The 72089-nt window shown below is 35.4% G+C and overlaps 2 protein-coding genes and 1 pseudogene across 8 annotated transcripts in view; 1 reads left to right on the forward strand and 2 right to left on the reverse strand.

Annotated features, from left to right (window-relative positions):
- Window positions 1-7015, forward strand: part of LOC115991395 — a 7306-nt pseudogene extending 291 nt beyond the window's left edge.
- Window positions 7016-40433: 33418 nt separating this feature from the next.
- Window positions 40434-52476, reverse strand: LOC115993033 (beta-amyrin synthase-like). Of its 3 annotated transcripts, none has more exons than XM_031117301.1 (18): window positions 52158-52475; window positions 51623-51938; window positions 47033-47218; window positions 46758-46847; window positions 46440-46637; window positions 46161-46245; window positions 45793-45959; window positions 45261-45452; window positions 45076-45189; window positions 44864-44983; window positions 44636-44758; window positions 44448-44546; window positions 43799-43855; window positions 43488-43678; window positions 42793-42970; window positions 42513-42593; window positions 42327-42410; window positions 40434-40800 (listed from the first exon to the last, which is right to left on the reverse strand). In XM_031117301.1, the coding sequence occupies exons 2-18, from the start codon at window positions 51821-51823 to the stop codon at window positions 40678-40680; spliced, it is 2289 nt and encodes a 762-aa protein (XP_030973161.1). In that variant the 5' UTR covers window positions 51824-51938; window positions 52158-52475; the 3' UTR covers window positions 40434-40677. The 3 variants fall into 3 exon arrangements, 2 of the variants coding, with proteins under 2 accessions (XP_030973161.1, XP_030973162.1); XM_031117302.1 differs by having other exon boundaries at window positions 40438-40800; window positions 51623-51844; window positions 52158-52476; XR_004092751.1 differs by lacking the exons at window positions 40434-40800; window positions 42327-42410; window positions 43488-43678 and having other exon boundaries at window positions 42514-42593.
- Window positions 52477-66226: 13750 nt separating this feature from the next.
- Window positions 66227-72089, reverse strand: part of LOC115991778 (cycloartenol synthase-like) — a 10323-nt gene continuing 4460 nt past the window's right edge. The window contains exons 8-18 of one of the 5 annotated variants that reach the window (XM_031115688.1): window positions 71816-71929; window positions 71470-71592; window positions 71262-71384; window positions 71094-71192; window positions 70135-70191; window positions 68558-68604; window positions 68328-68471; window positions 67944-68121; window positions 67789-67869; window positions 67026-67109; window positions 66286-66501 (exon numbers count right to left, since the gene is read on the reverse strand). In XM_031115688.1, coding sequence (XP_030971548.1) covers window positions 66388-66501; window positions 67026-67109; window positions 67789-67869; window positions 67944-68121; window positions 68328-68471; window positions 68558-68604; window positions 70135-70191; window positions 71094-71192; window positions 71262-71384; window positions 71470-71592; window positions 71816-71929 — 1164 coding nt within the window. In that variant the 3' untranslated portion in view covers window positions 66286-66387. Of the gene's footprint in view, window positions 66502-67025; window positions 67110-67788; window positions 67870-67943; window positions 68122-68327; window positions 68483-68557; window positions 68605-70134; window positions 70192-71093; window positions 71193-71261; window positions 71385-71469; window positions 71593-71815; window positions 71930-72089 lie in introns of those variants that run through there. The other 4 variants (XM_031115687.1, XM_031115689.1, XM_031115690.1 and 1 more) reach the window with 4 other exon arrangements.

Below are 72089 nucleotides of genomic sequence, written 5' to 3' on the forward strand. Positions count from 1 at the left end.
ACTACTCAAAAAGCATAAAATGAAAAACTCTTTTAGCGCCCCCCACACACACGGAAAAATCGAATTATACTTTTCAATAATGATTTCTTTATTTACCTTCACTTATTATCGTTCAAAAATCAGGGCAGGGTTATTGATATAACTGACATCTGACTGAGTCAAAATCAAACCCATCCAATCTGTAATCATATATAGGTTATTAGTAATATACCCTTTTGTTTTTAATTATTGTTCATACTTCTGTTGTTGGTTAGTTAGTAACTAACGTGGTTGACTTGATTTTGTAGGCTTAGCCTATGTTACATCAAGTGCTATTACCTATAATCATATATAGGTTATTAGTAATATATCCTTTTGTTTTTAATTACTGTTCATACTTTTGTTGTTGGTTAGTTAGTAACTAACGTGGTTGATTTGATTTTGTAAGCTTAGCCTATGTTACATCAAGTGCTATTACCAATTTTATTTCAAAAAATCTGCTAACTGATGATATAATAGTGAATGAAACTGCTTGATTGATATCACAACCAAGGTAGTCAGTTTTGCACCGTACTGGTGCCTGAAATCTGTCACCTGGTGCAGAAATTCACCGAACCTAATGAAAAAAAAAAACCCAGAACATGAAGACCGTACCAGTGAAAGAAAAAAAAAAAGAAAAAAAAAAAAACAATCCAGAATAGACCGAACCAGTAAAATAAAAAATAAAAACCGAACCAGTGAAAGAAGAAGAAGAAAAAAAAGAACCGAACAGCCAACCCAGGAGAAGAAAGGAAAAAAAAAAAGTCAAAAGATGGTCAAAAGGTGCGGCTGAGTACTGTTTGTGGGTCCTCTATGTGTGTTTAATTACAATATTGTCATTGAGTTATGAGTTATGGAAACTGAAAACAGCCGAAATGTGTTTTCAGTTTCCATAACTCATAACTCAAAAATTAGAGAATTGAGTGATGGAAACAGAGTTATGGACTTCCCAAACAATCTTTTTGCTATGGGTCCCACCATTTTTGAGTTATAAGTTATGAAAATAGAGTTATGAGTTATGAAAATTAATGAACCAAACACCCCCTTAAACTCGCGATTGAGCTTACTCATGAAATAAGTCACAAAAACACCCAAAAAAACATTTTTTTCACACAAAAACAACTTGAAAAACTTTGAAAAACATGGTGATACAAATCACTTCCAAAAGCAAATAAAAAGAACAATTTTTTTTTTTATTTTTTATTTGATCCACATATGGTTGAGCACACACACATCACATTTAAATATGTACAAACACACAAATGATATAGGCATTCATTGAACATTAGACTTATGTGTTGTGTGTGTGAATCAAGTATGAACTAGTCCATAGTCTAATATGAAACTTCAATGATCAATTCAATCAAGTTATACACAACTAGTATGAAGTTATCTAGTGTCTACTGCTTTTCTTGAATATGGGGATTATTTCAAGAAACATCTCGCTAGGGTGAAAGAATTCATATGGATTGCTGAAAAAAAAAATTAGTTTATATTGAACTATTGATGATGATATTACTTTAAAAAAAAATTCTTTATAGAGCTAGTTATGTAACCAGTATACACTTATATATTTGGACTTGTGTTAAAGGACATTGCAAGAAATAAAGGAATTGCTGACTATGATTTACGCCATCTGTATGCAGAGTTTTGGTGGTCAATTGTGGGATACTAGCTTCACTATTCAAGCTCTTCTTGCTAGTGATCTCATTAATGAAATTGGACCGGTATTGGCGAGAGGCATGACTTCATAAAAAAAATCTCAGATTTGATTTTAGATTCTTAAAAATGTCATTATCCAGTATTGATTCAGAGTTATCATATCCCCCTTAAACATTGTAAAGGTCAGGGACAATCCTTCTGAAGACTTTAAAAGAATGTATCATCACATTTCAAAAGGTTCTTAGACTTTTTCTGATCAAGATCATGGATTACAAGTTTCTGATTGCACCGCACACAGTTTGAAGGTAACTAGCTCCATTTAGTGCTTGACTGAAATCTATTGTTACTCTGTCCATAATCACTTTTTTTGTCATCAAATTTTTATTTGCTTCACAGTGCTGCTTGCTTTTCTCAACAATGCCATCAGAGGTTGTTGGTGAAAAAATGGAACTTGAGAGGTTGTTTGATTCTGTAAATATTCTACTTTCCTTACAGGTGAGGTCCGTGAGGATTAACTTTCCCTAGCATTGTATTTTTATGAATACTTATTTTGCATGTATAGGCACAAATAGGTAATTTAATTAGGTTGCGTTTAGTTATTCTTGACCCAAAAGTGTCAACAACAAGAAATTACTTATCCAAATCTTGAGGGATTTTTTTTTCTTAAAGCTTCTTATCCAAAATTGTCTTTAGCTTTCACTATTTGCTTCTGTTATAAAAAATAATTTACACTCATAGCATTGTGAAACTCACTCTGAAGGAACTTTGTATAACATTTGTCTTTCGTTTTATTTTGTTATTATTATTATTATTATTATTTGGGTGGCTTGTTTCCTTCCTTAGTATTTCACTATGTTCATGTCATGCAGAGTAAAAATAGTGGTTTGCCAGCCTGGGAGCCTGCAAGAGCCGAGGATTGGTTAGATTTCAGTACCTTAACGTATTGGAATCATGTTGAAATATTCTTTTGGAAATACTTTTAAATTATCTATGTCAATAAATTGACACTTCTTTTTTTTTTTTTGGGTTTTAAGACTTTAGATTTAAATGTATTAGAATTTCAATTTGTAATGTTGGCAAACCATGATCAAAACGTTTAGTTTTGTTTTAGACTTGCTCAAAGTATGTTTAAGTATAAAGTTGGAATCGAGTGTACTGCAGGATTTACTATGTAAATTTGCCTAGCTCGATTAATCGAAGCTTGTGCAAATTATTTTTCTGCAGAATTTTCCAACTCAGCCCAAGCCCGTTTGACGTGTAAGGTTTTATGTTTTGCCCTAGGTATAAAAAAGAAAACCCTAGCCATGTTTTTATGTGGTTGCAGTAGTTGTTTATGCTGTGTATATGAATCTCTTGTAAGATCTAGAGGTGTTTACCTTCAAATATACTTAGGGTTATCAAGAATTAAGATTTTTTTCAAGAGCTTGATGATCATTCAGTTGCTGCATTAAGAGCTTAAAGATACACAAGCGGAAGTGCTTGTACTTGCTATGGATTTAAGAAAGAAGTAGTCTGTGGATTCGGAGCTGTCACGTGGTCGTGGTAGTAAGTTTCATACTCGAGGTAGCAATAAGATGTTAGTGGTCTAAGTTGCTATTGTGCAAACTTCAATTCTTTCATAGTGGATTTGTTTTACCTTAAGGATAGTTAGGTTAAATTCTTCCCAGATTTTTTACCGATTCGGTTTTCTTGGATTATCATATCGTTGTGTTATTTATTTTCCGCATTGTTCAATGATATGATTTATCTGTATTAACCTAGATTTGCATAATTTACCTAAGTTAATCACTTGGCTAAATAACTAAGTTAATTTGTTTGTGTTTAAAGGGTCTAAAAACGTACACTTTTTCATAAGTAGAGTGGGCCTATTGGTGAAGAATGTGAGAGAAAGAGTCACTTAAGGTGGTTTGGTAATATTCAAAAGAAAGTGATTAATGGACCAATGAGAAAAAGTAGATTGATTGAAGTCGAAAGAACAAAAAGGGTAGCATATTTGTAACAAACTTAACCCAACTTATTAGATTAACCAATTATGATAATTGATGGAATTCTGGTTAATGAAAAACCTATGGACAAATCCAAATGAAACAAAAATAATAAAATAAAACACACACACACCAAGGGTATCACCAACCCCAATAAAGTTTTTACTATTTAGAACTAAATGATACAACTTAATGGGCCTTCAAGAGAATCAAAATTCCTAACCGAATTCTCATCCAATTGAAATCAATCAACAGGCATATGTTTATCAAACAAGATGTAGTTGAGATTTCAGAGACTACTGAAATAGTCATCGTATTGTCATGGATTTTCCAACACTAAACTAGCAAATAGAAGTAGTAAAACTCAACATGTCAATTAAAAAATACTAGAAAGTATGAAGAATAGAATGGCAAAAGAGAATATATGTGGCAATCTTGACTAGTACTCTATTATGGATCCATAGCTAACCTAGAAATTTTGGCAATAAGCCTAGGTTTTTTGTTGTAATATATATTTGTGGAAGTTTTACTCTCTCTACTTTTCTTTTTTCTCTCTCAGTTACTTAATCCCATAGAATTCTTGGAGGATATTGTTGTTGAGCATGAGTATGTTGAGTGCACTGCATCAACAGTCCAAGCTTTAGTTTTGTTTAAGAAGTTGCACCCAGGGCATTGGATGGAAGAGATTGATAGTTCCATTCGAAATGTTATTAGCTACATTGAAAACACACAACTGCCTGATGGTTCATGGTATGTTCGTCTACTAATTCACTAGATATGTTTGAATTATTACAAATTAATTACATGATGAATCTTTGCCACAGGTATGGAAGTTGGGGAATTTGTTTTATCTATGGTACATGGTTTGCACTAGGTGGATTGGCTCATTGGCTGCAGTTGATAAGACTTGCCACAATTGTCCTACTGTGCGCAAAGCAGTTGACTTTCTACTCAAAACACAAAAAGATAATGGTGGTTGGGGAGAGAGCTATCTTTCATGCCCAAACAAGGTAATGTTTCAAAATGGATTATGTTGTAAGCCTTTTTATTTTTCATCTTTTAATAATTAATATCTTTCATTATATATGTTAAATTATAAATATGAAACTAAAAAAAAAAAAAAAAAAAAAAATACATGTAGAATGAAAGATATCAAAAGCATGAAAGGAATTATCATGGTTCACACTTTAGCCTGACAACATAGGTTCACAGCGGAAAGCCTTTTTGTGATTACAATGAAACCTAAGTAAGGTATATATTATAACTTACACTAGGATAATCCTATGTACGTTTGTCGTCGATAAATCATGGATGAATGCTAGAAGCAAGGACAGAACCATGTGGGGGCGCCTCCTGACCATAAGGAATAAAAAATTTTAGTAGTTATATGCGTCAAGTTAGATATTCGCATGCAACTTTGCCTCCCTTCATCAAATCAGCCCAAAGTTTTTTATCTGAATCCTTGTGCTTCTTCTTGTCTGCACTATCATACTGTAATGGTTGATTTGATGTTTGAATAGCAGAAATTCTCCTCTATTTTCTTCTTCTTCTTTGGCTTCGATTTCTCCACCACCTCGCTCCAATCCTCCTCTATTATTTTCTTCTTTCTTCTGCTACGAATTCTCCACCAGCACATTGTCTCATTGTCTCTTCAAAAATGTCAAACACGCATGAGTAATGATAGAGACACATAAACTCCTACAACTTTTATCACAATTCATTATGTGGCAAATTGTGAGTTATGAAGATGTGGACCCACCATTTAACATTTACCATTCACAACTCATCACATGACGAACTGTGGTAAAAGTTGTGAGACTTTATGCGTCTCCAGCTTTACTTGACACACATATGAGATTTTTATTATTTTGTTTTGTCCAAGAGTCATCTACTAGATCTACACGTGGGATTCACTTCTCCACATCTTTTATTTTCCTACCTTTTTATCTTTATATATATATATATATATATATATTAATGAGATGTGATAGGAATCTAAGTGTGTCTTGTGCAATATATTATTAAGTTAAATATATGAACTTATGGCTTAAAAAATAGATATATGAATTTACATTTTTTTAAATATCTTAAATAAAAGGACAGAGTTGTGATGAAGCACTTAAGCGTGATGGTGAAGCACTTAAGCGAGATGGTGAATTCTACATAGATAAATGGATTGTTTAAGTTGCTTATGCTTTGAATTGTAAAATTAGTAACTAATATTTTGCAAAATCAAATGATTGGATTTGTAAAGTTAATATTTTAATATTTTTTATATTTAATATACTTTTTTAAAAAAAATAGAAGAAATATTGATAAATAAATAAAAGAAAAATGATAAAACGTCACTAATGAGGTGACGCAACAAAAATTTTACAAAATTAAATGTAAACACTTCCTTTATTATTATTATTATTATTATTATTATTATTATTATTATTATTATTATTATTATTATTATTATTATTATTATCATTATCATCATCATCATCATCATCAAACTCTCTATGCTTGATTGTATAGGAATATGTACCGCTTGAAGGAAACCGGTCAAATTTGGTATAGACTGCATGGACAATGATGGGTCTTATTCATGCTGGACAGGTTAGTCTGCTGTTCAAAAATGGGTCATTACATATTGATATTGTGTTATCATATATTTTTCTTGAATAATTCTAATAAATATTTTCTTGTAATAGGCTAAAATAGACCCGACACTGCTTCACCGCGTAGCAAAGTTGATAATCAATCCTCAAATGGAAGATGGAGATTTTCCTCAACAGGTATCTTCTTATTTGTCATAGCTTCAAATAACAAAAGAAGTAAAAAAGATACTAACAAGAAAAATGAAAATTGACATGAACACAAAGTTCATTTTTGCACTATGGAGAACAATTTTACCCTTGTCTAGTAAACGTTCCAGTAGTTTGCTCAGAAACCCAAGTAATTGAAGCTTGACTTTCTATTTTAGAATTCGGATAGAAAAGGGATAGAGTAATATTAAAACAATATGAAGTACTATATTGAGCTTGAATTTTACTTATAATACTTTCTAACCACTTATCACATATTATGGCAGGAAAGCACTGGAGTCTTCTTCAAGAACTGCATGTTACACTGTGCAGCATATCGAAATATCTTCCCATTGTGGGCTCTTGCAGAATACCACAAGTGTATCTCATTGCCACCAAGAGTCATGTAACCAACCACTACAAGAGTAGCATAGGGAGTAGTTAATTCCTTATCTATTCTGTACTACCTACTTTTCTCTTAGTTCTTGCCCACCAACACTGTTTCTTTGCAGCTATTGATGTATGAAAGTTTATTACAGCCACCTGAATAATTTGGAATAAGACATACAATATTATATTCTATTGTTGAATAATTATTAAGGACTATGTACCCGTTAGACCTCTACGTCTACTATGTTAAAAATTTTGACCTATTATGAACTGACATATCAATTTGTGAAAATTTAGTTAGATTTTGTTGTGCTCTTAGAAGAACACTTCGTCTAACATGGTAACAACACTACTCAAAAACAGGTCTATAGCTGCATTTTTGTGGTGGCATTTAAAAAAAAAAATGCCGCTATAGCCAACCTATAACCGCGTTTGTAAGGAACAACCTATAGCAGCGTTTTTAAAGCGCTACTGTAGGGGAGGTCTATAGCCACTTTTTAAAGGGTTTTTAGCTATGATTCTGTGGATAGTGCCTATTGTAGCATTCAAAAAGCATGTATATAGTACCAATTGAAAATCTAAATAAAAAAAGGACCTATTACTATGATTTCGAAGCACCGCAATAGGTCCTACCCAAAAAAAAAATTAAAAAAAATTAGTGGACCCATGATGGTGCTTAGAAAGCACCGCTACAGGGAATTATAAAATTTTAAAAAAAAAAAAAAAAAAAAAAAAAAGACCATCTATTACGGCGGTTAGAAAGTGCCACAATAAGTACTTCCTGAAATTTTATAAAAAAAAAAAAAAAAAAATTCATGGATTGATTATGGCGCTTGAAAGCACTACAATAGGGGTTGTTCTGACTTAGACCTATTACAGTGCTTAGAAAGCACCACAATAGGCCCTTACCAAAAAAAAAAAAAAAAAATCTGATTTAAAGACATAACTTCAGCTCTCTATCTCTCTCTCTCTCCCTTGAACTCCCACCCCTCACTGTCGATCCAGCCCTCACCACCACTAATCCTCCTCACCGTGCCACCCCTAAGCGTCCATCCTTCGGTCTGTCTAGTGTCACCTCCCATGCACCTTTCTTACTGCCCCTCATTGCCAATGCTGACAAGCTCCAACCACCCCTCCTCATCGACGGCGCGGTAGAACCCAGTCGCTCCTCCTTGCCGATGACCCATATCTCCTCCATATTCATTTCACCTAAATCCCTTGTTTATTGATGTATGTGCCATGTCAATTTACATATTTATGGTTTGCAAATAAGTGGAATTGTCTCACATTTCCTAAGTGTGTATTTTATTGTGTATTTATGTATTATACATGGCTAGGCCACTCCTATTACTAAGTATAAGCTTTTGCATTAAATGTTCTACCGATAATAATGCAAGTGAAAATTTCTATGGAAGTGTGATAAAATATATGAATGAAGAAGAAAATTATGGTGAAGAATATGTGATAAAGAGAAAAAGAACAAAGTTACTGAATAAATGTATCACAATCTTAGAGGTCAATGTCTATATATAGTAGAAAGCCTTTATCATCTACATCAATCTTAATACTCAAGATCGACTATAAAAAAAATTTAGTTTAAATCTTCAATTTGGGTCCTCAATTTTATGATTTATTGATCAATTGAAAGAACATAAGAATCCCTACATCATGCCAAAGCAAAAGCTTACTTGAAAGAACGAAATTTTAAAAAAAAAAAAAAAAAAAAAAAAAATCCTAATAAAAAAAGGTTTTCCCTTGCGCCACCACCATGGGTCTCCACATTGCATCGCCTTAGCCCTTTGCCTCCACAAGTCACCATTTTGCCACCTCAACTCATTGGCTGAGCTGTAGCTAGACTTGATGACTGGCGACTAACTCCCTCCAAACCAGTTTGCCAAAGTGGTATCTCTCTCTCTCTCTTGGTCTGTTCTATGTTTCTACGGTTAGTTTAAAAGTTGTGTGTTTGGTTGTTTATGACTTTACTGCTATATACATGACACGTAGTTCAATAGATGATCTTTGTAATTCATTGATATATTTATTATGCTTATTATGTGTAAAATAAACAAGTGGCAAATAGCTAGCATCTTCAAATAATCTACAATTTATATTTTATTTTTAAATTTTACAATAGTAGCTAATGTGTGGTTTTATTTGATGTTATATTTGTTAAGAACGGTTTCAAAAATTAAATTAAGTAATTGTCATATATTATATAATTATATTTGATCAAGATTATTTTATAGAGACAAATTTACACTTTAGTTATTTGGTTTAATTTGCCTAATTTCAAACCTAGTTCAAATGGAGGTTAGTATTGCCTAGCCTAAGCTTGAGTAAATTTGGTCTCAAACAAGAAAATTAAAATTAGTTTAAGGGTTCGGTTATGCATTGGGATGGTGTTTTGTACATTTTTAGACCCTTTAAAACACAAGTTGTTTAACCTAGTTATTTAGCCAAGTGATTACTTAGATAATTTATTCAAATCTAGGTTATAACAAAACAATCATATCATGTAAAGCAGTGCAGAAATATAAAGAACACACAATATGATAATTCAGGAAAACCAAATCGGTAAAAAACCTGGGGAGAATTTAACCTAGCTATGCTCAAAGTAAATCAGATCCACTATGAAAGAATTGAAGTTTTACAATAGCGACTTAGACCACTAACATCCTATTGCTACCTCGAGTAGAAAACTTACTACCACGACCACGTGACAGCTCTGAGTCCACAAACTACTTCTTTCCTTGATCCACAACAACCACAAGTACTCCTACTTGTGTTTTTCTTTAAGCTCTCGAAACAGCAACTGAAGAGATCACCAAGCTATTGACATCAATCTTGATCTTGATAACCCTAAGTATGTATGAAGGTAAACACCTTTAGATCTCACAAGAGATTCACATACACAGCATGTCAACAACAACTAAAACGTGGTTAGGGTTTTTCCTTTTATACTAGAAGCAAAACATAAAACCTTACACGTTATATGGGCTTGGGCTAAGTTGGAAATTTTGCAGAAAAAACAATTAGCACTAGCTTCGATCGATCAAGACTAATTTTCGATCGATTAAGCCTTGCAGATTTACACAATAAATCCTGCAGTACACTCAATTCCAACTTTACAAATAAACACACTTTGAACAGCCTAAATCTAGATTTTAAGTTTTGATCATGGTTTGCCAATATTACATATTGAAGTTCTAATACATTTAGATCCTAAAGTCTTAGAACCTAACAAACTCCCCCTTTGGCAATCTGAGACAAAACACATAACAAAATTGAAATGCTCAAAGTTACAAAACAGCCCAATAAATATTAAACAGGCCCAAAAACAATTCAACCTAACTACTATCCATAAGTTGCTAGTGTAGACAGCAGCACGACTGAATAAACTTGTATATTCGTAAAACACTCAACAAACACATAAACGCTATGGAAAATACAAGTAAAATAAAATAAATTTTTGATTTCACAAAACAGAAAAATAAAAGACATATATCATGAATAACCTCAAAATATAAATCAATAATCAATGTAGCACATATGAAACAAGAAATAATAAAATAACCAAAAACATAAAACAAAGTGTCTCCCCCTAACATATACAACCCATAAGAAAATAAATACATCAGAAGAGGAAATAAATACATCACAAGCCAAAAACATATACAAAAAGCTCATAGATACAATCTAAAACTCCAAAAACACCAAAACTCCCCCTATCTCCATCAATATGTACTCCCCCTTTTTGTGACGAATTGCCAAAGGGCAATCAAGACTCATCATCAAAAGGAGGTGGTGGAGAACGTCTAGCACTCGCCAAATCTGTCCCTAAGCCGCTTGAACAGTCATAACAGTCTCCAACATACTTCGTAAAGAAGCATCGCTCGAAGAAGAAGTAGGTGGAGGATCAACAGCGGCTATGGGATCGACATACTCCTTAGCAATGGGGTCGCCAGAAGTAGGAGCCTGAGATGCAGCAGCTGTAAAAGACTCGACTCGAGGGCGTTTAGAGTTAGCTTTCAACTGAGTTGCCATTTGCCTAAGGAAGGTAGCACCTATGAGAGCAATAATATGGACAAGCTCGGATGTAGGAAAATCCTCTAAACCTAGATGTAACAAAATCCTATGAATAAAAACAGGGAAGAAAAGACCATATGATTTAGAACTACTCCTATGAACCTCAACCAAAGAACGAGTGAAAAGGGTAGGAAAACTCATAGAAACATCAATCACAAGGGCATACAAAAATGCACATCTCTCAATAGGAATAGTGTGCAAGTGAGAGATAGGCCAAAGAGAATGACAAGTAATCCCTAAAAAACAGATAATTGAGCTCAGTAAGCTCATGAGTAGTGATACAAGGATCGGAACCCCTTCTAATGGAAGTACCGATAATGTGAGACATGATCTCATCAAGGGGAGGGTCTTCAGTGTATGGACAAACTGACTATTATACCTTATGTACACCAAGAGCAGTGGCCACTATAGAAGGAGTAATGACATACTCTTCACCCCTTATCCAACTCTTCACATACTGAGTGTTGGAATCATTGGAGTGGACAGAGAGGTTCGAGTAGAACTCTCTAATCAAAACAATCGGAGGGGGATGTGAAATGTCCAAAAGTGGTAACTAATCCCGACTCTCAAAGTTCCTACGAATCTCATGATCTAACTCATCAAGGATCACTTTACGCTCAGCCCACACCGATCTAAAGATGTAAAGTTTCTCATAATTCTCCTAGTGTTTCTCGGTTCTAAACCTATCACTCTCAAAGATAGAAGAAGAGGAAGACGAGGTTTTCCTATTGGCTCTAGTTTTCTTAACCATGATGCTAAAAGGTTAAAAGAAAAACAAAAATAGAGACTAAAGAAAGAAAACAAAGAAAAAACCAAGGCAGACTGCATTAGAGAGGGTTAGAGCACAAAAATCTCAATAAATAACAATCTATATAATGCACGTATTGAATGCACATATGATGCATGCTCTAATGCATTGAAATTTGTTCAATTTTACTTTATAAACCAACAATTGACTTAAACATAGAGTTTTAGAACAAAACCCCCAAATTTTGAAAATGCCCAATTTCAAAAATCCAACCAAATTGAGCAATTAATCATTATACTAGTTAGGTTACATCATATAATGAGTTAATCAATCAATTTCACAAGTCAATTTTATCAATTTTAGCCCAATTGAACAAAATTCCCAATTTCTTAAAGTTTCAAGCCCTAGAAATTTCAATTGATCTCAAATCACCAAGTTAATCAAATTAATGCTTGGGAAACATGTTTACAAAATCTAAGAACAAAAACCCAGTGGTCAAATATGATTAAAAAAAACCCTAAAATCAAAAATCCCAAAAATCCCATGTTCAAAATTTTTAGAGAAAAATGCATGAAAATTGTGAATAAACTGAAAAAGAAGGGATAAAAAGGTCTTACCTGCACTTGAAGACAAAGATACTTGAGAAAAATTGGGAAGAAAACGACAAAATAGGCACAAACTGGATCAGCTGAGCAAGAACAGTGAAAAGTTTTTGAAAAAGTGTGAAGAACACATGAGAAAAGACTTTTTAAAACACCATCAGATTGAATTTTGATCAGTTGAAAATAAGATTTGATCGATTGAAAATCAATTTCGATTGGTCCAGCATCAATTGAGCCAGGCAGATTCAAACCTAAAATTTTGTCGCATTTTCAATCGGTTGAGCAACAAGTTCGATCGACAGAAAATCTAGAAAAATTAGATTTTTGAAAAACAGAGCATTTTATTGCAAAAACTCCTCAAAGCACATTTTTTTATAAATGAAATGTATGAGTATGAGATGAAAAGTTTTTCAAAAACACTTAAATTCAACACAGATCTCCCAAAAACAAGATTTTCAATCAATATGTCCTCAAACATTAAACACATTTTGCATCAAAATCAAGAAACCTTTAATCTTGGATGGCCACAACAAGATCACACACAATATCATGTACTAAGTTTAGCAAAGAATAACTTATGTAACGTGTGCAACTAGCAATAGCATGAAATACATGTGAGGTGATAAGTAAATAGTGATCAATCACAATTTCTACAAAATTCATCACATAAATTTGAAAGTGACTATAACCTAAAGAGTTACATTATATAACTCTCACATCTCCTAGAAAACAAACTTACAATCATGTAAGTTTCTTGTTTTTGCCTCATAATGTACACACCAATTTTATTTAATTTAAAGATTATTAGAATAGCCAAGATAATGTACACACCAATTTTAGCATTAATCTGAGGTTACATCTTATGTTCTTTTTGTGCATGAGCTACACTTTCTCGAGTACAAAATCATATGATATGCACTAAGGTATCATGATTGGCTAATAAACAGTGGTGAGATGGTTATTTATGTCTTTCTCTTAGGATTTTTTAGTCCTTACAATTAAAAGCATGTGACTTCAAGATCAAGATCAAGTGATCAAAAACTATAGACAACTCCCACACAACATGCACTACAAAGATAAAACTAGCAAAGTGCAGTAAAATAAGCTCATCCAAGCTAAACAAGGTACAAAAACATGTTATGTAAAGATAATATGGTTAAATTTGATTATAAATCCAAGAAAAATAATGCAAAACACATTTTTCTTTTTCTTTTCCTCTTTTTATTTTTCTTTTTTATTTTATTTAAAAAAAAAAAAAACCTATCTTGAAATTCATGAATGTTATACAATGCAAATCCTAAAAACAAAGAAAACAGAACAACAAAGAAGAATGGTCACAAAGAATAAAGATATGAAGCATAAGGACCATGTCAAAAAGACTCAATTAGATTGAGTCATTTGCATCCAAAACTTTTTAGATGCAACTCTTGCATTGGAGTTTGTAGAGAGGGAAAATTCTCGACCTATCACAAGCTGACACGTCACATTATCAAGTCCACAAAATACAGCCAATTACAAAGCACCACGTATTGCTGCTAGGTTTTGCTATCACTATTCAGAAGCCAATAGAAATTTGCCAAGTGTCATGCAAAAACCAATCACGCATCAGCGCACGTGTAAGCGATGACTCAAGCAACCTCGCACGTGTAAGCGATGACTTAAGCAGACCAATCAGGCTGTGACATGTGTCACCAATCAAGTTCTGCCACGTGTCGCTCACCCACCCCAAAACTCTTATAAATAGAAGCTTTCCTGAGACATTCAGGAGGATGAAGATTCAGAGGACGAAGATCCGGACGAAGATCCAGGACGAAGATTCAGAGGGGACCAAGATCCAGAGGACCAGAATTGAGAAGTGAAAAAGCTTTACTGGAATCAAGCCCTGAAGCCTCCAGGAACTTCAAGAACTTCAACCCCAAAATCGAAGAACATTCGAAGCAGAATCATCCAGATCATCTGCCTAGATCCTAAAGTTTGCGGGAATCAAGCTCAAAGGTCCGAAAACATCAACAAATCATAAATCAGTGAAGCTCTTCGGATTCAAGCCTCCAAAGCCCCGAAGAACTTCCACCAAAAATCTTCAAATACAAAGAACATTCGAAGCAGAATCATCCAAACTATCTGCCTAGATCTCAAAGTTCACTGGAATCAAGCTCAAAAGCCTCCAGAAACCTCAAACAACCACAAATCAGCGAAGCTCCACGGATTCAAGCCACTAAAGCACCGAAGAACTTCCACCACAAACCTTCAAAGACGAAGAACACACGAAGAACACACAAAGAACACAAAGAACACGAAGAACAAAAGATTTCTAACAAGCTCATAGCTAGAAATTCATTGTAATTCTGTTCCAAAGATCTTCAATCCATTCTTCAGCCAAATTGAAGTACATTGGGTGTTCGAATCAAAATCACATTACTACAAATCCAATCAACAAATCTTTTAAGGAGATCGAATCAGAGGATAACTCTTTTGTAATCACAGAGAATTGTACCACACAATCATCAATACAAATTCGCATTTGTGAAACTATTTTACTTGTTTGACTTTATTTCGAAACGAGAAATTTAGTCGCCTACAAATTCTGGCACGCCCAGTGGGACATCTCTGCCTCTCATCTCATTCTCCTTCAACGAAAGAAATCTTCATCATCTTGCTGCCTACTTCAATGGCTTCTAGCAAGAACATTCAAGCTTCAACAATAGCTACTTCAACTAAACTTGGTATGGCTACCACCAACAACTGCATTGGTGCAATCAATTGTAGCCAACCTAAAACAAACAATCAACTTCAATCAACCAAGGAAGCCAAGGTCCAGACAATCATCTCCTTAGACCCTCTTACAAGAAACAAGGTCATCAACAAGGACGTCTCCACCTTGGAACACCTCAAGTATGGGGGCAAATCCCCTTCTTCCTTCACAAGAAGTTGGTCGCACGATTTCTCTCCCATCAAAGGGAACCCAAAAGATGAGATTCCACGTGCTCACATCAAATCACTTTCTTCTCCATCATCTTGGGAAGTTGTGTCAGTCATGATGACTAACACCTCTACTATGGAAGAAAAGATGGCTGAAATGGAACAAAGAGTTGTCCTTCTCACAAAAGCACTTGAAGATAAGGACCTCCAAATTGCAACTTTGATGAACAAGCTCGAAGTGCAAGATCTTGGTGAATCAAGCCATGGTCATAAATTCACATCTACGAAAAATGACGAAGGGAGAGAAATTGAAAACACTCCCCGACGAGAACAATCTACTTCGGTTGCTTCGTTGTCAGTCCAACAATTACAAGACATGATAACAAATACCATCCAAGCACAATATGGAGGTTCTTCTACAAGTTCTCTCACATATTCAAAACCTTACACAAAGCGCATCGACAACATGAGAATGCCAAATGGGTATCAACCTCCCAAGTTCTTGCAGTTCGATGGCAAAGGAAATCCTAAGCAACACATTGCTCACTTTGTAGAAACTTGCGAGAATGCAGGGACTCAAGGAGGCCTCTTTGTAAAGCAGTTTGTCCGTTCACTAAAGGGGAATGCCTTTGATTGGTATACAGACATAGAGCCCGAGTCAATCGATAGCTGGGAACAACTTGAAAGGGAGTTTCTTAATCGATTCTACGGCACACGACGCACGGTAAGCATGATGGAGCTTACCAATACTAAACAGTGGAAGGATGAGCCCGTCGTTGATTATATCAATCGGTGGCATTCTTTGAGTCTAGATTGCAAAGATAGACTTACTGAAATATCTGCTATAAAGATGTGCATCCAAGGCATGCATTGGGGACTTCTTTACATCCTTCAAGGGATAAAGCCCCGAACATTTGAAGAGTTAGCAACTCGTGCCCATGACATGGAGTTGAGCATTGCTAGCCGCGGAAGTACAAACCCTCCCATACCTGAGGAAAACAGAAGGGAAGTAAGAAGGAATGATAGGAATGCAAAAGTCAGCCTCAAAGGCCCAATGGTTGTTAGCACTGCCGAAATCAAGGTTCCAAGAAGAGGAGCAAAGGCAAATGAAGAACAGCTTGAAGGGTGGCAAAAGAATGAAGTGCGTCGCCTAACCTTTAAGGAACGTGAGCAAAAAGTATATCCGTTCCCCGATGAAGATGTGCCAAACATCTTAGAACAACTATTGCAATTGAAGCTAATTGAATTGCCAGAATGCAGGCGACCAGAAGACATGGGGAAAGTTGATGACCTTAACTACTGCAAATATCATCGCATCATTGGCCACCTAATACAAAAATGCTTCGTCTTCAAAGAACAAATCATGAAGCTTGCCAAAGAAAACAAGATTGATCTAAACTTCAATGAAGTTGTTGGGTCAAACCATGTGACCGTTGCTTGTGATGTACTTCCAACTCTCAGGCAGGGGGCAAACACTAACCAAGCTCACAAGTTGATCAACAATGATGATGTAAGGATCGGCCCCATCAATGGGAAGTTCCTTAAACACTTCTGTGCTTGAAAATCAAGAATTGCTCCTCGGTAAGAGCTTAAACTACCCACTGTAGCACTGCAAGAGTACATGATGTCTTCCCATTACCCTTCAAAGCATACCAATAAGGAGAAATTAATCTCACTCCATGTCAACAATTGCGAATGTGGCGTAGCGGTTGGACGCCCGTGTCACCCTTGAGGCCATCTCGGGTTCGATCAGTGGTGATACCCACTATTACACACTGCGCCCCCCCTTTATGCAAAAAAAAAAAAAAAAAAAAAAAAACACATAAGAAAAAAAAAAAAATAAAAAATAAAAAAAAATCTTTTGAACTACGTGATGACTTGACCCCTCTTCGGGGTACGTAGGCAACTTAGTATCTTTTTCTGAGTTCAGTCACGCACTAAAAAAAAATTTATTAAAAAAAAAAAACACCAAAAAAAAAAAAGATCATCAAAAAAAAAATCATAAAAAAATAAAAAGGAAATCATTAAAAAATAAAATAAAATCTGTTGAACTACGTGATGACTTGATCCCTCTCCGGGGTACGTAGGCAGCTTAGTACTTGTCACTAAGTTCAGTCACATGAAAAGAAGAAGGATGGCCAGTCTAACTTGAGGAGTTTTCCAACAGTCATCAATGCGCTTTTAAGGTCCCTTCAGTTGGCAAGGCATTGCTCAATAGGATGATCAAAGATCGACGTAGTAGAAAATGAAGACTGTAAGGAGTTGACGTTGCTTAACTTTCTTTGAAATGATGATAAACATAGGTTGATGCTTGGTTGTGGAGTAAAATAAAATCTCCAACCTTTTTTGCAAGAAATGAAGTCTTCATAGCATTGCTCATTTTTTGTGGCCATCCTCCCACATCTCTGAGGTATACTTTGCATCGTTTATCTCCTGGGGGCATCTCCTTGTACCTTCCAAGTCTAGGCTACATCGTCTCTCTTCTAGGTTGTGCCACTTCATAGCTCTGAAATTAGAACCACATCATCTCCCTTCTGAGTGGTGTCATTTCACATCATGTCTCTGAAATCTGGATGACGTCAACTTCCTCCGGAATGATGATAAATTATATATCTGAAGTCGGTGTGGCATCATCTCTCCTCTACGAGCATGTTCGTGCAATATCAAAATTCTTGGTAGCATGTTTCAAAATCTTCAAAGTCTTGGTAGCATGCTCTGGCGTCTTCAAATGTTATGCACCCTTGATGTCTGAGCTATGTTGCTTCTAAAAATTTGGTGCAACTTTAAGTGCTAATGTGGAGTGTTGTCGTGGCTTCATGGCAAAGATGAACGTTGACGTGGCTTCATGACTTTGGCACAAATGAAGTGTTGTCGTGACTTCATGGCAAAAATGAACGTTGGCACGGCTTCGGCGAAAATGGAGTGTTGACGTGGCTTCATGGCCTCGGCACAAATGAAGTGTTAACATAACTTCATGGCAAAGATGAATGATGACATAACTTCGGTACAAATGAAGTGTTGACGTAGCTTCATGGCATGGATGAATGTTGTCACGGCTTCAATGCAAATGATAGTATGACTTCAATACAAGTGCAGGTGCGAATAGAGTGTTGTGATGGCTTCATGACAAAAATGAAGTATTGACATGGCTTCATGGCAAAGATAAACGTTAGCATGGCTTCATGGTAAAGATTCTTGATGTCTGGCTACAGTGCTATACGCCCTTGATGTCTGAGCGATGTTGCCTCTGAAAAATTGATTTATGACAAAGATGAACGTTTTCACAGCTTCGGTGCGAATAAATTGTTGACATAGCTTCAATGACAATGTGGAGTGTTGACATGGCTTCATGAATGTTGACATGACTTCTGTGCAAATGAAGTTTCGACGTGGCTTCATGAATGTTGTCACGGCTTCGGCGAATGAAATGTTGAGGCAGCTTTATGACAAAGATGAATGTTGGCACGAATGAAGTGTTGACGTTGCTCCATGACAAAGTTAAATGTTGGCACGGCTTCAATACAAGGACAGATACTGGCACGGCTTCGTGGTAAAAACTCTTGATGCGGCTACGTTGCAAAGACTCTTGAAATGACTGCGTTGAAAAGACAAGTGTTGATGCAGCTTAATTGCTAAGGAAAGCATGCTACATAACAAAAACAAGCAACAACAAAGAGCTTATCAGAAGAAAATCTCATGGCACGTCTTAAAAAAAAAAAAAAAAAAAGTGTGCTTCAGTTTCAATCACTAGCCTATGAAAAAAAAAAAAAAAAAAAAAAGGTCAGTACGAATAAAGCAGGAAAAAAAAAGTATATGAAAAAAAAAAGGAATTAGTACAGACAAAACGTTTAACTAAAAAAAAAAAACCAAAAAAATATAAAAGGAAGAAGAAAGTAAAAAGGCAGAGTTTCTCTACACTGAAGATACACTACCCACTGAAAACAATGCTTGTACAAACTTAGTACATGCTCCGGATGGCTTTATATAGGGATTCTCAGAAGCTAATGGACAAAAAGAAAGAGGTGCATAAATAGTTAAAATACCATATTTTCAAAAGATACTGCACCAAACCTTGAAAAAAAGGGGAGAGGTGAATTAATGCTCATGAAAGGATCATGTTGTCAGAAAGAAATTGTTACACGCCTAAGAGCCTATCAGTCTGCAGAAGGAAATATGTCCTCTAAGAAAAACTATGATGCTAGACTGTGGATGAAATTCTAGGCCGGCAAGGGAAAGTTTCTTGTTTTACTGTGCCACCAACCCCTTGAGAACACAGAGACATTTGATGGTTAGCCAATCTGCCCGAAATTTCAAACACTGTCAGAACCACAATGAAGACTAAAATGGCAACAAATTTAACAATGTCTGCTGTCTCCTCTTCCGGATTTCTAAGACTTCTGACAGGATTTCACAAAATTCAACTCACAGAAACCTTCTACGATCTTCGATCTACCTAACCTGCGAAAACTAGGCCAAGATACCCGACCACGCGCTGCCATGCACCGCCAAAAGCTTCAGCGGATCGCGGCCTACCCCTTTGTATTCGTACAAATCCAGGCTCCATTTCAAGAAAATGGCATTACCACTCGAGCCAGCGGCCCTCAATGTGTAAAACCCAGAAAGGCCATCAACAATAGGGCCATCACGCGCCACCACGCGCCGTCATAATCTCGCAATGACCAATGGCCAAGTTCTTCAAACCTGTGTAAATTTGTTCATAATCTCACAAAACTGACACTACAGGGGCCTTGTACGGCCTTAAAACTACAAACCTAAAAATTTCAGGCCCAAAAACTCCAACACGCGCCGCCACGCGCTACCAAAAAAACGGCGGTGGCTGCTTTCAGCAAGACGCGCTGCCCCATATGCTCACGCGCTCACACGCGCCGGCATTTCTCTCGCACGCGTGCACGCTCCATGACGTCATGGATGACGTCATCATCCAACAACCGATTGACCCGTTTGTCCAGGCCAACCTGGTTTGACGCGAAAATCCGACCCGGATCCGAATAGCATTAAAAAAAAAAAAAAAAAAAAATGCTTGGACCAAGCGGATCTTTGACCATGACCAAAAAGTCAAAAATTTCAAAATGGACCTGTCCCACTCAATTTTTCGAGTACATTCCGATTTTGGGACCCATTCCTTCATTCGAGGCTCGAAAATTGTGCAAACGTCCAATTTCCAAAAAGTTGACTTTTGTGCAAATGTTGACCAAACGTCAAATTTTTAAGATGGACCTGTCTTGCACAATTTTTCGTGTACATTCCGATTTTGGAGTCCGTTTCATCATTTGAGACTCGAAAATTGCACAAATGGCCTAAATTCCAAGACAGTTGACTTTGATGTTGAAATCAACCTAAAGTCAAAATTTTCAAGTCACACTTGCCTTTCTCAATTTTTCGTGTACATTCCAAATTTAGGGTCTATTTCTTCATTTGAGAATCCAAAAATTTCTCAAATAATGTGATTCTACAACTGTTAGCTTTGAAGTGAACTTTGACCAAGAATCAAAACATTCGAGCAAAGTTTCTTCTATTCGTACTTTCACGAAGATTTTGATTTTGAAATCCACTTATTGGTTTTGGACTTGGTGATCACCAATCAAACCCACATCTTTGAAGTACTGACGATGTCCAAAATTTAAACTCCTGAGATCAAAATTTGAGATTCATCCACTTAATTGGGATCTCCTCAGGGTTATTCTCCAGATTTCATCAAGACTTGCCTTTCAAAGTACAGATGAACTCTCACAAGTGTGTCTTAAAATTACACTAGGTCATTAGTTCAATCTGTTATTCTCGTTCGGTGCCTACTAGTCTCCAATTTACCATTCCCATTCGGTGCCTACCATTCCCACCTACTGTTCCTACCTACCATTTCCACCTACCGTTCCCATCTACCATTCTCACCAAAAATTCTCAACTACCATTATTAACTACCTACCTACCATTCTTCATCTCTCTACTATAAATAGGAGGGCCGGGTTCATCAAAAACTCATCCAAAAAAAAAAAAAAAACATTGAATCATGAAATGAAGATTTGCCTCTTTCAGATTTTCAAATCCTCCTTTTCACAACCATTTCTTACTATGACCTCATCATTCTCAACACCTAGCAACCGATTTTACTTCATAATCGGTTTGAGATCAACCCTCCCATGGTTCGGTCGAAACCCTATTTACAACATCATTGCAGTTTTGAGATCCAAACAAATTTTGTTTCTCCACTTAACGACCACCTTTGTCTACAAAATTACTCATAACAAGGTCTGTATCGGCCTCCCATGCTTCCGTGGATTTGGTTGGCCAGGAAATCCAAGTCCAGCGGACACACCTGTTCCTAACCTCAGGGCTCCTGTAGTCTCTTTCCAATTGCTTGGTCTTCCAGCAGAAGCAGTGGTTCGGAACAAACAGCAACTTGTCTGGTTTCCAAACCAGGTTCACAATTTAGCTCCATCTTTCATTTTTTCTGTGCTTTTCCAACAAGTGGCAGTAGATGAAGATGGTAAAAAGTGTTGAGGTATCCTACAAATTGTTTTCCATCCAACACTTAAAACAACCTCCAAGGCGCCAGCTCATCAGAATTCAGCTTTTGGTGCCGGTAAATGGTCATCAAAACTTTATTCCATGTCCCCACTACTATGGGACCTAAAGGTCATCGTTGCTGGTACCTCAAAACTCATTTTCTGAAATTACTCCAACTTAAAATCAGCTTGAAGAATTTCAGAAAGTACTATTCCGAAATTACTTCAACATAACGTCCGTCGGCATAGTCCCATTACACAGGCACATTCAATAACTTGCCGTCGGATCTCATTCAGCATGCAGTCAGTCACATATCCAAAGGTGTACTTCCCATAAACATCTACACCAGAAGGGTCCTAGCATACAGGGCCAGCACCATGGTGGTGTAAGTTTTGCTCATTTGCTTTGCTTCATCTCCATCTTCTTCATTGCCACCACCAGCATACCCAGAATACATAAGCTTCTGAAATTACTTCGACTTAACTTGAGTGATACAATTACGCAGGCGCATTCAACCACTTTCCCACCTGTCCTCGTTGTAATCCAAAGCATGATCTTCCGAAATAACTTCTCCAGAAGTTCTTAAGAACACGAGGCTAGCTCCATGACCCTGCATACTGTATCCAGCCACCATTCTCTCATCTTCCCCATCTTCAACATCTTGTGATCGCCGCCAAAGATCCAAAATACTCTCCAGAAATTACTTCAACTTAACCTCTGCTAAGAAGGCTCCATCACGCAAGTACGTTCAAATACTTGCAGACCCCTATTCAGTCTCATCAAAGCCTTTCATATGGGTGGGTCTACTCTTCGGAAATTATCTCATCCATCTAAAAGCTCCACCACCTTCAACAGCTCCATTACCTTCAACTACTTCACTTAAAGAGTTAAGTACCAAAAATCCATTTTTCGAAACTCATTCTCACACCACACTCCGAGACTGTGTGCGTGAACGAGTCTCGAGGGGGCATTTGTAGAGAGGGAAAATTCCCGACCTATCACAAGCTGACACGTCACATTATCAAGTCCACAAAATACAGCCAATTACAAAACACCACGTATTGCTACTAGGTTTTGCTATCACTATTCAGAAGCCAATAGAAATTTGCCAAGTGTTATGCAAAAACCAATCACGCATCAGTGCACGTGTAAGCGATGACTCAAGCAACCTCGCACGTGTAAGCGATGACTTAAGCGGACCAATCAGGCTGTGACATGTGTCACCAATCAAGTTTTGCCACGTGTCGCTCACCCACCCCAAAACTCTTTTAAATAGAAGCCTTCCTGAGACATTCAGGAGGACGAAGATTCAGAGGACGAAGATCCAGACGAAGATCCAGGACGAAGATTCAGAGGGGACCAAGATCCAGAGGACCAGAATTGAGAAGTGAAAAAGCTCTACTGGAATCAAGCCCTGAAGCCTCCAGGAACTTCAAGAACTTCAACCCCAAAATGAAAGAACATTCGAAGCAGAATCATCCAGATCATCTGCCTAGATCCTAAAGTTTGCGGGAATCAAGCTCAAAGGTTCGAAAACATCAACAAATCATAAATCAGTGAAGCTCTTCGGATTCAAGCCTCCAAAGCCCCGAAGAACTTCCACCACAAATCTTCAAATACAAAGAACATTCGAAGCAGAATCATCCAAACTATCTGCCTAGATCTCAAAGTTCACTGGAATCAAGCTCAAAAGCCTCCAGAAACCTCAAACAACCACAAATCAGCGAAGCTCCACGGATTCAAGCCTCTAAAGCACCGAAGAACTTCCACCACAAACCTTTGAAGACAAAGAACACACGAAGTACACACAAAGAACACGAAGAACAAAAGATTTCTAACAAGCTCATAGCCAAAGATTCATTGTAATTCTGTTCCAAAGATCTTCAATCCATTCTTCAGCCAAATTAAAGTACATTGGGTGTTCGAATCAAAATCACATTACTACAAATCCAATCAACAAATCTTTTAAGGAGATCGAATCAAATGATAACTCTTTTGTAATCACAGAGAATTGTACCACACAATCATCAATACAAATTCGTATTTGTGAAATTATTTTACTTGTTTGACTTTATTTCGAACCGAGAAATTTAGTCGCCTACAGAGTCATTATTCATATTAGAATGATGAGCAACTCTAGGATTGGAATAAAGGTTTAAAACCTTTACTAACTCACCAATAAGTACCATAGGATCTTGTGCTTGAGGCACAGGTACTTTTGGCTTATTTGCTCGCTTAGCAGTTTGTAACTTGAAATAGTTTGGATGAATGTGTCTAGTCTTTCTACAAAAATGACAAACCCATAAAGGTCTATTATGCAACTTATCCTTAGGAAGAGGAGTATTCTTAGGCTTAGATTCTTTAAGATCAACCCTAATCTTCCTAGGAGGTGTAACTTCTACTAGCTTGACAATTTCACTCTTGGGGGGCTTAGAAAAAGAAATAAAGTTTGTGTAATGAGTCTTAGACACTGGGATGCTATCTTCAAAACCTAGACCAGTTTTTTCTAAGGGAGACTTCTGAATACTCAACAGGTGTTCAAGTTTAGAACTAGCAGTCCTATTTGTTTGATCTCTAGCAACAAATAGTTCAAGTTCCAAATTCTTAACCCTCTAGCCACCATGTACTCCTTTAATTGTGCCTTTTTCCAACAAGAATTTAAGGTAAAAATCTAAGCTTTTATCTCAATTTCTTCTATGAAATCCTTTGGGTTTTGCTATTTAATGATTATTATAGTGAATACTTGATGGGTTTTGGTGAATAATGGAAGATTAGAGGGTTAAGATGATTTGAGTAGCAATGGTTTTGTTAAAATCCGAAAATTTCGTATCATTTGAAGAGTTTTTTCTTTGATAAAAGGTTTTGGTTGATTAGTTTCCTAATGGGTATTTGAGGGTTGCATAAATGTTGCATAAATGTTGTCTATGGGTTAGACACGCTTTTGGAAACTACCTATGAAAACTATATTTTCCTAAAAGCATTGTGTCGTAACCTTAATATATATATATATATATATATATATATATATATGATTATGTATGAACATGCATCATATTTGGTATTGCACTTGGGGAAATGCAAGAATTGTTGATATGGAAAAATGAGCATCTTCTATTTAATATTTGATAAGGAAATCATGGATTTTATAGTATATTAGAAAATTTAGAGATGCTTATCTTGTCTTGTTATGAGAGAAAGTGATAGAAAATCTTTTGACAAGAATGAAGTTGAAAACCCTACAAACTTTGTGAAAGTTAGACTATTTAAGGTTTTTCTGAAATTACCTAGAAATATACTATGTATTTGAATGTAATGTAACCTGTGAGCTTTATGTGGTTTTAACACCATGTCATGTGTGATTTCTCGGTAATCACCCGATTTGGTATCCGTAATCTTGGTTTTCAAGTCAGTGCCCTTTCACTCTGGATGATGCGTTCTTCCCTACTACCCATGGGGGGAAGAGGTTCCTTGATTGTGTGTAGGTGAGGTTGCTGCCCATGGAGCCAAGAGACCACATGCAAGAGAGGTCCTATTTAATGTGCTCTCTTTGCTGCCCATGGAGGGAGAGAAAAACCTCGAGGGTATGGGTGAGGCTGCTGTTTATGGGGCCAAGAGTCTGCATACCAGAGAGGACAATATCATGCCAGTTGTGGATGAGTGGATCCCCTGACCGGTCTATGTGGTAGTATGGTATCTTTGTGATAAATTACCGTATGTTAGATTTTATGGCTTTGGAAATTATATTGTTAGTGCTCACAGATTATGGTATATAGTTTCAAGGTATTTACTTTGAGAAACTATGTTCCATTATTTAATCATTCTTGTCATGCTATTATGAAAATGATCTTCCAGTATTCAATTAGAATTTTCCCAAATTAAAACATGCTTTGTAAACTATTTATCATCATGAAACTTGCATTTCCCCCACCCCCATTAATTATACTACTTATTGAGCTTTAGCTCATCCGACCCTCCAACAATTTTTCAGATAAATTTGCTATACCCTAGGCATGGAACTTGTTTAATTGGTGGTGATTGGAGTATTATGCTAATTGAGAGAGTTATGCTATGAATGGATGGTGACTCAACTTACTAAATTTATCAAAGCCATAGCTAATTCTATCGGAGGTTGGGCTCTTGAGGTTTATTAGCCTTGGGCATGGTAGGCTTAGATTCTATTGTTGAGGTTGCCTATCCTAGGAAGAATTCTGGTTTTACGTCAATCCATTTGGATCTTTGGAATTTCATGTATATTTGGAGACATGATTCGTAATTTGTATTGTTTGTAAATATCTCATAGAGCTCTGACTTATATTGTGGAGAGATCAATATGTTTATTTATTTTATCATTTGGAAAAAAAAAAAAAAAAAACCCCTACAATTTATTTTGAAGGTTTGGTTTCACATGCTTTGAATAGGAAGCACTAACCACCACCCCCCCCCCCCCCCAAATTTGAAAAAAAAATATTAGTATATACATTTAGGTACTAATTTAACAATTTGATTCAATAAATTTACACTTAGGCATCCTTATAAATGGCAAACTCCAAAAAAAAAAAAATCCCAATAACAAAATCACCAACATTTACACCAATACCAAAGTTACAAAATTTAGCCCAATCTACCAATTAGAAAAATGTTTTGACCATGCATGACCGAAAAATCATTAGTATAAGGTACCTGCATTCGCCAAAGAAGATCACCGCAAGCCGGGAATTGACGTCGATTTTTGTGGAAATTTTGACGAGCCTCTTCAACCTCAGCTCGCTCTTCCGGTGTGCCACCCTCCGGGTCAAACTCCCATGTTTGTCTTCCCGCAAAGTTATTTGTACTAAAAAGGTAAGGGTCATTTTTGCCCTCTCCTATCTTCAGCTTCCACATTCTTTCTTAGTTAATTTGAATCTGCATGTGCAAAAGCTCTATTATAGTGATGATAATGACACCACTCCCTTCTCTTCTCTTTTGTTGGTAACTATTAGAGTCTGTGATAGTAAATAATCATGCATATATATATATATAGATACAATGAACATTTTTTCAGCAAAGAATATTACTATATTAGAGTTTGTGATAGACAAACAACATACGAAAAAGATCTAGAAATTGACCATTTAGATGATGTATACCTGAAAACACTAATGCGATCCCATAGATTTCACTGTAAACATGTTAGAATATGAGAGAGAGAGAGAGAGAGCTACCTTTATGAAATATATGGTACTCAAAATATGTAGTACTGTTGTGTTAAGAACTTACCACCAATATAGAATTGGCTATATATGGAAAGGAACAAATGGAGATTTGTGGGCTTGTAAGGCCTTAAATTTGAGAATAATTTTTTTTTTTTTTTTTTTTTGACGTCAAAGGTAGAAATATATTAAAAGAAGAAAAGTGAAACAGTATCCAGAAAGAGACTTGGCTGAGGAGCTGTAAAACAAAAGCCATGCAAAACCATGCATCGTGGCCTACTGCTCCTACGAAACCAAACAAAACTTGAGAATAATTTTTGATCTTCAACGGGCTGAGACTCGCCTAATATAGAAAAATCTACACTAGGTATTAGAGAGTGCATGCTCTAGTAACAACTAATTAAGGCTATTGGGACAACATTAAAGGAACTAAAGTCAAGACTGTGACTTAGAACCAATGCTTGAGTTCGCTTGAGTGAGCGCTCGTCCTCTAGCATTGATTCCTCTAGCACTCGTCCTAGAGAGTGCCCTAGGACTTTTTCTTAACCTAGGACTTAGGACACCCACAAAACAGCTCACACATATACACACATATTCACAAATGTAGCCGAATTTGTACATAATCTCTATTATTATTATGCACGGGTGGTTCTACTTGTATGTGAGGGTGGTCCTAGGACCACCCTCACTTGTCCAAAAAAAAAAAAAAATTATATAAATAATTATCTTAAATTAATGTCCTGGGACCATCCTGACTTGAAAATATTGTATATATATACTTCAAAAATATATATTATTTACTAAATTAACCTATTTAGATCACCCTAATAAATATAAGAGTAATGTTACATCTACAACATTTTCACAATAAATTTTATGTGGTAAACTATTACTAATTCTAATTCGAGTTCAATATTAACATGTTTTACCCACCAATAACAGATTAACAACTTGTTGCATAAGATTTGTTATGAAATTGTTGTGGTTATTTATTATTCTCATATCAGCATTTTCAATTTGCACTTTATCTTTTATTAGTCTTTTTTTTTTTTTTCTTATTTTCTTTGTTAATATAAAAAATTGTAATATTTTATGTATTTGTGTTTTTTTTTTTTTTTGGTGACGTTGATATATTTAAATTATTTTTTATTAAATTTTTTATAATTTAAATTTCTTAGTGTCTAATTTAAAACAAATTCTTAAAGCTGCCGCTATTATTATGAACAAAAGTCGGCTGGAGATGAAAGAAAAGGCTGAAGAAATAAAAGGGACGCCATTCGGCCGTTTGGGTAAAGTTACTATTAGGGGCCTAGCCTACTACATCATTTAATGAGGTCTTTTATCAAAGTGTGGGCTGGACCCAATACATCATTTGTGTGAAAATCCATATAATTCAATTTCTTTACGCACCAATTGACAACTGTATTGATGGGCTAAGGCCCGTTTTGCTATGCGTCAAAGAGTTGGATCTGCCCCACTATTCTAGTAGGACCTTGCTAAAGGGTCAGTTTTTGCATAGACCCAACATCCAAAATAAAGACAACAACCACTAACAAATACATGTGTATTAGTCCACAAATATGAGTACACATTTATAAATTTAAGAGCAAATATCTTACAGCAGGAAAGTTAGTTAGGGAAGCAATTAGCATAACCAATACAGCAGAATGCAAAATGAAACAGTAGAATGTAAAATGATGAGTTTTTTTCAAGAAGTGAACTAAAGAGAAAACTTAAACCCTAACTTGGACAACATTGCTATTAGGCTAAGCCATATAACCTTATTTACCAAGGGTTAAAAGATTTACATGTACAACCCTTGATAAGTAAAGTTATTTAAGGGTCTATTGACCCACAAAATAAGTTTTTTTTTTTTTTAATTTTATTTTAACCACAATCATGCACAAAAAGCACATACTACAACCAAATATATCAAAAATACAATATATACAACCAAATACATCAAAAGTTTAATATACTATAACCAAATACAAATATAGAAGATAAATCCATTTAGCTAAAGAACTAAATTAAGAGTTTTCTAAGCCACAATTCACCATCCTTATTATAAACACATGATATTGCCCCAAGTGCTTAGGTTTGAACAATCACATCAGGGTCTAAAGTAAAATTAGAAAGGAGAGGTTCTAAACCATTTGCTCCCATGACTAGTTGTTGACTACGGGGATTGGTCTAGACAATGGTTGTTACAACTTCTACGGCCTTTGCACGAATATTTGAGTGGGAATTTTTTAGGTAACAAAGGAGAGGAACCAAACCACCAATTGAATGAAGATCCGTAGCATATGCATTAACCGCCCAAACATGAGGCATACTCTTGACACAACTAAAAACAAAGGATAGGAAAAGTGTGCACAACAAGTATATACAAATAACTAGCTACACAAAAAACCAACCCTTCAAATTCTCTTTAACTCAACTAAATTAGTAATAAGATTGTAAGACAAAGGAGCGAGAGGACTTAAAAAAAAAAAAAAAAAAAAAAAATTATGGTTGATTTTTCAGGTGTATTCTCTGGTTTTTTTTTTTTTTATTATTAGAAAAAATAGCTAACTAATCTATATATATCTAAAAGCTAAAACGTAGAATTTATTACTGCTATGCTCCTATTGAGCCACATCAACGTCCACATTATTATTATATTTCTTTTAATTTTTCTATAATTTTTTTTAATGTTACCCATTTTTTTAATATTTACACTTTCTCCCTCCCTTACATTTTCATCTCCCCACTACCTTCTACTTTAATTTCACTCTTCATCTTCCCTTATTTTATCTCTTCTTATTCACACCATTTCACTATAAATTTGTCATTCTCTCTTCCATTCTTTGTATAGTTTTCCTTCACACACACACACACAAAAAAAGTTATCTCTCTCTCTCTCTCTCAATTTTTTGGTTGATTTTTTTAATTTTTCTTGTATCTTTTCTTTAGATTGATAATTTTTTTTATTCTTTAGAACTCTACTTTTGTTGATAAGATTTATTTATTTATTATTATTATTTTTGGTTCTCTTTGATTGTTTATCTACTCTAATCAATTATTTTTAAAAATTGCAAATTACACTTTAAATCCAAGTTGAGCAATATTCAAGATTGTAAGAGTTTTGTCTTTGTCTCTCTCTGGTAGGACTACCATTCTTTTACCAGAGTAGACGAGGATCACAATATATGATGTTGTGTTAAACATTATTGTAGGTACTCTTTTATCAAATTTAATTGCTTTCCTTTCTCTTTTTAAGTTATACTATTAAAATATGAATATTGATAGTTTTAGTGACACGTAATGCATATTATGATATTGATTTGAGTGCTTTTTTATGAGCCTCCAATAAATGGCCCTATGCTATGGGTATAAGTAAATGGCCAACAAATATAAAGGCTAATGCAAAAGGTTAGTGTCACTTTATTTTTGTTAGAAATGTACTTTCTAAATTTATTGTTTGAATTTTCAATCTTTATAGTTTAAACATTAAGGTCATATGGTGATTTGCTCATCATGTGTTTGATGTTTATGTTTATAGACAAATACCATAACTCGGACTTTATAATACTTTTGTGCAAGATTAACACCATCAATTGATGGGCATAATTTTTCGTTCATTAGATTGTATGCTTTTTCCAATATGGATTTGACTCTATTTTCATAAGTATTTGTCTCTCTAATTAAAAATTCATAATGTTTGTCTTTGAACTCACCTGACCCATCAATTGCCTTTATAAACACTGAACCCCCATCTGATACAGCCATAATATTAATAAGAGACCTCCTTTGTGGATTTGACCATCCATCAGAAACTATGCTTACATCATTTTCAAGCTAAGAGTCCTTAATTGGTTTCAAGAGTCTTTCAACATGAGCTCTTTCTTTTTGCAAAAGTGTTGTTCTCAAGGCATTGTATCTAGGAGAAACATAACCTGGGATGTTATGGGTAGCAGCATATGCATAGGAATTACGATAATATGAGTTCCTTGCAAAGTTAAATGGAAGTCTACCAGTGTAAAACATCCTAGCAATTCTACTATCCAATTCATATCTAGCAGTACTCTGGAATGCTTTCTCAATAGGAGAAATCCCAGTCACCTTCCTCCTCTTACCATCAACCGAATTTGTACTATCACTCCCTTCCTATCTCTGAAATGGGGAAATAGGTATAGGCCCACGGCCTGGGAGAGGTAGGGGGTAAGGGAATTCGACTTCTCTATTCTCTCTCTAACTTATCATTCTCAACTTGATCATGCATTCACTGCATTTCCAGCCTATGGCTCGGTGTCACATTAGGGCATGCTTTAATACCTTTATTAAGAATTTTTAATAAATGAGCCTTAACCCTAGAATAAGATCCCAAATAAACTACACCACAATAGTTGCACTTAAAGTATGTGTTTCCACCTTTTTTAACGGTAGCACCAGGTGGTTTTTCTACTTTAGTCACATATTGCCAAAGAGGACATTCAACATTTGGCACTTCTTGAGATGAAGTTTCTGCGCTAGTAACTTCATCCATTGCAAATTCAATAGATTTAATTTAATCTACAAATAATAACTATTAAGTATTAACTAAATAAATTAATAATAAATCAAAACCAAGTTCACAAATTCACAATGAGTAATAAGTAATAACTATTAACTAAATAAAACTACGATTGAAAACTAATATTCACAAATCAGTATCACAGATTCACAAATCACAAATCATTGAAATCAAAGATCAAACTAAGATTGAAAGGTACCTGAGTTAAGAAGGTGTGAGAGAGAGCTGAAGAAAGAATGAGATTAAGTGAGTCAAGTGACTGACTCGGCACTGGCTGAGTGTCTCATAGCGAGCAGAGACAAAGGTAGAAAGCACAAAGAGAGTGAGAGACGAGTGAGTTAGTGACAGAATGAGAGAGAGGCAAAGAGATTAAGTTTGGTGTGTTTGTGTGAAGTGAGCCTTCAGTAGGGTTTAATATTTGGCTCAAATAGTGCTTTTTACACCTTTTTTTTTTTTTTTTTTTTTTGAATTTCGGTCTGTATCGGCCGATACGGCCCAAGTCGGCCCGAGTTGGAGCCGTGTCAGCACGAATCGACGCGAGTTGGCTAAAAAAAAAAAAAGCCACGTGGCATGACGCGGCCAGACATGCGGGCAGCGGCGTCTCTCGCGCGTCGTTGCGCCGTGCCGCGTCAGATGCGAGTGTGGCACCTCTGGTGCCACGTCCGTGCTTCATAGATCAGGAGACAAAGATGGCCAAGGGGCTTCACCAAAGCCTGGATCTGCCTTGAGGAGAACTCGGAAGATGCCAGATTCTGTCTGGGCCCAAAAAGGCCGGCTTCCACATAAAACAATATAAGCAAAATAACACCAATTCTCCACCTGTCCGCATATGATCTATGTAAAACTTCAGAAGCCACACAATAGGCACTTCCCACGATATCATTCAACCTCCCATCTATAGAAACTTCTCATTATTCGACCATAACTCTGCTTTTTTAAAGTAATCAGAGAGACAAATCTTAGGTAGTAGTCCTGACCTGGCTTTACATAGTCAGAGAGTCCAAAATCAAATCCCTTGAGCGGGGAATTTTCATCACTGGAAGTGAAAAGAAAATTCTGAAGTAGAAAAACGCGCATTCAGAAAAGACGATGTAAAATAATTTGAGTCTATAAATATATTATGTTGAAAATATTCATCTCAAAAGATAGATGATAAATAGTTGACAGTCTGGTGCTATAATATAAACAACCACAGAATCAGTATCTAAGAGATCATGAATGTGGTCAGAAAATGCTATATAACAGGCAAATATGGCATATCTTTTTCCCACTTTATGGTATACAAGAAAATATTTGGTAAGAATATGAGTACCTTGAAAGTATCCTATCTAACAGTTCACCTCCATTGCATAACCTGAAGAATGCAACATATTAAAATGGGTGAGCTCAAAATTTTAAAGGATGTAGTTTTCATCAAGACAGTTTAGAAACTTAAAACATATATTGAATTCCTATCAGGCTATCACTGCTTCAGGAAAAAATAATAACAGACAGAAAATGTATAACATGAAAGGCAAGAGGACAACACATTGATAAGCATGCATCCCTAGAAATCCTGGTATATCAGATGAATATCATACAACACAAGGGCCAAACCTTTTTCCAAGTATCAGACTATTTAACCAGTCCATTATTATTCTCATATATGGATGACTGTGCCATGTCAAATCCATTTGATATTACAAGCAACACGGTAAAACTGGCATCAATATCCCAATAATTTATATGGCGACCAGAAGCACGTTTAGAAGTGTGAATTATTTACATAGAAGTGACATCTATGTAAGATTGACACATGTACAAGTTTGCAATCTAATTCTCATAACCAAAAAAAAAAAAAAAAAAAACTCATTCAAGTTCTACTTCGGCAATTATAGACCATATATATCTTTTTATTTTATCTTAGCCAAAAAGACCAAGAAAGGTACTGTGAGTTCATACAACAAAAAACAGGACAAATTCTTGATATAGAAATTAATATGATCAATCATTGTATATTGCAAAGAACAATTATGATCCACTGTCAACTCCACTACAAACACTTAACATGTACAATAAATTAAGGAAGATAACTTATGACTTCCAAATTGGCACTGCAACTTACCACTAGACCAGCCTATATATGACATCTCTATTCACTGCAATTCAAAAAAAAAAATAGTTGAAAGCCTTTCTTCTAAGAAGCCTTCTTACACCGTAAATCATGTGAAAACAGAGATTAACATCTAATGAATTATAAATCTTCCAAATTCCTGCATACCTCTAGAGCCACTGATTGCAAACTACCTACTATCCAAAAAACTCATTAGCATATTTACCCATTCATACTCCAACAAGACCAAGGTGGGAAAAAAATTATAGATTATTGCAGCACAAGTCAAACTCTGCTCACAAAAAAAAGTCTTCAATAATCAAAAGAAGATACTGTAAGTCTATAACTTACAAAAGGACTCACCTGAGTTTCTCCACTGGAAGACAACCCAGATCAATGTTGCATACAGGACAGCAATCCATCTCCTCATCTAAGATCTTCTCATATAATTTTAGCATTTAATCTTCTCATACAGGAGATAAAAAATTTTGCATTTAATTTTTTCAATTTTTTTTTCAACTCTGACAAAGTATAGCGTTGAATTTAATCTAAAACATATTAAGTAAATGAAGAAGAAAAAATAAATAGTACTTCAACACTGTGAAGCCAACAATAATAGAAAGACCATGTTGAGATGAGCATTTTTTTATTTTAAAATTTTTCTTAAGTAGATATAAGCTTATCCTACTCGACTTCTCAATAGCTACATCGGCTAGCCTACTCGACTTCTCACTACCGGTTGATGGCATTGTAGATCGAATCTATTGGAAGCGAGAGAGGAGTCAACTCGATCAATCAGATGTGGGAAACAGCCGGATTGGGTTGGTAATGAACTGTGATGCACCTAGGGAGGACAGAAGGTGAAGCTGCTCCCTAGGCTTGGCCTGAGAGCCCTTTGTTTTTGCTAGAGATGGAGCCTAATAAAAGCATTGGCCCAAAATTCCTTTGTTTCAATGCTAGGCAACCTGAACGTTTACCTTTATTCTTGGCTTCTTTTCGCACTTGCCCATCACTTTGTGGTGTGGTATTGCGCCGAAAAGGTTTATTCAGGTAAAGTGTTTCGATCTCCTTAATGATGATATCATTATCAGGGATCCGGAAGTCACGAGGGTTTATCGTGACGTCATGAATCGTCTCGGGGTTAAAATCTCTTAGGCAAAAACGTTGACGTTAGATTGTGGTGGACTTGAGATTGTGAAGAAATTTCGCATTCACGACAGAGAGTTATCTCCTTTGTCGTTGAAAATAATTTGGTCCACTCGATTTAGCGTGGCTTTTATGCCTCTGTTGAAATCAATTGGATCTTCTTCCCTTCTGGTCTCTTTAAGGCTTAAAGGGGTTGGCTACAAGCGGTATTCGTCTTTGGCTAAGGAATACCTCAATATAACCGACACTAGTATAGGCATGTTTTGGTAGCCTTCTCGCCTGGTGGAATCATACCACTACCGTTTCCTATCTGGTTAGGTTTTTTAGATGGGATAGTAGTTAATTGCTATCACCTTAGTATGGTGCAGTAATTTAGAGTCGTGTCGTCTAGATGACAAGTATTTGTTGTCTGTGTGGGATGATTTGGAGCGTAACCTCACTGAAGAAGGGGACTTCAATGTGGAGAGAGTCAATAGTCAATTTTGGATCCGCCTTTGGTGCTTCGAAGGCTGCTTCCAATGGGTCAAGGTCTTAGAGAGAATTTAAACAAAGGCTGGGCCCACTTGTTTTCCTTGCGAGGCTAGGTGAACAGGAAGAAGAATGAGATCAGTCGGACCCAGGAAGAGAAATAACATAGATTGGTGCCTATCACTTACTCAGGGAAAGGAGCGGAATGCTTTGAACCCCGCCTAGGGACGAAGGGAGAAGGTTGACCAGGGCACTGTTCGAGAGAAATGGAAGATTGTATTGATAGGGATTGACAGAGGCATTAGAGGCATGCTTAGCCACAGTAGCCACAGACGAAGCCACTAATGGGCTGGTTTGAATGGATAGGCTGAGCGTGGTCGAGAGAACCTTGATTGAGAAGGTCTCACTTTCGCTCTTTTTCACTTGATGGGTGGCAAACAAAGGAACTTTGCAGAAAGCTAGTTCCGATTCATGGCTTTCATCCGAAAATGGTGATTATGGTTCCTTGAGAGCTACAGATCAAGAGAACCCACTTTTGATGCCTCTATTCCCGGTATGGGGCAGGGGAGTGAGTTGTGTTTAGTATTTCTCTGATGTTAGCCCGCAACGGATTCGAGAAGAGAAAGAATTGGATTGGTGGGTTTGTACTGGTGAGAGGCAGGGAGGAACAAAAGAAAAAGAACATGAATCGAGTACTTAGCTTGTCATACGGATTTTCAAGTAGATGGTCACCTTCTTTCTAACCTCTCCTTGCTAGTCATTGATAGAGGCTACTCACAATCCCAAGCCCTACTAATGATCCAAGGCCCCGGATGATACATTTTCCGATCCGCTGAAGATCACAAGGTCCACCATCTCCTGAGTGGCTTGCTCACCCCTTCCCTTATTCCTTAGCAATAGGGTTCATCACATGCTCCTCGCGATCAATAGTGGCCTACTGGGGATGGAATTACAGATGGAGAGGTCAGGTGATCTGAGAGACTCCTGCCTCTGGGAACATGCATTCATTTCAATGGAGTGAGAAAGGGAACGAAAGAAGGGGATGCACGAAAAACAGAAGGAGAGGAATCACTTGTCTCACTTCCTTCAGTCGGTAGTGAATGAATTGAAGTCGCCATTTAGCCTCGGGCCGACTCCGATCTAGAGAAACAATGATTGAAATAAATGGCTCAGTGGCTTAGTTGGGCTTCAGAAGGAATGAAGCGAGAAGGGAGGAAGGTGGATTGCCTGGACTTATGCTTTCTCCAACCGCTGGTAGGGGCCTTTCTAATCCCATGTCCCGACATCTTAGCTTAATGGCCCAGCTTGGGATTGATTCATTCATCGGGTGCGAGAGGGACGAGTGCTTCATATTGCCATTGCTAAACCACCCCTCCAATGTGGATATTTGGAGAGGGGAAGCAAGAGGTCAAGATCTCAATAAGTTCAATTTGTTCCGCTGCCGATGGATCCGAGAAGTATTGAGGGATTGATCTCTTCAATCAATCCTGCACCTCCAATCTCCAACTATTGATCCCTTTCGATGGCATCTAGGGGAAAAGCTTATTCCATCAATTATTCAATCAAGGGTAAGCTTTACTCAACAGATTCCTCTATCGGCTTCATTCCATTCCTTCTTCTATCATTCCCAAGCCAAGGGAGAGGTACGGGACAGGGGACTAGTTGTTAACAAAAGGAAAGCGAGAAGGGAGAACCAATAAGTAGGGAAGAGTACCCGAGGGGAAGTTCCTGATCGAAGATCAAGGGAGAGTTTACATCCTCCGTATCCAATTAGTAGCCAATTCACTGATCGGAGGATTAGTTGCTCGATACCTTACCCTCATCTTTCCCTTTCGAGGGGTATTTGGAGAGGTAGGGCCCTTATCCCATTCCTAAAGTAAGGAATGGCAAGCCGGCATTCTAAGTGGCTTGAAAAGCGAAAATGCGCTTCAAGGAGTCTAGCTTTCCTCCTTGATTCCGCCTTCAGAGAGTTAAGTTAAGGGAACCAAGATTACCTTGATTACGCTACAGAAGAGAAGGTATTCTCTAACTCAGAAATTGGGCGTGAAACAGCTTGCAAAAACAATTATTGTGCCGACATATACTCAATGAGTCATATAGTTGTTACGCTCCTGCCTCCTCCCTTAAGGTGCTCACTACCTATCTAAAGTTAGGTCTCTCACCGAGGAGAGCACCTTTGCTTCACTTTTGGAAACATCCTTGCGATAACTCCCCGAAACCTTACGCTTGGTCTTAAGGAGACAAGGGATAACAACTCTTTTCTACAGCTTGAGGGAAAGAAAGCAAAACAGATGAAAATTTTATTTTTATTTTTTTAAAAGCATAAATAAATATGGAAGGCGATTAAAGAATGGAAATGCGACATTTACGATGATTAACACAAAGGCACTTTCCTCTCGCTGTAATCCTTCTACCACATGCTATGCTGCCCCTTCCATCTTTACCTTAACCTTAAGAGAGTCAATCCTGAATCAATTATCCTTTGAATTACTCCTTTATATATTAAAAAAAAAGTACTTACCCATGAGCCTTGTCTATCCTCCAGAACTCTTTCTATGTGTGTGTAGTGAGATTTCATTCTTCCTTATTTTTTCGATGGATCACAATGGTAGGCGCTTGAAGTGTAATCGCCTAGAAAACCACCCCAACGCTGATTCCAATGCCGAGGATCCTAAACCAAGAAAAAAAAAAGGGATAAGAAGCTTTGTGAGGAAATAAGGCGAGCTCTAGTAAAAGAGATTGATAGGCCACAAACTAAATGACCCCTTGTGATAGAAATCAATTAATTAATTAGCAAAGTTATTAATTAATCAATTTATCATGCAAACGCGTGGTAACACAAACAAATTACCAATAAACTAAATATGCAGTGAAAAATAGATAACACGGTGATTTGTTTACGGATGGGGAAAACCTAACGGCAAAAACCCCACTGGGTGATTTTCAGGTCACCACTCCTGAAACTCCACTATTATCACAACAAGCGGTTACAAGTAAAGGAATCCCAGTACCTTACCAACCTACAGTTGAACCCTTACCGCAATACCCAATTGGATTTGTTCTGTAGTGATAGTTCCCCTTTCAGATGCACGACTCCCAGTATGTGACTAACCAATTGCGTGGATCCCAGTACGCGACTTCAATCACCAACTAAGAAGGTTGTTGGTTGCAAAGTTCTTCAGTTCATCCACACGATGAAGATCAAGAAGATACTTGGTCACAAAACCCTACGGTGCACATACACAGCAACTTCTTCAAGAGAAAGAGATGAACTAAGGCAAGAACTTTGTCTCCGGTCACAATTTACTTGAACAGAGTTTGCTCAAAACTTGTGTAACTTGTGAATACTTTGACGGCTCTTAAACTGATCCTTTTATATGTCTAGGGTTAGGAGAAAAGAAAGCCCAAAAACACATTCACGGATCCCAAGAAAATCATATTGGAATTCTGAAAATCTTAAACCTCGACAGATAGCAGGTGTCGAGCAGGTGTCGAGCACACCGAATGAAGAATAGCTTCCTTAAGCTCGATAGATGTAGCTATTGAGCTTTAATGATTTTGCACTCTGAACTTGTTTTCTTGAATAGACTTGAAAGTTTCAATACTTGATCTTGAAACAAGGTTTCTTGAAGTATTTAAAACGTCCTAAATCTACCCAAATACAAGTAAAGTGCGTTTTGTCAAAGGATAAGCCAATTACATAAAATCATGATATATGTTTTTAACAAGTGAAACACATATGTCCTAACAGAGATAATGGAGCCCGCAAACGAATTACCTCCTAAAGCTCCTCAACGTTGGTCCTGGGCAATCCAGGAAGTATCCCAAAATGATGGGATGGATAGGAAGCAATTGCTAGACTTACATCACAAAGTCTTTACTCAAGGGTGAAACAACTCGTTCTTCAAGAATCTTCAAGAAATCAACCATTTTCTTGAAGAATGGGCTTTCTCTTCTTGATTTTTTTTTCCCAGTATGTCGCTCCATAAGCAAGGAGCGAGAGAACCAAGTAGGCTATGGCGATGTCTGAATTCGCACCTATTTGTATCTATTTAGTGATCAGTCTGCTAGTTTCTTTGATCCCACTCGGTGTTCCTTTTCCATTTTCTTTCAATAGTTCAACCTAACCAGAAAAATGGTTGGTCTAAGAATGCGGTTTCGATCCTTTAGGTGATGCCAGAAGTCATTTCAATATACGATTTTATCTTGTTTCAATTTTATTTATTATTTCTGATCCGGAAATAATCTTTTCCTTTCCTTGGGCATTACCTCTCAACAAGATTGATCCGTTTGGATTTTGGTCCATGATGGCCTTTTTATTGATTTTGACGATTGGATCTCTCTATGAATGGAAAATGGGTGCTTTGGATCAGGAGTAATCACTAGTGATAGGGCCAAAATCGGGGGGAAGGACAAAGGAAAGAGCAATGCCTACATCAAATCAATTGATTCGTCATGGTAGAGAAGAAAAATGGCACACGGACTATACTCGAGCTTCAGATCAATGTCCTCAAAAGCAAGGAGTATGCTCGCGTGTTTCAATGAGAACACCGAAAAAACCTAATTCAGCTCCACATAAGATAGCCAAAGTACGATTGAGAAATTGACATGATATATTTGCTCACAAATCATATATTTAAGGTGTCAATTATAGTAAATATTTATTCACTCATATTTTTCGGGAATTTAAAATTCTTTTCCTTTTTTTTTTTTGGTTACTTTTTAATGTTAACATACTATCATTTAGTAAGCTTTTTCAATTGGTGTTGTTGATGATGTGGTGCTTATGATGAGTAAGTGGTAAATACAAACAACAACAATTCAAGCCAGAAAATTAATCTTAGGGGTAAGTTTTATAGCTAATATTGCATTTAGTAGCAAATAGTGCATTCTCTAAATTGTAACTTATAATAACATCTCAAATTACAAAAAAGAAAAGAAAAAAAAAAATATATATATATATATATATATATATATTCTACAAAATAAGAAAAATAGACCAAAATTTCTTTGAATCTTATTTTTCAATAGTTTTTAGTGTGCTTGGATTAAGATTTTGTTAATTTGTTAAAAGTGGAAAAAAAAAAATATATATATATATATATATATAATAACATATATCATAAAGTTGAATTACAATTTTAGAATTAAATCAAATCAAAATTCATAATTCACAATTGCAGTCTAATTTTATTCTATCCATCCAATTAATTATTAAAATTTTTGTGCCGAGTGAGTTCTATTCATAATGCTCAATGTGGAAACCAAGATGAATATTTCATCATCACAATTATTGAATGCTTCTGTGTATAAGTACGGGTTACATGCTAGTACAATATAATATTGTAGGCCTTATTCCCATTTTATTTAGGTGACCATTATAAACTTCTATGCAGACACTAATAGCTGCTAACGAAAGATAAAGTACTGGTGGGTAAGACAAAAAAACTATATGGTACATAATGGTAAAATAATTAAGAACTCGCTACGGCACTCTTAGTTATATAGTTTTGGATGGCAACGGAACATGCTTGCGGTATTCTCCAAGAGCCCACAGTGGGAAAACGTTTCTATATAATGAATAGTGCAACATGCAGTTCTTTAAGTAGACTCCTGTGGTTTCCTGCCACAACAAAGTAATTAATTATTAATTAGAAATTATTGGAAGTAAAATTTAAGCAAAGTATAGTACGTCATATTATTTTACATTCTTTTCTGTCTTTTTTTTTTAATAAAAATAGGAAGTGATAGCTTTATTAGTTGTGTTGCAACTTGCAAACTACTATAAAGTTTATTAGTCAAGGCAAAAAACTATGTTCCATAACGGAAGAATGATATTTATGTTCTTGTCAATTTTCATATTTCTAGTTAGTATCATTTTCCTTCTATTTGTTATTTGAAGTTATGTTAAAGTTAAACTTTACAGATGATTTATTTTCTGGAGATATTAGTTTAAGTAATTCCTCCAATAAGTTTTCTTTTTCTGCAATTATGAGCTTCGATTTGGCGTCGTTTGCGATTGTTTCCAAAACTCTAGCCGATGCAATTTTCGACTCTGTGCTTCCTTGCTGTAAAACCTGAAGAATTGAGGCTAAGGAATCGAGGTCCGTCTTCAAAAACAAATCCCTCAGCTACTCTTGCTCTTCGATTTTGCTCAGTATCGATTCCAAAACCATAACCACTTGTTCAAGAAAATGGTGGTTGTAATCTCTACACGTTCCTTCAGCAACAAACGCTTTCGAGACAACATCGTTGATGGTAGAGCTTCGTCTATGAAAAATGTTAGCTGGAAACTTTTTCTCTATTCTTTGTTTGGTTAGTTAGAAAGTGACGGAATTTGAAGGAAAAATGTTCATTTTCACTTTAATGGCATTTTGGTAATTTTGATAATTGGGTAATTGGGTTAGGTTGGATTTGGGTTAGAAGCAATTAGTTAAATGGGTTTTAATGGGTAAATGAGTTTTATATGCCCAACCCAATAATGCCCACCCCAAACTCACCCATTTGACACCCCTAATTACAAATGATTCGTTTTCTGGAGATATTAGTTTAAGTAATTTCTCCAATAAGTTTTCCTTTTCTGCGATTATGAGCTTCGATTCGGCGTCATTTGCAATTGTTTCCAAAACTCTAGCCGATGCAATTTTCGACTCTATGCTTCCTTGCTGTAAAACCTGAAGAATTGAGGCTAAGGAATCGAGGTCCGTCTTCAAAAACAAATCCCTTAGCCACTCTTGCTCTTCGATTTTGCTCAGTATCGATTCCAAAACCATAACCACTTGTTCAAGAAAATGGTGGTTGTAATTTCTACACGTTCCTTCAGCGGCAAACACTTTCGAGACATCGTTGATGGTAGAGCTTCGTCTATGAAAAATGTTAGCTGGAAACTTTTTCTCTATTCTCTGTTTGGTTAGTTAGAAAGTGACGGAATTTGAAGGAAAAATGTTCATTTTCACTTTAATGGCATTTTGGTAATTTTGATAATTGGTTGAGTTGGGGTTTACCCATAATAATTGGGTTGGGTTGGATTTGGGTTAGAAGCAATTAGTTAAATGGGTTTTAATGAGTAAATGAGTTTTATATATACCCAACATAATAATGACCCACCCAAACCCACCCATTTGACACCCATATGTTAAACAAAGATACCTGTTGGGGAAAATCTCCATTTTCCAATTGGTTATTGATTATCAACTTCGCTGCACGATGAAGAGGTGTCGGGTCTCTTTCAGCCTATTACAAGTAAAATTTTATTCTTAGAATTATTCAAGAAAAGCATATGATAACACGATATATGTGTGTGTGTAATGATAATTTTTTAAACCATAAACTAACCTGTTTGGCATGAATAAGACCCATCATTGCCCATGAAGTTTGTACCAAATTTGATCGATTTCCTTCAACAGGTATATATATCTATAACCAAGCATAGAGAATTTGTTATTTTAATTTTGATCAAAGAATCTCATTTAAACAAGAATAGATATAAATTTCTTTAAATTGACTCATTGATCTACAAAAACTTAATTGAACCAAATTGATGTAATTAAAGATATTAAATATGAAAAGATAAAGAATTTAGAGACTTAAAGCAAAATCCATGGTTAAAAACTACCTTTTCTGGGCATGAAAGATGGCTCTCCGACCAGCCACCATCTTCTTTTTGTGTTCTTAGTAAAAAATCTACAGCTCTACGTATAGCAGAACAATTGTTGTAAGTCTTGCCCACTGCTACTAATGCTCCAAGGGCAAACCATGTACCATACATAAAACAAATTCCCCAATTTCCATACCTACCACAATGAGTCATCATGTAATTAATTTGTGATTAATTTTCATACATACGTGACAAACGAAGCACACTATTGGCTTGAAAGATGATGATGTGACTAAGAAAATAACAATAAAAAAAAAATGTATTTTATTTTTTTAAAATGCAACATCAGCATTTAAATAAATAAAAAATAACAAAAAAAATAATTGTCAATTTTAATTTAAACCAAAAAAATTAAAACTAAAAAAACTTTTTCTACTTTAAAGATTGAGAATGATACGACTTCCCAAGACCCTACCACAGAATAAATACAAAGAACTACCATTATATTCATATCCCCCATTGCAAATAGCCAAGTAGTTTTTTTTTTTTTTTTTTTTTTTTTTTTTTTTTTTGTCAATTTTCTTTTAATTAAAGATCTAACACTTAGTGGAAGCATGTCTCAGTATAGCTAGTGAAACCAAACAAATTTCCACCGTGGAACCAAAAGTGCATTTACGCCTAATAATATCTAGTAAATTAGAACATGAACATACCAAGAACCATCGGGCATTTGTATGTCTAAAATGTATTGGACTGCTTTATTAATGGAATTCTCAATCTCCTTTTTCCTATGCTCAGGGTGCAACTTCTTAAACAAAAGTAAAGCTTGAATTGATGATGCAGTGCACTCAACATACTCGTGCTCAACAACAATACCCTCGAAGAATTCTGTGGGATTAAGCCACTAGAAGAGGAAAAAAAGGTAATAAAATTTCCACTGATATATGACAATTATGAGTGAATATATCCGCATAAATTTTCAAATGAACATTTCAACGACACTTCAATATGTTAAGGTACTAACTTCTAACCACTCTTGAGCTCCTGCGGGCTCCCAAGCTGATAAACCCCCATTCTTACTCTGCATTATTAACATGAAAGTAATGATTAAATATGTAAAGAAACAAGCCACCAAAAAAAAAAAAAAAAAAGCAAAACAAAGAAAAATTAACAAAGTTGTTTCGGAGTTAGTTCAGAAGATGATGAGGGTTTATATATATATATTGAAAATTGTAAAAAAAATTGGTCTTTTAAGAAGAATATTCTTAGATAACAAATCTCTCTAGATTTGAACAAGTAATTTTCGACACTTTTAGATCCACCTATAACAATGGTAGCTTGTATTACCTATTCACGCATACGCATGCAAAACAAGCAAACACAAATATACAACTTTATGTTAGACTAATGGTTAGATGATTAGTTCACCAATTCATAATTGTTTAAGATTTTAGGAAGAGTGATCATTTTTAATGATATTATAGCAATTAGACTATAACTCCCATTAATTTAACAAGTAAAGGTCTTCGTTGATACTTATTAAATCTAGGTCCATTTATGAGGGAAATGCATTAGCAACAATGGTAAAATCAATTAAATTCATCTCTTCCTAAGGGCATATATGCTTTTGCTACAAGTGGTAATTTATCATTCTATGAAAAGTTAATCCTCACCTGTAAATAAAGTAGGATATTTACAGCATCAAACAAGCGCTCAGATTCCATTTTCTCACCAACAACTTTAGGTGGCATCATTGAAAAAAGCAAGCAGCACTATGAAGTAAAGGAGAATTTGGTCACACAGTGATTATGGACAAGTAGCAACAGTAGAATTTAAAGAAGCATTAAACAGAGTTATTTACCTTCAAACATTCTGCAGTGCAATCAGAAACTTGTAATCCATGATCTTGATCAGAGAAAGTCCATGATCCTTTAGAAATGTGACGATGCATTTTTCTAAAGTCTCCAACAGGATTGTTCCTAACCTTTACATTGTTTAAGGGGAACACAATAACTCCAAATGATATATTGACAATGACTTTCCTAAGCAAAAATGTAGACTTTTATGATTTAAGAATTGAAAATCAAACCTGGGATCTTTTTATGAACTCATGCCCTTTTGCCAATACCGGTCCAATTTCATCAATGAGATCACTAGCTAAAAGAGCTTGAATACTAAAACCCACATCCCACGATTGACTACCAAAACTCTACACACAAATTGCATATATCAAAGTCAGCAATTCATGCAAATGGATAGGCAAAAAGTTCTGCAATTGTTTTGCATAAGATGTGTACTAACATGTGCCTTGATCCCATCTTCAGCGACCCATATGTATTCTTTCACCCTAGCAAGATGCTTCTTATAAGCATCCCCATCTGGATCTTCAACCCAACAAGCAAGCATACACATCGACTGTTCAATGCAAATGGTATTAGGAGGAATATGGTCTATGGCTTTTCTAGAGCATTGTAGAATCACATTACCTTTTCCACAACCCCAATGGTAATGTATCTAGTGATTTCATCTTCATAGTGAATGAGCTTCATTGCTACTTTAAGAGCTTTTTCTCTAACCAATTTATTTAAAGGCCAACGAGTGAGAATAGGCTCAGTTAATATGTATAGGCTATCCCAAAGTAGATCTTGTATCAAAGGATGCGGATAGTAGATGTCCTCCTGTAGTAATTGATTTCCACAATCAATGCATTAGCAAAAAAAAAAAAAAAAATCTTCAATCAATGCATTGAAAGATGTATTTAAAAGACTATATGGTAAATGTCATTCCACAATTATCAACCATGAAAATTGTTGGAACATTGACAAGTGAGTGACGTGATTATCTAAGTATTAAATTTCTAGATTGGATACTAATGACAAGATTGAGTGATTAATATAATATAACTGGGTCCAAACCTAAAGGCTTAACTTTTGGGTCATATTATGTCCTTATACATCATATTAACTCTTCAATTGAAGTCTTCTCATGGTGTTATCTCCTCATCAAATGTAAACTAACCTTTGCGCATTGATGACGTGCTTTGACCCAATTAACTTCACTATAGGGTTGAGTGTAAAGTTCCTCCCTTAATTGAAGAATAAGTGGTGTGATTGGCCCAACAAACCTTCTCCCATATAAGTATGAAAAAGGCAAGTACACCAACCGACAATAGATCCACATTTTGGCTGGATTTTGGGCACCACAAAATTGATATGTTATTATTAGAATTTGGTGCATTAAAAAGAATGTTAAACCTCTGTAGTGACAAAGGCATCAAAGAAATGAACAAACTCTGTTAAACATCGACTTAACTGATTTTAGACAGGTTCCACATGCAATAATGATTTAAAATACTTAATGAAGAAGTAATCATATATTGTATAAACCTGGATACATAGGAACATATGGAGGAAGAAGCCAAAATTCCGGAGGCATTGGGTTGGCTCCAGCCCATTCAAACACACCAAGTATCTACAATTTACGGGACATAAGATGCTAGTGTTAATTATCAACAGAAAGTCATCATGCATGGTGAGTACTTGAAACCAAATATGTTCATTTCTCAAATTGTGAAATAAATATGATTATATTTTAATTAAAAATATAAATTATTTTGAGTATTTAACTCTAATTTGATGTGAATCTTCACAAATAAATAGTCATACCGAAAGCCAGGACTTTCCCCAAGAAGATATGTGTGTTGCACCACCACGATCAAGGACCCATTTTCTTGCTCTTGCACAAGCATTGTCCTGACCACCATCAGGTCCTTCCCCAACTATTCGCATACAAATGTAGCTGAGAATTGTGCAAAACATGATGCTGTGGCCTCCTATGTAAAATCCCCATCCACCATCTTCATTCTAATTTTTTTTTTTTTTTTTTAAAAAAAAAAATAGAGAGAGAGAATGAAAGTGAATTTTTTTGCAAAATCTCTATTCTTATTGATTCAATAAACGTTTTAAACTTTAAAAAATATATACCTGATGATTGTATATGTAACGAAGAATTTCTATTTTATACTCAGCTGGGAAGACAGTATTAAGATGTCCTGTAATGTAAAAACATAATACCTGCATTTTTTTGGATCAAATACAAGAAAAATAGTAGTTATATCGAGCTGAAAGCGGAAATAATTCACTAGCAAGAATGTTATTTGGAACAATTTCATTGTTCACAATCAACTCAAACTTAATTAGAAGATATTCTGGAGGTTTATATTTACTTGACAAATTATAATGATGGTGATTCAACTCACAAAAGGAGGAAGGAAAAACAATGGGCCAGCATTTTCAGCAGGCCAATGGCCATCACAAGATTGCAAGGCAGTATAGAAATGGACAGCCCTCCTCAATGTAATTGTGGCCTTTTCATATGTGATTTCCTCTCCATCCTCAATCTTAACTGGGGGAATTGTATGTATGAAGTTTTTCTCCCTCAAAAACTGCAATCATTTCAATAATTCCTATGTCGTTAGCCAAAAAAATTCCTAAGGCATTAAAACTTCAAAATACATATGTGTGAACAATAGCATCACCTACAAATACCATAGAATTTCATTTCACAAAATAAAAAACCAAAACAACTTTTATAAATTTGGGCACGATATTATACTAGAATTTTAGTTTGATGAACATCGATCAATAATATCTTTTAACTAATCCTAGTGGCCACTAGAAGTTACTGAGAGTTTTGGTTGTTGTTGGATTTTTCTTCTTATTTTTTACTTTCATTTTTTATTTTTTGGTGTAAATACAATGAAATGAAAGTTGTTAGAATTGAGAATCAATTTTCTATATATAGGCAAGCATAAGTGTATTGTACAAGTAATACGTATACAAGTAAAGTATATTGGACCTAGAGTCCATTGGGCTTGTATACTAATAGCCCCTCGCAAACTCAAAGTAAGGATAAGAAACATTGAGTGTGAAAACTAGATCACAAAAGCATCTTATGGGATGAGATTTAGTATAGATGCCTGCAAGCTGATCTTGACAAGTGAGAAAATTTAGCTGTAATACCATGTTAAAATTGATATTCAAAATTTAGATATAAGAGTATTTTACAAGTAATATGTATGTAGTTTAAGTAAAGTTCATAGGGCCAATAGCCCGTTGGGCTTCTATACTACCAAAAATAAATCTCAAATCCAATTAAACATTTGATTTTGATCTTCTATGTTTGTTTAGTTATTAAAAAATTTTCTTTATCATTTTAGGTTCTTTTAAAAAATTTTAAGTATAATTATACTTTAACTAAAATAAACTGAACAACAAAATGCACATGTATCAATTATACATTTATATGCCCATTCAATGCAAAGATAATGTCGGTTATATGGTTATTGGTGAAAGAGTGATTCTAGTGATACAATAAATTTTACTATATAGTTTTACAAACTAATGTGCCTATTTTTTAAAATTTGAAAAAAAAATTAGAAATTTATTTATTATATTATTGATGTGATATCAATTATATCATTTGTTTGCAGAGTTTTTGAAATAAAATTCGTAACAGCACTTGATGTAACATAGGCCAAGGTTACAGAATCAAGTTAACCACGTTAGTTACTAACTAACCATCAACAAAAGTATGAATAATAATTAAAAACAAAAAGATATATTACTAAGGGGTAATTTCACTTCCCTATTTTGATGTTTAGGGAAATGACACTCCACCCCAAACTTGAAGGGAAAAAACATTCTCCCCCCCCCCCCCCCCCGGACATCCAATTGAACAAACTTTGTTAAATTAATATTAAAAATATTGTGTACTAACTTACCATTTTCTTAAGGGTAGGTTTCTAAAATTATTTTATTTCACTGTTAAAATTCATTATTTTAAATTTTTAATTAAAGTGTATTTTAAAATATTAAGTGTGAATTTTTTTTCTTATTAATTTTTTTTTCTTTTTTCAATGGGTTATGTAGAGATTTTTTATTGCAAGTATTTTGGTGTTTGATAAATTTTCTATTTTTATTCTAAATTTATCAGTTTTATTTTTTTACTAACAATGGCTAAATTTTTGTAAAGAGATTCTTATAAAAATTTAAAATATTTCATTACTAATATAAACAAAAAGGAGGGGAGTGTTAATTTTTTTAAACCACAAGTGAGGGGAGTGTAATTACCCCTATTACTAATAACTTATATATGACGATAGATTGTATGGGTTTGGTTTTGACCCTATCGGATATGAGTAAGAAACTTATCTAAAGTGAGTTGTTATATCTATAACCCTGACCTAATTTTTTTTTTTTTAATTTTTTTGGTCAGCTTAACTCAATATAACTCGTATTCATTTTCATTAAATAAAAAAATAAAAATAAAAAGACTTTAACAAACTTTCTAACCTCTCTTTGTTCGAATTTCTTTCAATTTATATAAAATAAAAAGAAAAGTACCCAATAACTTTAATAATACATAAATCCTTAAGTTTGTAGTTTGTAGTTTGGTAATTAATTCTAATAATCTACTAGTCAAATAATTTCACACAAATAATAAATAAATAAAATACCTTTGCATGGTATACATAAAATAAAAAATAAAGTTAAATCACCTATAAAATAACTAAGTTTGCATTTGGATTACCTTTTTGCTGAAATTTTATTTGCATATTTTATGTTGAAATATCGTAAAAGGTCACTTGTATTTCAAAAGAATGAGGTAATAAAAAGTTGAACATAAACATATAAGTCTAAAAAATTAAATTTAAAAAAAAAATCAAACTCATGCTTAAATATAAAGAGCTTTAATAATAGAATATCACATGTCAAGTAAAGAAAAGTCAATTATAAAGAAAAATATATATATAATTAACTTACTAAAAACTGCTCAATTTGGTAGTAGATCTAATCCAACGCTAAAAATATTCATATTTGAGAATTGGACATTAAGTTTTATTAATACTTTCAGTGATCTGTGATATAGAAAATTTAATATAATTTTAGTACACAAACATATATTGAAAATATATCAATAAAAAATATAAATTTAAAATTTTATAATGAGACTTTATGAACAAGCGGGTTCGGTTGGATCAAAATTGGGTACAGATAATAAGCAAAAACAACTATTGGATGGCGTTATATATTTATCTATTGCATTAATGGCATCCTAGATTTCTTGTAGAATGAGTCAACAATCAACACCAACAAAATATTGAAGGTTAGGTAAGACTTTCTCTGTTATTTAAGACTTTCTCCATTTGCTTTTTAAACAAAAATTCGGTTTCTCCAGTTAGACAAAATAATGATAATAATTACATATGCAACCAATTACACAGTTTCTTTCTTTTTTTTCTTTTTCTTTTTTTTCTTTTTTTTCTTTACCGAGTAGTTTTATGTGAAAATAATTTTGCATTAACTATGATTTGTCACCTTAAACATTGTGAAAGAAGTGAAAAAAGAATTAAGATGAAATTGTACTATAGATCCCTGGAATTTATCCGTTAGCGTAATTAGTTTTTCAAGTTTTAAGTAGACGTTATTAGTCCTTCAAGTTTTAAAAATAAACTATACAGGTTCTTTTGTTAACTGATATGTTAGTGGTATTGTATACGTGGTTGATGGAATAATGACCTGACAATTTTTTTTAAGGGATATGTTAACCAAAGCCAGCATTGGTTTAAGAACTACTACCTCTGTCCTAGTTTGTTTGTCCTCTATTCCATTTTGAGATGTCCCAAAATATTGTCCTGTTTCTAAAAATAAAAATTATTAGTTTACTAATGTTCCTATTATACCCTTACTTTATTTTCAAAATTATTTGAAAAGAAAACTAACTAATATTTTAAAAAATTAATTTAATTGGGGCACCTTTTTAGTTGCCTTATTAAGAATAACTCTTTTAAAAAAAACTGATAAATTTATTTAAGGATAGTTTTGTAAACTTATACATTTTTATAAGGTAGACAAGACAATAAATGATGTTCCTTTAAAAAGTTTGAATTTTTAAACAAAACAAACAAATTAGGACAAAATGAGTATTTTTAAAAGCACTTTATTGGAAAAATGATAAAATAATAAATATTGTTGACAACTTTTTATATTTGGCATGAAAGTTGTGTCAAAACTTTCTTATTATGGTTTATTAAGCATTACTCTAAGTGCATCTATTAACATGAGCTTTTTTTTTTTTTTTCTAATTATGTGGTATTTTTCTAAGAAAAATTACAAATATTATTTTACACTTCAGAAACTCATTAATGTCAAAATACTTGATCAGGTAAGTAATTGATAATACCAAATCAAACATGATTAGAGCTCTTTTTTTCCATCAGTTAGTAATAATTTATAAGATTATCCATATCTATGTGTATTATTTAAACAAGTCACTTGATTTAATAAGAACGTTATGTAACTAAAATAAAACCATAATGAATGACTTTTTTTAATTACCACATCATGATGGGGTGAAGCAAGATACTTAAAGAATTTGTTAAAATTGTTGTGTTGTGTAAGATTGTTGTTGAATGAAATAAAGACAGATTATATCATTATTTAAAGAGCCGGGTCATATCATTATTTAAAGGGTCATGTCAAAATGTGTGCTGGGACGAAGCCATTCTTTGGCTTTAGGGAGCTCTGGGCCACCTAAAACTTGAAAAAAAAAATATTAGTATGTACATATAGGTACTAATTTAGTAATTTGCTTCAATAAATTTACCCTTAGCCACCCTTATAAATAGCAAACTCAAAAAAAAAAAAAAAAAAAAAAAAAAAAGGCCCAATATATAACAAAATCACCAACACTTAAACCAATATCAAAGTTACAAAATTTAGCCCAATCTACCAATTAGAAAAATGTTTTGACCATGCATGACCGAAAAATCATTAATTTAAGGTACCTGCATTCGCCAGAGAAGATCACCGCAAGCCGGGAATTGACGTCGATTTTTGTGGAAATTTTGACGAGCCTCTTCAACCTCAGCTCGCTCTTCTGGTGTGCCAGCCTCCGGGTCAAACTCCCATGTTTGTCTACCCGCAAAGTTATTTGTACTAAAAAGATAAGGGTCATTTTTGCCCTCTCCTATCTTCAGCTTCCACATTCTTTCTTAGTTAATTTGAATCTGCATGTGCAAAGCTCTTTTATAGTGATGATAATGACACCACTCTCTTCTCTTCTCTTCTCTTCTCTTCTCTTTTGTTTGTAACTATTAGAGTCTGTGATTGTAAATAATCATGCATATATATAGATACAATGAACATTTTTTCAGCAAAGAATATTAGAGTCTGTGATAGACAAACAACATACGAAAAAGATCTAGAAATTGACCATTTAGATGGTGTATAGCAGAAAACACTTATGCGATCCCATATATTTCACTGTAAACATGTTAGAATATATGAGAGAGAGAGAGAGAGAGAGAGAGAGAGAGCTACCTTTATGAAATATATGGTACTCAAAACATGTAGTACTGTTGTGTTAAGAACTTCCCACCAATATAGATTTGGCTATGGAGGGGAACAAATGGAGATTTGTGGGTTTGCAAGGCCTTAAACTTGAGAATAATTTTTGATCTTCAACAGGCTGAAACTCGCCTAATACAGAAAAATCTACACCAAGTATTAGAGAGTGCCCTAGTGACAAAGGTTTATTATTCTAATTTCTTTTGGTTGGGTCAGCCTGTTAAATATTTGTTCACTCCTAGGATGTCCACCAACTAATGAAGGCTATTGGGACAACATTAAAGAACTAAAGTCAAGACTGTGACTTATAACCAGTGCTTGAGTGAGCACTTGTCCTCTAGCATTCATTCCTCAGCAAGTACTATGGTCCACGACTGAAACGTACACCTTAGGCTTTGAGTGAGAGAGAGAGAGAGAGGTGGGATACTGATTTTGGGATGCAAATTTTTATAAAGAAATTACAATAACTTTTGTTAAGAACTTCCCACCAAAGTTAGAATATGGCTACGAAGTGAACATAAATGAGAGGGTATGGGTAGTTTTGTGATCTTCAATAGGCTCAACAGTCTAATACAAAAGCTACACATACTACCAGTTAAACTATACATATGTTGTCAGGAGGCAAATGTTGGGACCTAGTCAACCTCAAGAGTTTGTTCTGGATAATCGTTTAAGTTTTGTTAATATATCTTCTTGTAGCCATAAAATATTGACATTAGAAAAGAAAATATTATTTGCAATTCATTGGCCAATTCAACCATGTGAACTATACTAAGTTTTGATAAGACCAGGCAGATTTGCCTACTTCTTAATAAAGCTTTCAGTTTCCTTTCTAAAAAATTAAAAACGTTTTGATAAGATGACTAAAAAAGAGAATGGGAAAGACAGTCATTTTCCACAAGATGATGTAACCTTTTGTTAGCTCTAGCTATATTTATATGATTTCTTTTTCTTTTTCTTTTTTTATTTTTTTTATTTTTTTTTTTTTTTTGAGAAAGAGAAACTTTTTTCTTTTAACATAACATTGATGTTACAATTATGGGATGTCCCAAAATATAATTAATATATATATATATATATATATATATATATATACACTACAATTATAACATGCTTCAATAATATATCTGTTGATCAACCATTCATTTTCTTTTATTATTTTCATTATTGTCCATCGCACAATAATTTATCCTCAGTAATGGTTGGGATCCCATAGAGTATGAAATGATTAATATTTTTTTTTTTTTTTGAGTTAACAATAATACTTATTAGAACACATATGAAAATAGTAATATTAATATTTTAAATTGGGTTTATAATACATTACATAATCAGAATACAACTATAAAAGGGCTCTAATATTTGTAGTTGTAGATTGAGATTATAAACAGCGGACATTAGACATACACAACCAATGATTAATAATTTATTGAAAACCTTGGAAAGAAATTTTCACCATTGGCATTTATACCCAACTACCAATAAATCAAATCTACCAAACTGGCACTTTCAAATTTTTTTTTTTTTTCTTTTGTCTTGATTACTCTAGATAATTAGAAGTTGTATCTTGAAGCAATGGTAGATGTCTTCCACTCAAAAACACGTCACATATTCGGGTCCAACAAACAACCTCAAGTTGGAGGTATGGATTACATGCCTAATCATTTCTTCTTAACTGTATAAAATTGAGATTTTTGTAAACCAAAAATGTTGATATTCTCTTATAGGATAAGTACAAAAGTTGCTATTAAACAATCAACAAGAGAATGTTTTAACACTTCAGCAAAAAAAAAAATGGAGAATGTTTTAACACTTCAGCTAAAAAAAAAAAAAGAGAGTGTTTTAACACCTGTTTAAATTAATGTGCTAAGAGACTTGCAGATATTTTATTCTTCATGATTCCCTGTATTGCTTTCTAAACCTTTTTGTCTCGATATGATATCCAAGTGTGTATCTTTCAAACTCTGGACATCAAAACTGCTGGTTAAAACTTGATGAAAGGTTTGTCCTAATTATTGTTTCTTTGATGCATGATTAAGACTTGAGAGAACACAAATGGGAAATAAACTCCCTACTAATTATATAATTAGTCGTAGGTCAACACTCAACAATGGCTTCTATTGATGATAGAATACTACAAGTCAGATATACATCTTTGTCTTATTTCTTTGATATTAACTTCGGTCTTCTAATCATGATCCACTTGGCCATAATTTAGCCTATGCCTATATAATTTTCGGTTTTGATACCAAAATTTGAGGATGACGTTGATCCTTATGAGGCTTCCTGTAGGTCAGCAATGGCTTCTACATATTGTTGATAAAATACTACTAGTCAAATATACATCTTTGTTTTATATCTTTGATTTTAATTTCGATCTTCTAATCATGATCCACATGGCCATTTGATACCAAAATTTAAGGATCAAAGATCCACTTGGCCACTTGAAACCAAAATTCCTCACCGACTAGCTAATCAAAGGTGAGCCCTTCCTTAGGTGGATTCCTCCTTTTACTCCTCAACTTACAGGGTATTAGCAGTCGTTTCCAGCTATTGCTCCCCTCTCAAGGGCAGGTTCTTACGCATTACTCACCCGTCTGACTTGCATGTGTTAAGCATGCCGCTAGCACCCCTCTCCATTAGATTCATATATAGTTGCATTACTTAAAACTTCCTTGTTCGTAACAAAGCATATTTGAAATTGCCTTTCATTTCAAGGCATAACTTATATCCATGCGCTTCAGATTCGCCTGAAGTACGCTCCTAGAAATATAACCATCCATACCCCCTCATGTCAATCCCATCCACTTGGCCATATGATACCAAAATTTGAGGATGACTTTGCTTATGAGGCTTCCTATGATGGAGAGATAAACATCTTGTCGAGCTTCCTTGAATAATTAATATAATATATAGAGACACACTTTAACCCAAAAAGTCTAAGCCTAATGCATATGTGCTCAATTATGTTATATATTAATCACTCTTTTCTTTTCATTATTATTCAATTTAGAACTTCACTCACACGTGTATACCCAACATCCTAAATGACTATTTGGTTTAGACATTTAGAAGGACAATCCCTAAAAGATTAATACAAAAAACACAATAATGTTTACATTTTTTTTTTTTTTTTTGTGTATGCCTATTAACATGCCTTGTTATGATTAGAATAATATTACTTTAATATTATAAACAAATTATATTAACAATTATTATTATTATTATTGTGGTACAAGACTGTTTTAGGCAGTTTTAGAAAGTAATAATTGTGGAACATTTTTTTTTTTTTTGGGTAAATAAAAAATGGAGCTTTCAGTGTGAACTCATCAACCTTACACCACGTGACGACAATAAGTAATAAATTGTCGAACATGCCAAGATGATAAATTTTCAACTAATTAATTATCAATGCTGCCTTACAGGTCAGCAGTGGCCACTAGAATCCGCAGGACATCGATATGGACATGGATATGAAGTTGACAGTTGAAAAGAAAAATTCTATCTGTTGAAATGAAAATGTCATTTGTCAGTATTCCCTAAAGGTGGGGGGTGAAAGTTATCCATGATTTCAATGTATTCGTATATAGTACAATAATAAACGTAGGTGATGTAATTAATATATTAAAATGTAAAGTAATTAGTATTAGTATTGTCGGTGATAGTTTTGTGGGGGGGGGGGGGGAGGATCTTAAATGCCGTTCTCACCAAATCTAATGAGGACATTTGCAATCGCATAAGACACTTTCTTTCTTGTGTAGGTAATGAAATATGTACAAATGTAAAGTAATGTCACTGTTAGTAGGTGATGAAGAGTTTTCGGTTGATAGTATAAGGGGAAAGGATGAAGTCTTGAAACCTTGGAAAGAAATTTTCACCATTGGCACTTTCAAATATATATTCTTTCTTTTGTCTTGATTACTCTAGATAATTAGAAGTTGTGTCTTGAAGCAATGGTAGATGTCTTCCACTCAAAAACACGTCACATATTCAGGTCCAACAAACAACCTCAAGTTGGAGTTATGGATTACATGACTAATCGTTTCTTCTTAACTATATAAAATTGAGAATTTTGTACACTAAATATGATTAATTTTTTTTTTTTTACTAGTTATAGACAAAATATCTTATTAACAAATGAACATAAACCAAAAATATTGATATTAAACAATCAACAAGAGAATGTTTTAACACATCTGTTTACATTACTGTGCTAAGAGACTTGCTGCTATTTTATTCTTCATGATTCCCTGTATTGCTTTCTAAACCTTTTTGTCTCGATATGATATCCAAGTGTGTATCTTTCAAACTCTGGACATCAAAACTGCTGGTTAAAACTTGATGGAAGGTTCATCCTAATTATTGTTTCCTTGATGCATGATTGAGACTTGAGAGAACACATGCCCCCTCACGTCAATCCCATCCACTTGGCCATATGATACCAAAATTTGAGGATGACTTTGCCTATGAGGCTTCCTATGTTGGAGAGATAGACATCTTGTAGAGCTTTCTTGAATAATTAATATAACATATAAAGATACACATTAACCTAAAAGCCAGGCCTAATGCGTATATACTCAATTATGCTATATATTCCTTCTGATGACAATTATGCTATATATTAAGGGTCATGCTAACGAGTGCCCTAAGGGCACTCGTTAATAATCAATTTTAAGAAAGTTTTAATACCACTTTTATGGGAAATGAAAAAAGCTGTCAAAATATTAATTACTTTTTTTTTCATTTCCCATAAAAACTTTCTTTAAATGAATTATTAACGAGTGCCCTAAGGGCACTTATTAGCATTTCTCATATATTAATCACTCTTTCTTTTCATTATTATTCAATTTGGGACTTCACTCACACATGTATATCTAACATCTTAAATGACTACAATCCCTAAAAGAGTAATAGAAAAAGCACAATAATGTTTACAAATTTTTTATTTATTTATTTATATCTATTAATATGCTTTGTTATGATTAGAATAACATTACTTTAATATTGTAAACAAATTATATTAACAATTATTATTATTATTGTGGGGCCCAAACGATTTACGGGCCGGGCCCATCTACCTGGGGGAAATCCAAAGGCCCAAGCCGAGGAGGGCTATGGCCCAAACTCGACCAAATAGCCTATGGACATCGCCGAGGACGGCTCAGTCCTCGGCAGACCCAAAGTTCCCCCCCCCTGAAAGGAGGGCAGAAACGGTATAGGACCGAAACCAGGACAAAAGATCTAAAATATCCAGAGAAAGCTGCTCTTACTGCCATTCAATGCTCTGAACCTGACAGAGCTGCAGTTTTTGACTTTTACAATCACCCCCAACGACTTTGAATATGGACTGATGGGACAAGTATCAATTTTGGAAAGATTGACCCTATACGTGGACGAAGGACAATGAACGCAGGCGGATATAAAAGGAAAAAGAAGTAACCTAAAAGGGGGGGTTGGGAAAAATGGCCAGAAACCAGAGCCTCCCAACCCACCTCCAGGAGAAAGACTCCAGGGGTGAAGGAAAACCGAAACTTGTATGTACACCACGAAAAGCCCACCGCCTGTCAACTAAGGCCTAGCCTTCCAAACCCACGCTCTACAAATGATATTGTTAGGGGCCTTTTCACGCGCGAACCCGACACTGTTACGGTCCGCCACGAAACGCGTCCTTACAATTGGCGCCGTCTGTGGGGAAGGCTTGTGTGTTGGTATAGGAAGTGGGTCGGTAGAATTTCTTCGTTATATCTAACCGTTAGTTATAAACTTCTAGTATAAAGTTCCGTTAGGAACTACGTTTCTTGATTAGGGGCTTGGTTGAGAAGCTAACTCCCTTAAGGCCAAGGTCCCCCATAAAGAGCAAACTAGGCACTTTGTAACGTTAACTGTATGGATAAACTCTAGGGGCTTGGCTGAGGAGCTAACTCCCCTAAGGCCAAGATCCCGCACAAAGAGAAAACTAGGTTTTGGACAGAACCAAGGCATTGCATGGTCCTCAGACCCAAGCCTCAGGGGAAACCAACTACCTGGATGTAATGAAAACTAGGTTTTGGACAGAACCAAGGCATTGCATGGTCCTCAGACCCAAGCCTCAGGGGAAACCAACTACCTGGATGTAATGAAAACTGGGTTTTGGACAGAACCAAGGCATTGCATGGTCCTCGGACCCAAGCCTCAGGGGAAACCAACTACCTGGATGTAATGAAAACTAGGTTTTGGACAGAACCAAGGCATTGCATGCCTCGGACCCAAGCCTCAGGGGAAACCAACTACCTGTAATGAAACTAGGTTTTGGACAGAACCAAGGCATCCTCCGACTAAGAGGGAACCAACTACCTTGTAATGAAAACTAGACAGAACCAAGGCATTGCATGGTCCTCGGACCCAAGCCTCAGGGGCCACTACCTTGTAATGAAAACTAGGTTTGGACAGAACCAAGGCATTGCATGGTCCTCGACCCAAGCCTCAGGGGAAACCAACTACCTGGATGTGGAAAACTAGGTTTTGGACAGAACCAAGGCATTGCATGGTCCTCGGACCCAAGCCTCAGGGGAAACCAACTACCTGGATGTGGAAAACTAGGTTTTGGACAGAACCAAGGCATTGCATGGTCCTCGGACCCAAGCCTCAGGGGAAACCAACTACTTGGATGAGGAATCAACTATTTAAAGAAAAAACTATGGCCTGTAAACCTCGAAATCCCTCCGAAGAGAACTCCGCGTTAGCAGACGGGTTAATACCTTGATTGCGCGGATTCCTCGGCCTACCCTCGGACCCCCAGTATCAAAGGGGTTGGTGCGATACGGTGCAACATATTACCCCAAAAGCACAACCAAAGTCCCTCGCTACCTAGTTACCCTTTCAGACGAATTATTTAGAGGTTATCGTTCTCGGACATTGGTCTAGCATGCATCACGTAGTACTCAGCGCTTATCCCGGTTAGTTCCAAGAATTTAACTTATTGGAAGTTACCATTGCTGTACTTGATAATATTTGTGAGTTTAAATTAGTAGGAACCTGTGTTAAAGTATTTTTTCTGCCTGGAATATCCTTAAGGGTAGGCTTGCATTTAATGTTCATGCATAAAGTAGTTGTTATGGAGAAGAAAGATATGTATGGAGAAGTAGACACATATTTTATTAAGACAAAGGAACAGTACAGTGTACAATGAAAAGCTGAAACAAGCTTACACTAAAGCTGACTGCATAAGTAAAGGAAAATACAAGCGAGTGGAGAGAAGGCCGTGGGGACAGCTCAGAGGAGAGGTTGGCTACTGCGCCGAGTTATTGTCTAAGGAAACCATTCCTCCATGCTTTTGCACACCCGTAACTCAGGCAGCAAAAGAACCTGACCTCAGGCTAACACCATCTACAGAAAAGGTGCAGAGAGCCGGAAGTTGAGAAGCCCCCGCAAAAATCTGCCTGCCACAAAGTAGACAGTGCTGATGGTGGAAATCCCTTTTTCTGACATACAAAAAATCGGGCATGACCAGAACTTGCTTCGGATTTTGACTAAAAGAGGGAAGAGTACCATCTTCCCTCCATCAAGACGGAGGACTGGCTTGAATCTGTGCCATCCTTGTCCATACCATATCACCTTGAGGATTCGGTGCCTCTGGAGCGCGCAGAGACCTTTCATCCCTATCCAAGCCTCAGACATCTTGCTTTGGGGCAGTGGCGCTAGGGAGAGGGATCGCGGATATCGAAGAAATATAGCTCTGAAGGGAAAGAGAGAGTTCATGTGCAAGTGAGGTGATCCCCTATCCCATTTATACCCAGAAGTAAACCGGTGGCATTTAATTCGCGCAGCGTCCCAAGGAACGCTACAGACAAAACGTCTCTGGCTCGATTTCCAACGTCGTCTGCAGCCCTGAGATTAAAAGAGTCTCGAGAAGGTGCACCTCGAACATTGGGACGCCAGAAGGTACCGCGTGGTCAAAGGTTATGGTAACACCTCTTAATTTGTGGGCCCAGTAAATCAGCGGCCCAGGCCCATCCAGCATATGGGCCCAGGGACAGAACCAAGGCCTTGCATGGTCCTCGGACTCAAGCCTGTGGGGAAACCAAGTACAAAGAATTATAAAAATTACAAGTTTTTGGGCAGAACCAAGGCCTTGCATGGTCCTCGGACTCAAGCCTGTGGAGAAACCAAGTACAAAGAATCATAAAAATTACAAGTTTTTGGACAGAACCTAGGTCTTGCGTGGTCCTCGGACTCAAGCCTATGGAAACCAACTACTTGGGTAAGTAAAGACTTGAATTTCGTAAGATGGGCTACTTAATAAAAACGTTAAGTCACTTCGTCTACGGCTTAAACACCATAAAAGGTTAAGGCCAATAAAGGGGTAAAGAAGATGGTGGGACGCCTCAGCATTTAATCATATAAGAGGGCCATCCATTTGGCGGGGGATATGTCCTCGGACGGTTATTTCTCACACGGCATCAAGCCTTCGTTTTTCACCTCGGCTAGCATGGGGTAAGTATTACTCTTCGTTGGTCGGCCTTATTAGGCCAGGCATTTCTATTAAAGTTATGGCGACGTCTTTTTTTTATTTATTTATCAAGTCTTTTGGTCTTAGTCGACATTGATTTAGATGCTAGATAATCGTGTCAAGCAGCATTTGTAGATCTAAAAAAAAATAGGAACAAAATATGCGAAATAAGGTAGACAACAACCTTTATTAATATGAAAAATTGCTACAACATACAAAAAGGGGCTCAAACGAGCCTATACAAAATGTGAACTGCCTAAGTAACCATTACATCTGTAGTACAGAAAAGTAAACTGTCAAGCGTCTTTTAAACTCGTCTTCAAAGTTTCTCCAATCTCTGCCTCATTGATGCTCATACTGAGAGAGGGAATCACTTTAAAAAAGAAAATGAATAAAGAAGATGGAGGACATGAGTAAAGAAGGAGGAGAAGAGGAGAGAAAAATGAAGAGACAAGGAGAGGAACAAAAGATAGAAAAGAAACAGCACCAGGGCGGAACCGGTGCTGGGAAGACTATAAGAGGAAGGCGGAGGAGGGCACCAAGGAGCAAAAGAGGGAGAAACAGAAGCACTTAGCCCCTGTCTCAGCCCTGACTCCTAACACGCCGGTGCCATATTAGGTACGCTCGTGAGGAGCCGGATGGTAACGATCTTGGGTGTTCTCGACTCAGTCACGTCGAAAGTTTGACGTGACAAGTCCCTGCTTCGGATTTTGACTGAAAGGAGGATGAGGTTGATTTTGAGTCTTCGCCATCCTTGTCCCGATCGAGCCATGGTAAGCTTTATCGGAACGTGGCGTTTTTGGGAGGGGTGGGGCTTTTGCATCCCTTGTTGTTATGGTAAAGTATTTTACGATTAGGTGTATAAACCAGCGAGTAAACCGAATCCTAAGGGAGACTAAGTATTCCAGAGTCACAGGGGGATGAAAAGGGATTTTTTGTAAAAACAATAACCTCCTCCTGTCCTATTTATACAGAGGGCGGAGCGGGGAGCATTTAATAGGTTCAGATTTCCGAAGGAATCAGCGAACCCAAACACACCGGTTCCACTTCTCCACCCCATCAAAATAAACCCTCGAATTAAAGTAATCTCGTGAATAATGATTATTAAAGGCACGTTTTGGGATACCCAAGCGGTAAGAGCGCATCAAGCGCGAAATCAAAAGGCTACCTCATAAACCGGCGCGTTTCTTGGACAGATGAGAAGCCGCCAGCATCATTAAAAGGCCAAACTGATTGGGCCGTAGGAAGAGGTTTGGCATTACCAAAACCCCCCTTTCCAACCAAGAGGTTGGACAGCCGGGTTTTGAGGGGCTATTGTGGGGCCCAAACGATTTACGGGCCGAGCCCATCTACCTGGGGGAAATCCAAAGGCCCAAGCCGAGGAGGGCTATGGCCCAAACTCGACCAAATATCCTATGGACATCGCCGAGGACGGCTCAGTCCTCGGCAGACCCAAAGTTCCCCCCCCTGAAAGGAGGGCAGAAACGGTATAGGACCGAAACCAGGACAAAAGATCTAAAATATCCAGAGAAAGCTGCTCTTACTGCCATTCAATGCTCTGAACCTGACAGAGCTGCAGTTTTTGACTTTTACAACCACCCCCAACGACTTTGAATATGGACTGATGGGACAAGTATCAATTTTGGAAAGATTGACCCTATACGTGGACGAAGGACAATGAACGCAGGCGAATATAAAAGGAAAAAGAAGTAACCTAAAAGGGGGGGTTGGGAAAAATGGCCAGAAACCAGAGCCTCCCAACCCACCTCCAGGAGAAAGACTCCAGGGGTGAAGGAAAACCGAAACTTGTATGTACACCACGAAAAGCCCACCGCCTGTCAACCAAGGCCTAGCCTTCCAAACCCACGCTCTACAAATGATATTGTTAGGGGTCTTTTCACCCGCGAACCCGACACTGTTACGGTCCGCCACGAAACGCGTCCTTACAATTATTATTATTGTGGTACAAGACTTTTTTAGGCAGTTTTAGAAAGTAACAATTGTGAAACATGTTTTTTTTTTTTTTTTGGTTAAATAAAAAAAAGGAGTTTTCGGTGTGAATTCATGAACTTTGTACAACATGACAACAATAATTAATAAATTGCCGCACATGCCAAGAGGATAAATTTTCAACTAATTAATTATCAATGCTGCCTTACAGGTCAGCAATGGCCACTAGAATCCGCAGGACATCGATATGGACATGGATAGGAAGTTGACAGTTTAAAAGAAACATTCTCCGTTGAAATGAAAATATCATTTGTCAGTATTCCCTAAGGTGTGGGGTGAAAGTTGTCCATGACTTCAATGTATTCGTATAGTACAGTAATAAACGTAGGTGATGTAATTAATATATTAAAATGTAAAGTAATTAGTATTAGTATTGTCGGTAATAGTTGGGGGTAGGAAGAGATCTTAAATGCCGTTCTCACCTAATCTAATGAGGACATTTGCAATCGCATTAGACACTTTCTTTCTTGTGTAGGTAATGAAATATGTACAAATGTAAAGTAATGTCACTGTTAGTAGGTGAAAAGTCGTCAGTTGATAGTATAATGGGAAAGGATGAGGGCCTACGACAAAGTATCTCATAGAATAAATTATGGACAGAATTTTTGTGCAATAATTCTGTGCCGAGGTGTAACATGACAGATGATGTGATAGAGAAAAAATGATGAGATTATATAAAATTGGTAGACAGTTATTTATAGCCTACTACATAAAATAGTTGTGAAAAAAGAGTAGTTTTTAAAACCATTTTTAATCTCGTGATATAAGTTTTCTCATATTTGGTGGACTCCACACATTTGTTGTAGGACCCATATATGTTATAAGAGGACATCATATATGTGTGTGTAGTTGGAGAGTGAAAAAGGAGTATTGAGACCATTAAAATAAGGGATTTTAATTAAAATAAGATTGGAAGTTTTTATGGTATTTTTGCTATTTCAAAAATTTTATATAAAATTATGCTTTATATATTCTCTACATTTCGCCTATTGCATAGTGAAATTATTTATTTATTTATTTATTTTTGTTTATCTAACAGCATACAAATGGTCCCGTTATTTAAAATTTTAAACATGTACACCATTAATTGAGTCTTTTGGTTGAATATTGCTAAATTTGAAGTTAATTTGTGTTATAGGTACTGTTTCAACTTATTTAGGAATCTGAGGAAAGAGAGTGAATTTCGGCAATACCATTGCCGAAATTCAACAAAAGCAGGAGAGAGAAATTTTTGATTTTCGGCAACACCATCACCGAAATAGGAGGGAAAATTTTTTATTTTTTTTTTCCTCCTATTTCGGCAATGCCATTGCCACATTTCACTTTTTTTTTTTTTTTTTTTTTTAAGAAATGATATGTGCACACAATTTTTACAATATTTTTACAACAAATTTTAAGTGGCAGGTTATATTTGTTGGATTAAAAAAGTAATCTCAGTGTTAAATTCAAATTTTAACTAATAATAACTAATTACCTGTGATTTGTTGTAAAAATGTTGTAAAAATATTGTAAAAATTGTGTGCACATATCATTTCTTAAAAAAAAAAAAAAAAATGTGAAATGTGGCAATGCCATTGCCGAAATAGGAGGGAAATTATTTTCCCTCCTATTTCGGCAATGGCATTGCCACATTTCACTTTTTTTTTTTTTTTTTTTTTAAGAAATGATATATGCACACAATTTTACAATATTTTTACAACAAATTTTAAGTGGCAGGTTATATTTGTTGGATTAAAAAAGTAATCTTAGTGTTAAATTCAAATTTAACTAATAATAACTAATTACCTGTGATTTGTGTAAAAATGTTGTAAAAATATTGTAAAAATTGTGTGCACATATCATTTCTTAAAAAAAAAAAAAAAAAAAAAAAAAAAAAAAAAAGTGAAATGTGGCAATGGCATTGCCGAAATAGGAGGGAAAAATAAAAAATTTTCCCTCCTATTTCGGTGATGGTGTTGCCGAAAATCAAAAATTTCTCTCTCCTACTTTTGTTGAATTTCGGCAATGGTATTGCCGAAATTCACTCTCTTTCCTCAGATCCCTAAATAAGTTGAAACAGTACCTATAACACAAATTAACTTCAAATTTAGCAATATTCAGCCAAAAGACTCCCATTAATTTGCAGAATTTAATCTGAAACATAAAATTAATCATTTTAGGAAAAGATAGTTTTAATACGTAGTTTGAAAAAAAAAAAAAAAGTTATATGCATTTAAAAATAGTTCGCAAAAAGCTACTTTTCTCAAAAGTCAATATTGGGGGACTTTTTTGTTGTGGCCAATTAATACATTTGGAGTTTTGTACAAGTACTGGGTTCTGAAAATTGCTCATGTCAAGCCCAAATGTTGGGATTCCCACGCTTTTGAAATAGAAGTCGGTTGATGCAGTCGGTACGTGATGGTTGATTGACTTAAATTGCAATGACACCTACAGCTAGAAAATTATTTTCGATACAGTTTCAAAATCATCTCTCTCACACCATGTACAGGGACGCACATGTGTGAACCCCACAGTTTGTGAGAGAAAAGTCTCTCATGAGATACATAGAGGTGCTGGACATTACAGTAGAAGGCATCCTTTGTGTCAATTATCCAATCTTTTGCATTTATAATATTTTATAAAAAAAAATTTAAAAAAAAAAAGGATGTTAATGCAAATCTCCTACATACATTATGTATACATAAAATTTAAGTCCATTATGTATACATAAAATTTAAGTCCAAGAGTGAGAATGAGTATTACTAAGATCCAAATACAAAAAGAATAATCGCCAGAGGCCTTGTAGTTGAGTATTACTAACATCCTCATGAGAATGAGTATTAATAACATCCTCATGTACAAAGTGCTTGGGAGTCTAGGGAGAGAGGAGAACGAGCTACGGGATTAACAGCATATTGTAATTATTTCTCAAAAAAAAAAAATACTCAAAAATAACCTAGTAAAAACCTTCAGTTGAACTGGTGAGAGGACTAATTCCAAACAAATAAATAAATAAAATACAATGATAGTGTAAGCCAAACTAATAACTCCATAGTTTCCACCCACATCAATCATAAGAGGACTAGATTCCAAACAAGAAAAATACAATGCTAGCGTGTGTATGCCAAACTATTAACTCCATAGTTTCCACATGAGTCACAAGAGGACTAGATTCCAAACAAAATAATAATGATAGTGTAGTGCCTGTAGGCCAAACTAATAATTCCATCTAGCAAGTAAATTAACAACACTCATTAACATTACCCGACGAAGCGCAAACACCCAGAAAACAAAAAGATAATAGGATTATCACAAAAGAATCCGTCCCCAAACTGAAATCCACACAGTAAATACAGTACTTTTCAAATCGTTTGAACACCAAATACTTTTCTAAGGAAATTTGCATCATACCTACCATTACCATTCAACATCTACCTCATGCAATTGGGGCCTTAAGCTAGCATTGGGACTTTTACTAAGGCTCACTTAAGTCCAATTGGCAATAATGTAAGTGGCCCACAATTATAAAAATATTTGGATTATTTTTATTCATTAATGGTCATATACATAGAGTGAAAATTTTAGGAAATCTAAACTGTTGAGAGCAATAGTCAAAATACTCGACAACAAATATTTTAGGGTGCCTGCAAAAGTGACATTTATAGAATACAAACAACAAAAACTAAAACTAGAAAACAAGGAGGAAGAAGGTAAAAATGACATCATTTAGGGTGCCTGCAATACTCGACAACAATATTCTCCAAGGGCCCAAATAGGAAAAATGTTTCGGTATGCAGCATAGCTGATCATACAATTTTTGTTGAAAACTCCCATGATCTCCTGTATGACAAAATGCATAAATTATTAACACATACATATAAGGTATTGATAAATAACTTTCTTGAGCAGTTGCTGGTGAAATAAGTTGTTTTTAAAAGATTCTTATGCTGTGTGGTCTAAAATACATGAGCAGACAAGCCAAAGATTTACAATATTTATCTTTTCTAGTCTATAAGAACCTAGATATCTAAAGAAATTAATGGTCTAGAGAACCTATAACCTCCATATCATTCATTTAACCACCTCTAGTAAAAATATCAACAACAAAGTGTCAATACCAAAACTTTGGGGTCAGCTATCCCTAGTAAAAATATGCTAAGAATATTTCTATGTTTTACATGTTTTTATCTTGGTGTGATTTATTTCTTAGTCAAATTTATGTAATAGGATACTGCATTTTTAAAGCCATAGAAATGGACTGTTGGTCTGTTCCTGCCTTTCCTCAGAACATAATACAACTGCACATTCAGGAAATATTTCGCTTTGATAGGAAAGAAAAATAGAGAAACAATGCCTAGGTTTACCTCTTGTGGAAAATCTCCATTCTCCATTTGAGAATTTATTAATAACCTTGCTGCACGATGCAATGGTGTTGAATCTCTCTCAGCCTTTCAGAAGAGAGAAAAAAAAAAAAAAAAATCAATTATTAATATCAAGACTAGAAAAATTATACAGCAGGTGATATAAATTTCTGTTGGGAAGAAAAAAGTATACAACCAGCTTGATCACTTTTTGCCTGTCCTTATTTTCTGGTTTTTATTACTATTTTTTTTTTTTTTAAATGAAACTGGGAATGCGATCAACCAAAACTGATAGTTACTTCAATTTTCAAATTATGAGAAATATGGTGATGAATGTGTTTTTCATGCAAGACACGATTGGTGAAATTAACACAAATATTACCTGTGTGTATCAAAGTATTAATTATATAATGTATGGATTTTTAAACATTACTGTTCAAAAATCCCATTAGTTTTCACAAAAGTGAATTTCCACTCTCAGAACCAATTTTCTCTGTGGCCAAATGTCATTGAGTGCAGGAAATGTATGGAATTGATATTTCATTACCAATATGATGTTGAAACTTTTCCTTTATGACTCTTAAGTAGGCAAGCATGATAATTCTCTAGTTTTAATAACCTTACTGTGAGGAACTTTAGACAGATGGGAAGATGAATTCATATTATCAACCAAATGCTAAAATGAATTTGATAGGTTGATTTGCACCAAAGGCAAAAAAAAGAAGGGAGAGGGGGGAGTTTCCAAATGATTCTTCACCAAATGTACCTGACCAGCATCGATGAGGGCTAACATAGCCCATCCGGTATTGACAATATGTGGCCTATTGTCCTCGAGATTGGTATACACCTGTTCAAGAAAAGATTAAGATGGCCTGCATATGGGAGTTACAGAAGAATATAAGAATTAAATATAGTACCAACCTTGTTCTGACATGATAGGTAACTTTCTCCCCAACCACCTGAAGCAAGCTCTTTGGACAACAGATAATTGCATGCTTTTCGGATGCTAGAGCAATTCTTATATGTCCTTCCAGCAGCTACCAACCCCTTTATCCCAAACCACCCACCATAGGTGAAGCAGACTCCCCAGGATCCATACCTATTTAATTATTTCAGATTAATTGGGTGCAAGTAATTTCATAACTGTTCAAAGTTCAAACAATTCCAAGATATACAAGTGACTAATTAGGTTAAGCTCGGGCACTGATACAAAATTAAAGTGGGAGAGAAATTAGTGACTGATAATAACGAAGACATTCAAGCAAATATGCAGAATATAAATAGAAAAGTAATGTGAAAGCAAACCAGGAGCCATCTGAAGCTTGTATTTTTTCAATGAACTCTGCAGCTTTAGCAATACAATTTTCTATTTCTTCCCTCCTATGCTCAGGATATAATTTCTTGAATAATGTCAGTGCTTGAATTGCTGCTGACGTACACTCAACATATCTACATAATCACTTCATTTAACATCATATTAGAATTTTTCAATGAAAGTAAATAGAATTACAAAATGAAGTGTGATGAAATCTTACGGATAATCAATCACAATATCACCAAAGGTTTCAGCAGGATTGATTAACTGAAAATTGATGGAGACAACAGACATTGCAAATATAATCTCAGCATCTTTCCAATAAACTTGCAGCATAGGATAAAATGAACTATACAGCCAATTACAAGATAAGAACATGGAGTTTAGGATTACATAACTCGACCACTGGTGCAAAGCCACCACTTAAAAGCAAGAATGGCATAGTAAAGTATCTTCATTTCACACATCATCCCCTTATCCCCCATTCAAACCCGAAGAAAGGCAAAGAAGAGGGAAAAACACATGAATATGGATTACAAAGAGCTAGATTTTATTTTCTAGTGAATTTCCAACTTACTGCCCTATAAAAATGCGTGTGACTCAACCATAATTTCAAGGGTTAGAAACACCTGCCGTGTGTGGATAAATTACTAACTGATATGATTTCTTTACCACATTCCCTATATCTAAAAAGAGCTCATCAAATCATAATTAAATACAACCATAAAATCATTAGAAATTGATATGGAGTTGCCAATGAGCTCTAGCTCAAAAGGCACCTCCTTCCCCGTAAGAAAGGGCAAAGGGTAAGGCCATAGTTTCAAAACACACTTAAGTGCACATGCAAACTTAACAATCAAAAAAGAAACTTATATAGAGTTAATCATCACATTGATCCTAAATTTCCCAGGTCAAAACACCATTGCTCTATATCAACTTCCTAAAATCCTTCTTTTTTAGATTGATAAGTCTACACAAACACCCAGTGAGTTTTAAACCTACGTTGTTGCCCTCCACCATTTCTTATGGGGGGATATGGTATCATTAGAGCGCTCATTGACCCCAATTCCCTACAATCCCTAATCAATGTCATATAATTCTCAATCAACGTAGTAAAGTATAGACTCGCAAAACACACCCACACACACATCTATATAGGAAGTCATCTGGGCAATCAGTGATTACCAACCAGAGCTAACATAGGAGCCATGAGCTGAGTCCCATGACATGTAAGACGGTCTTTTACTCTGGAAACAAGTATCATTGGTAGACTGTTAGGATGCCAGTATCTCATCTCAGTGAAAATTCAGCTTTTTTAAAGTTTGTGAATCAAGGTTATTTTTCTGAACTAAAAATCCCTAATGAATTTTAGCCATCTCAATTCAAGGGGTTTCCATACAATGAAATTCAAGGTGGAATAGCTTCTAAAGTGTCATTCCAAACACTGATGGTTTTCCTCCAATGGATTAGTATGAATCACAATATTGGTGCAGCCAGAAGTCACAAAAGATTCTAGGGCTGAGTTATATAATATATGTCTAAGAACATAAACGAGGAAAAACAATTCACAAGTAATTTATAATTTTTTTCTAAGTGAAGGCTAAGCCTGAACATTCATTGTATTTGAGTTCAAATATCACTGGGAGAACAGGTCCAGCTTAGTCATGAAGCTCTTAATAAGGGGGTACTTGGCAATAATTCAAACTTTCAAGACATAGCAAATTCATGGTAAGAAGAATTATTTAAAACAAAAGGTAAAAGTAAAAGAAAGAAGCCTTAAGAAGTTATAATAGTTACCTCCAACCACTGGTAGGATCTAGTTAATTCATAAGTTGCAAAGCCACCATCAGTATTCTGCAGTGATCTAAGAACATCCATTAGAATGTTTATAACTCACCAGCTACTGAATTGCAAAACTAATCTGCTAACAATACCAGAGACAAGCAAACTAAACAAAAAAAAAATATCACAACAAAATGGAAGAACAATAAAGTCAGGTGCACATATCATGCAGAAATGTTCATATACAGAACTCTTTCTTTTAAGAATTACATAAAACTTCAAAGCTTCAAAGTGCCACATTCTATTCTATGTTTACTTCACAACTTCAGATGTATGATTCTGGAAAGAGTAATAAAACATTAAAAACAAAAACAAAAAAACAAAAAACAAAAACAAAAACAAAAAAACACCCAACATGCTTATAACCAAATTTAATACTCTGCATATCATCTAATCCAATCAACCAAGACTCTTTAAGGCATTCATGACGTTAAGATATGTGTAAGAAAAACTATAGAGTAGACAAACTACATCCTTTGTTGGAGGAATTTCTTTTCCTCTTCCACTATTATCTTCTGAAGATATCTATCCGAATAAAAAAGAACCAGAGGTGTGAGAATTGTGAACTTCAGAGTAATGTCTACATTTTTCAGAGAAAATCAGACAATAAACGTTCAGGTTAATATTTTCGTCATTTGTGAATCAATGATAAATCCTTGGATGTTCAGAGTTCAGTACTGCCAACACCTACATTCTTTAAATACTTAAATATTTAAGCAAGCCCAAGCTGAAGGCACAATTAGTTGCCATCAGTGAGGGAAATGTACATATAATAAATTACTCTAGTTAAGCCAATTACAAGAATCATGAGTAAACTATTATGTCTTTTTTCAATCTGTTAACATTTTTTTTAAAACTTGCTATGTCAGATTCCAACTTTGAGCTTCTAAAAATGCAACATATCTAACAATTACCTGTAAGGAAAGGAGAACATTTACAGCATCATATAACCGCTTCACATCTAACGACTTCCCAACTGTTTCTGATGGGAATGTTGATAGTAATAAAACAGCCTGCACAAAGAACTAGATATCAGAAATTTTTTCCATTATATAGTATGGAACTGTTTGTTCTAACTTTACCTTCAATCCTTCTGCAGTGCAATCAGAAATAGGCCATCCATGATCTGCAGTTGAGAATGGCCAAGCACCTTTTGAAATGTGACGATACCAAAAGTTTAGATCTCCAGGACAATCTTCTAAGACCTTCAAAGCAAACCACAATTGGTCAAGAAAATATGAAAAGAATAATTTTAAGATATAATAATAAAAAAATTCTGCAAAGGAGAACCTGCGAATCCTTTATGTAGTCATGTGCTTTTCTTAAAGTTACTCCATATTCTTCAGCAATGTTAGTTGATATAATCGCTTGAATAGCAAAAGAAGTATCCCATGATTGACTCCCATTATAACCCTACATCAAAATTAATACAAACACACAATGTACAATTCTCAATATTTGAGGTAGTGAAACATAATCATGGGCTCTATATACTTCATTGAACAATTAAAAAAATACTAAGGGCTTCCCCCCACAGAGAGGAGGGGGATGAGGGGGGGGGGGGGGGGAATACTGAGAGAGAGAGAGAAATGCTTGTTAAGTCAGTTAAAAACTGTTTAACAGTAAATGTCTGAACCTGCATTTTCATGCCATCTTCAGCAATCCACAAATAATCAAAGATTCTTGGAAGATGTAATTTGAATGCCTCTGAGTTTGGATCCTCCACCCAGCAACAAAGCATATTCAACACCTGCATCATCCACAAAATACAAGGCCAATAGCTCAATGGAACTACCAACAAGTACAGTGAGTGCCTTTGAGTGAAGGTGTAGAGCTAAAGAAGCTAATTAATCTAACTCTTCAATTGATATTATGTTTGAATGACTATCAACCATTTTTCCTCATAGCTT

This window comes from Quercus lobata, chromosome 5 (genome assembly GCF_001633185.2).
Source record: "Quercus lobata isolate SW786 chromosome 5, ValleyOak3.0 Primary Assembly, whole genome shotgun sequence".
NCBI classification, from domain to species: Eukaryota; Viridiplantae; Streptophyta; class Magnoliopsida; order Fagales; family Fagaceae; genus Quercus; species Quercus lobata.

Bases quoted from the DNA above. Each gene is read 5' to 3' on its own strand.
- LOC115993033 (XM_031117301.1), bottom strand. From the start codon at position 51,823: ATGTGGAAGCTGAAGATAGGAGAGGGCAAAAATGACCCTTATCTTTTT. The intron at 46,848-47,032 runs GTGAGTTGAATC...AAAAAAATGCAG, and splicing joins TGTTTTTCCTTCCTCCTTTT to GTATTATGTTTTTACATTAC. The intron at 46,246-46,439 runs GTATGACTATTT...CGTAAATTGTAG, and splicing joins GGGGAAAGTCCTGGCTTTCG to ATACTTGGTGTGTTTGAATG.